Genomic DNA, 72,089 nt, shown 5'->3' on the forward strand with positions numbered 1-72,089 from the left:
TGCCATCTGAGGACTAGACAGAAAGACCAGAAACTGCCCAAGTCTGTCAGTGGTCCCCAAGTGCATGTCACAGCCAGGCAGGAGGGGGACCAGCTGCAAGGCTGTCACTTTCCATCCCCGGTGAGAAAATGCAGTTGGGAAGCAAGGACAGAGTGCTTGGCAATACCCATTAATACTGACCCTGCCCTGTCACTGAACACTCATATCTGAATAGTTTCTAGCCCTCCCATGTAGTCTGCTCTTTCTGGGATGCCTTGTCGTAGCCATGAACCTTTCAGGAGAGAGGACACCCCCAATGGGTTATCCATGGTCTCCAGCCTGACTACCAGAGGATTTCCTGGGTGGTTTCCCCACTACCTCTGGGGGCCTGGTCACTCCTGGTATCTCTGCAGTGGTGGCCACTGTCTGTGCTTCTTTGGCAGATTGTTTCATTTGCTCTTTTATCATGGTGAGTTTTCCTTAATATTTGATCTCATTTTTGCCTACTGGACTTAAAATCCATTCCTTACAATTCTGTCCTCTCTGACTAATGAGAATTGGTCCCAGTCCTCTCTATAATACCCTTTAACATGATTCTGGACAGTTATGTGTCCCCTCAGCCCTCTCTTCTGCATTCTGAAAATGTCTTTCTCTCACAGGTCTTATTTTCCAAATCCTTTATCACCTCTGTTACTTTCCTGTGAGCTCTTTTGGATTATCCTTTAAAAAGAAAATGCTCCCCACAGCAAAGGCAGTGCTCTGTTGCTGTGTGCCATTGCCTCTGTTGCTGAAGGAGAGCAGCAGAAGTAGCATTACCATCTCACCTGGTTTCCCACATCTCCACTATTAACCATTTTATTGCTGGGCAGTTTGTTCAGCTGGCATCTTGTCCCACATACAGGTTCACGTAGGGTTTGACTGGCTGGGTGTTCAGCCAGGAGTCATATTTATGAGTTCCTGTGAGGCAGATATTGCTTTGTAGGCAGAGCCCAATCCCTGCCTTCAGGCTTTGGAGAACACTGGGGAAAACATTGCAATCTAGGAAAAATGCTGCCTGAAAGCAGCCTCCTCAAGGCAGCAGGTGGCTCCAGGAGTTGGTGGCCCTGCTCCTGCAGGGGGACACTGGCCACGTTGGATGCCAGCCCAGGCAAACCTGGCAGCTGTGCCAATGCCTCCCTGGCATGTCTCCAGGGTGGCAGGGCTGCAAGACATGACAAAACTTTCTGCCTGTGGCTGCTGGCAAGGAAGTTGGCTCCAAAAAGCGCTGTCTGCAAGGAGAGTTCCCATGCCTTGCAAAGCACTGCCACCCAGTCGCAGCCGCGGTGCCCAGCACAGCCCATCTCGGCTGCCTGGATGTTGTGCCTGTCGAAGAGCAGCACTGCTGGCACCTCTCTCAGGGGGTTACTGGTGACCTCTGGATACAACAGCAAAACAACTCTCTTCCCAGAATTTTCTATGGCCATTCTACTGCAGTGCATTTCATTATTCCCTGTGCAGAACACTGACTTTGTTGACTCTCAGCATATTTCTTCAATTTATCTCCTAAACACTGTCGTTATACTTTAATCCTGTCCTCCTTGATATTTGCATATCCTCATTGGTTTGAAGGATACCTAAACAGGGGCTTGCTCTTAAAAACACAGACAGATTTGCATGTCTGACTATGCCAAGGGTTGCTAATGAAAATACCAACGAGCATGGGGGAATAAACTTGCCACCTGTGGAGTCTTGTTTGGCATCCTCATTCAGCCTAATAAAGAATCATTCATGTTTAATTGCTACATTTGATTGTTTAATTACAGTTATTTTACATGCCATCTTGTAGTTTTGTCTTGCCTTTAGACACTATCTGCCACCTTGCTCTTTTTAAATAGCGAATTATACTATAATGGAAAATTATTTTGGTCAAATAATTAGAACTAGGTCTTTAAATTTTAATCAGAATATTTTAAAAAAATAATATGTTCATAAAATTCTTTTTGGTTGATGCTGCTATATAGATTCAAACCCAGGTTTTTTTCCTGTGTAACAGGAATTATATGAATAACACTCTCAAATGCTCTAGCATGGCTACAATATGAGTAGTCTCATCTTCTCACTGAAGTTTTATCAAATTATGTTTACTTTGTTTAAATGCCAATTCATTTTAACCAGTGTAAGATGTTTTTGTACAGGCTTAACTTGGCATAAAATTAGTTTATTGCAGGTTCACTTAGCTGGACAATGTTCTGACTTCAAATCAATACAAATCTGTCTGAAACTTCAATAAGATGTTCTGCTTGCAAACCTGGCACCTGTATAACTAAATGAATGGAAAGAATACCAGGAAAGCTCTTCAGTTTCTTCAGCTGTGCCTTTTTGATGTTCTCATCCTTTGTTAATTAATATAATTAGTTATATGTAATTAAACATAGAGGAAGTGCTTCCCAGTGCAGAACCCCAGGGCACACCCTTGCCTTGGTAGCTGGTGGGTTTCTCTCTGCAAGACAGCCTCCCTGAACTTTGTGGCCAGAGTTGATGGCTTTTTCTGGTTAATGATGGAATTGTCATGGGCAAACCTTTTTCCTGCACTCCCCAATGGCAGTCAGGCTCCAAACCACCTACCTCTGGTCTTTCTCTTACCTTTGAATAGGCTGAGCTCCATTTTAACTAATGTGCTTAAAGACTTCTTTCAGGAGCAATCAAACACCTCCAGTTTATTAATTTTGTTTGTGTAAACTGTACTGTGCTCCCCACGGGGCAAACATCACCAAATGGAGAGCAGGCCCCAGCTCCCTCTTTGCTATCCAAGCAGAGCGAGGTGTCACTACTCTGTCTTGAGCTCCTCTGGTTTTCTTTCTGATCTTATGCCTTGGCACATGTAGGCTCCCTGTTCCCAGACCGCCATCCATCTTGCTGGTACATGCACAATTATCCTTTTTGGTCTTTTTATGCTAAATTGCCTGGCACTTAGTCAGTCACCCTTTCCACTGGACTCTGAAAAATTTCTGTAGAAGTAGCTGAAGAGATGCCCAGGCCATTTGAAGGTCTGTGTTGTCTATTATCTTTGCCTTGAACCTTATGCTCTTTCCAAATCTTCGTCCCAACAGCTGACATCCTCAGACACTTTCCAGATCCTCTTCCCTTGGACAGCAGCATTCCTCACTGGGGCACTATCTTGTGTGCCACAGAACATAACCACACAGTGCTCCTCCCCTCCCACATTCAAAAATAAAAGACCAGGTGACTGCAAGTACCACACATTGTGTCTTGCTCACCAGAGAGAAATTTTCTCAATGCTTCAGCTCACCTCTTGGACAAATAAAGACAAGTGGCTCTTTGTATGCCCAAGTAGCAGCAAAGGCAAAGGCTGCACTGATCCCTCTTGGACTGGCCTACAATGAAACATGGCAGCCTGGGGAAAGATACCCATCACAGCACTCTGCCTTTTGATGCTTGTATCTCTTAATTTTAGGCAGCAGAGTGATTTTTTACCTGGGCCATTTCTATGTGACCAATATAAGTACAAGAGGAGGGAGGTCTCCCTTTTACCCTGCTTTTATTCCCACTTTTCTGTTGCCTGAACCTGTCTTTGTGCTGGCTTCCCAAGTATTGTGCCCATCAAGAAGGGAGGCAACTTTCTCAGACTAGTCTTTAAATGTATTGTTTAATAGGAGAAAACTTTAGAATGACAACATTGGTGCCCAGAACTTAGTGGAAAAAAAATATGTAAAAGTCATCTATCAAAACATATAAAGAATTAATAAATTCAGGACACTGCACTGTGTGAGGGATCTCCACAAGAAAGTAAGAAAACAAAAAAAAAAGAAGGTAAGGGAGCCAAAGAGCTGCAGGTTGGTTTAATGATAGTTGTTTACCTCCTTGGAGGCCCTAAGGGATTTCCCTTTGGATGCCTCTTGAGCTTGTTCCCAAGAAACTCTTCCCTGCTTTTTTTTACCACTGTCTTGCCTTTCCGCTTCTCACCTCATACAGTTAAGAAATGATGAGCCACCTGAGTGCTTTTTTTCAGGATAATTTCAGCTACTTCTTTCTCAGTTAAGATTTTTGAAAAGATCAGGCTCATGTACTCAAATCAGTTTGAAGTGCTTTGCAAGGATGTGGCACAGGAATACTAAATCATTATTCAGCATTTGACCAGACATGAAAATAATCCGCATTTATAACTAGTTTCTTAAAATGGCCAGTGTAATTGCTGAAATACAGAATAAGAAGGTAGGAAACAACTACTATTTCCACAGACAAGGAGCATCTTACTGAGACAAAGCTACAGTGAAACAGGCAATTTTCAGTTCTTTTCAGCAAGCTTTCTACATCCTTTCTTGCCTTTGCACACACAGAAAGCCAATTTTCCATGTCCCTACTGCAGGCAAAATGGGGCAAGATTTTAAAGATACAGCTCCACTCCATTTGACTGCAGCAGACTAAAAGAAAAATGAAGTTCAGCACTTAACTGATCCCTCCGCAATATTTCAGAGTAAATTAAAACTCAAAATGTCAAGAGGTTCAATATGTCAGTGGGCCTTTTGACAGAGCAGCCACTTTGAAGCCTAAATGGGAAATGTGCTCTTTTTAAAAACTAAAACCAAATGTGTGCAGCTGCTGCTCTGTTTCAAAATTTGGGCCCTTCATCTTTGTATTTCTTTTGCACTAAAATTAGCAAAATATTTTGTTTGCTGTTTTACTTATTCTCAGAGAAGGAAGACTCTATTTCAAAGAACTGTTGTTTATTAGGATGGCTATTCTTCATTGTATGAATTAAGGTAAAATCTGGGGATCTCACAGTCTGCCTTCTTTCACTGAGCAATACTATATTTACTACCCACAATGTGTTTATCTTTGCCTGGCCATCAGCAAATCATTTTTTGTTTTGCCATCTCGGTTTGTATTTGTAGAACAGGAAAGATAATAAATGATAATACTTACCTTCTTCACAAAGATGTGGTGAAGATTAATTAGTTCTTGTTCATACAAAGATTGGCAATAGTGATCTGCAGGTTTGCAAAACCTGAAGTGATTGCTATCACTGCTGTGCTTGACAAAGAAGCACAGTCAAGGACAGGAGCTGGTGCCACTGCAATCATTTACAGGACAGATGATGTATGTGGCCTTGAAGAAAATTCCCCAAAAACATCTGCATCTTTACCTAAAACTGGAAGGAAATGCATATGAGGACACGCAGAAGCTGGGTTTGCAGCATGATGCTTGCAGGATGGCATGGCAGCCCTATCCCTTTGCATCACAGCAAAAGCAGTGTGACCATCTAGTTGTAAGGTCTCCTTGGAGCCTGCAAGTGCAGTTGGCTGACACAAGCAAGGATGTCTAGCTGTCATGAGAACACTTGCCACCCTGCAGGGCTCCCAGCCCCATCACTTGAGGCCACAAACATGAGGCTCAGCCCAGCATTAGGCTGGTGCTCTGCCCTGAGGCAGAATTTGGTGAAAGTCAGAACTTGCTCAGAACAATGCTGGGAGCAAACAGCTGGCTATGAAATGCTTCCTCCTGCCCAAGTCTGTTCCACACCTGGCCCATGCCCTCTGCTCTCACACAGGCAGTGTGGGCTGTGGACCTCACACTGGAACCCACCTCAAGCAAGGTGCTCCTTCACCACAGCACTCTGTTCTGGGTCTCCATTACCCAGCAGCAGGAACCCACTGCCCCTCACTGCAAACCCTTCAGCCTGCTGGAAAAGGCATGTGGATAAGCAATCCAAATTGCATATTCAGTGACCTCCTGGAGTGCATTAAACTTCTTCCCCCTGAACCTTGCATTGGAGGCAGTGATGGACTCAACTCCCGCTCACGTACATCTTCCCTGCCGGTCTCTGTACACACGTGCTGCGCTCTGGTAATTGACACCTTTGTTGCTCAGCCTGCTGCGTTAGTGAGATCTGCGCAGGCTGTCCAGTCAGCAGGTTGGGCTATTTTCATAGTGATGCATCTGCTGTGGAATGTATTTTCCCCACAGCTGCCCAATTTGTTCTGTAGGTGCTTTGGCACATGGCTGACTTTCAGTCTGAGCTTGCTGCAGATGGGGCTGTCTCTGCACAAAGGGGTTGAAGGTTGTGCCAGCCTTGTCCTACGCCTTCCCCCTGTTCTCTACAGTTTTCCATAGGTTCCCGCTGACACTTTTTGCTTTCCTCAGCCATTTCTTGCCACCCTGATAGCTGCCTCTGCCCTCCTGGGCTACTGCACTACCTGTGGATGTAGACGGAGGAGGAGACGTGTCCTAAATGCAATGAGATGATGCAGAAAACCTGGAACTCCCCCGATCATAGCATGAGCTGTGGTTGCTAATGCCAGTGACCAGCAGCTAGTGATGGCCAGGTTTAGGCACTGCAGGTTTCTGACATAGCAGATGGGATTTCTGTGGCTGAAGCTTCATTCCTCCTGCAGCCAAAGTGGCATAAGCCATCAGCTGGAGACAGCTGTGGAAGATGCTGGTCCTTGCATAACTGGTGACTGCTTTTGTCAAGAATCTGGTGGCACCTGGGTAAGTTTTGGAGGGTAATTTTTCTGATTTGCCTGACACCAAAGCATTCTGTCAAGGAGAGGTGAATTTAGCAGAACATGTGTGAGATCTGGAATATTGATACCACAGTTACCAGCCAACATGTCCCCAGAGCAGATGGTTGGCCCATCCTTGAACGACTGCATATTTCAGGGTGCCTCAAATCCCAAGACTTTACCCTGTGCTTCTTTACTTACAGCCCTTACTGCATAGCTATGTCAGCAGTGCACTTGCTCCTCTGTTAGCCCTGTACAGACTGCAGCCATCTGAAAAAAAAAAATGCAGCCAACTGGTTAGCAACTCCTTCCAGATTGTAACAAAAGCAGGATTGATAAAGGCTTCCATGTTCTGTACATATGTAATTCCTAGCAAGGTTTTTTCAACTGCAGAGATTCAGCTTGTGACCTCAAGTCTACAGGTCAGATTGTGCAAAGCCAAAAATTCAAGCTGTGGGGTTTCACCTCCATTTAGAGGTGTGGGCTGAAAGGAAGGACGTGTTTCAGGCAATTTGCATTGCAAAGTATATGCAGGTGGCATGCAATATGACGGGAGATGTTATAACTGAGATTAGAATTTACACTTATAGCCCAAATTGAGATTGTGTTTGTCTGAGAAATGATGGTACCCTGGAAAAAAAAATGCTAAACATCTGCTAATTTAATATAGACTGCGTCCAGTAAATGTCCTTTAGGTTTCCTATTTCTAACTAAGATTAATTTTCTGATCAAAGAAAATTTGATCAGAACTGCATAGAGAGCACAATAGCAGTGATATTACATGGCTTGAGGATATGTGTTGTACCTTTGAATCTCTACAGGAAAGGCAGCCAGGAGGGGATGATGATGGCTTGTGGTAGAAGCTCTGCAAGAAATAATAACTTCTCTTTGGTTTTGGAAAGGAGTTATTTTTATGTATTTCTTTCCTGTTGTCAATCAGAGAAATCCTTTCCTCACTTTGAAAGCACAGATAGTTTTATGCCTGTAAAACCCTTGGGTTGCCTTGGTTGAACCCTGTGCTAGTTACAATTATTAATATTTTGGTTTCTTTTATAAAGTCCAGTAGAGATGAACAGTACCACACCATCATTTTGGTATTATAAACTTCATTAACAAGATTAATCTCCATTCTCCCATGTTTCTGCCAAGGGATAGTCTCCTTCTTCTTCCTCTCCCACTTCCACCTATTCCTGCTAAATCAGCTTTTGCCACCACAGGTAGCATCCCACCCACACAAGTTCTGGAATGGTTTTCTGGTTAGCCTTTACCAGTCATTTTGCAATATTGCCTTCCTTGCTCTTCTACTACCATACATTAAATATTCACTGCTCCACAGTGCTTGTTAACTCCATGGTTTGATAGTAATATCTGGGTCTGAATGGAGACATCTTACTCTGAGTATTCCCAGCACCATCTGCTGCCTTTCTTTATTTCCATTTCTAGAAAGGGTTTTGCTGATATCTGAGAAGCAGGGGAGGAATCTGGATACAGTTGACACAAATCCCAGAAAACATTTGTCTGTTTGTCTTATGCGCTAATTAGTGCAGACTTGGTCAAAAGTGTTCTGAACTTTTTTTTATTTATTTTACTCATTTCTATAGCATCTATCACCATGACAGCAACGTGCTTCAATGGCAGGAAATTAAAACACATAATGCAGGCAGCTAATCAAATGCAGAAGCAAACAGAAGAATTTTGCACAGAGTCCTCAGTGTCGCTACGGTCCTGCTTTGACAGACAGTTTCTGTGGGGGGAAAAAAAGATGTTTTGTTTGTTTCAAATTCCCTTTTCCCTTGCAAGCGTAAACGTGAAATTATCTTCCTCTGTTGGGATGTCTTATTTATTTTCCTGCTAGTGTCTGCTAAAGCAGATGATGTTTAATTATTTGGGGGTTCTCATTCACAGCTTGGACAGTTCAGCATGGGGATTATGGGAGGACTGGTGCAGACAACTTGTGCTGTTGAGGTGCAGCCTGGTCTTAGTAGCTCAGTGTCCCCATGGCCAGACTCTGCCCCTCCACAGCTGCCCAGGCTCCACCAGATCTCTCCTCTGTGCCGTGTCAACAGATCTAGACTCACTTTGTCCTCTGGGGTTGTGCTGGAGTTAGGTCTCTGTGCAAGGACAAGGAGCTGAATGCCATCTCAAGGCATTCAAGAGTGCAGCACACTTCTCTGGCAGGAGCAGGTGGAAGGGCAACTGTCCAGCTTGTTCCCATGCACCTCAGCCAGGCAGCAGGGCTGGTAAGAGGTTTCAGCAGCCAGGAAAACCTGCTGAACAGAGAAGAGAGGCTAAACCTGCCCAGGTAAAGGGAGACACCATGCCAGCAAGGCTGCGCTTTATTGCTTTGCCTTTGGGGCAGCAGGTACCAGCAGGGAAGGACTGGGAGCTTGTTTTGCTGGATAGGAGTCACCAAACTAGTGAGCTCTTGAGATTAAATCATTTGCTTAATGAAGAAAGTCTGAGGGATTGAACCAGGACAAAAACAGGAGGGTTGCGCAATAGGACCCAATTCAATGGATGGATGATGGCCCACTTTGTGGGGTGAGGACAGGTGCAAGGGAAAGCCTAAGAGGAAAACAATTCCATGCAAATCTCTCAACTCTTGGAAATTTTATTTTTTTTTTCAAGATCCAAACTAGATCTCTTGTCTGAGCTTTATGAAGCTTTTTTATTTTAGCAGTGTTTGAACACAAGTTTTACTGTAGTTCATAGCATTTCATGAATTTTCTCTACTTCTCCCTTTTCAGGCTGCAGCCAGTTCATGACTCTACATGTTGCAACACTTTGCCATGAGCATTGTTCACATGCAAACCTAAATCCCTCCAACCAAAGGTTGTGGCAGTAATGAGTCCAGAATCATCAGCTCAGCTGGTCAATGGCAACATGTGAGTAGCAGAATTAGGGATAAAACTGCTCATCTGATGCCCTTCATTCTGGACACTGGGCTGTGTGCTGTGATGCTCACTTTTCAGCACATGAGGTTTTCCTGGTGTGAAGTGGCTAGCCTATCCTCAGGGCATATGTTTATGACTGTATCTACATGATGGGGTGAGGAGCAAAGTCATGTGATGGGAGCAGTGTTTTGAGCTTCAGGTGTTCAGATAATCGCTATACTTAAAATTATTGTTTAAAAAGGAAGCTTTTTAATAAAAAACATGAAAATAATGTATTTCAAAAAAGTGTAATGACTTGTTTGTAGTAACAAATAAAATTATTATAGGCTGTTTTTAATTTTGACAGGGACCCTTTGAGCTGTTCACATAAGGTATTGCATGACATCCTGGCTGCTGGTGGAGACTTCAATTTGAACTCTGCTAACTTCTCTTTTACAATTTCATCAAATCATGATCTATACTGGAGTTTTCAGATGATTTCTTTTGGGGGTAACAGAATTTTACCAAACCCAATATTTTTATTATTTCCCTCACACCTAAATAAGTTTTTATTGTATTTTAAGTCAAAAGTTTAAACAGGTTTTTTAGATTTGTAGGTTCCACACCTACAAAGGAGCATCCTAATGGGAAGCTTTCCTAATAAGCTTTCCTTAGTGTTAAAAATTGAGATGCATTTTTTTCTTGACCAGCACTGATAAAATGTCTGCCACATGACTTGCATGAATCATGCAAAGCTTGAGTTCTTCCCTGAACCCAGATTTTTTGTTTTGCTCCTGCAAGCTAAGTCTGGATTCCATGGAGCTATTAAGAAACTCATCTCTTAAATCCACATACTAGCATTAGCAGTCTAACTTATCTCAAAATAATTACATTGCTTCTACCTCAGGTTGTAAACTTGGGTGTGTTATTAAACAGCTGTTGGGTTTCATTGTCCAAATTAAAAGAATGATGCAATGTGCACAGCAATCAGATCTTCTCCCCAGTGTGAAATGCTCCACAAATCTAAGAGACTCATTATTTGCCCATCCATTCAGATACATATAGGAGAAAATAATTTACCATATTAATGAACACATTAATCTCTTTTTTAGTTCTTCATCCAGCTTTTTTGAGTTATTTACTTGATACTAGTTACTGGAAAACACTCAGGATTTGTGGTACTGTTGTACCCAAGTAGCATTATTTCCTGCCATAAAGGGTACAGCAAGGTTAAATACCAAATGCCACTTGATATGATTTTTACAGAGATTCTGGGCACATGGAGCCATGAAAGTGCCTGAGGCCGTCATCAGTTCCTCTTGGCATCCATAATCAGGACGAGTGAGCTGATTGTCTTTCCTTTTCATAACCCTGTGTTTGAGTAGGAACACTCCAAACTATTTTATGCGATAATGTCTTGGTGAAACTTTCATTTTGTGTACATAGCCAGGCAGTCTCTCCTTGCCTTGGAAACTGATTTTATATCATAGCATTTTTCTCTTGTCTCTATTTTATATTTCAGGTGTCAGTCTAGAGGCTGCTATTTTAGAGTTTTTTCTTTTCCTTGCATGCTTGCTTTAACATGCTTGCTTTTTATTTTGTGGATATTGAGTATTAAGTGTTTTAAACAGGTAAACAGGTAAAATAGAGTACATTGATGAAGATTCAATGGAAATGGATTTGAGACTGCAGCAACCATGGCAGTTTCACATGCTAATATTGGAAGGTACCATAGTTTCTGAAGTAGCCAATGTTAGCACCTGAGTAGTACTCACTATTGGTGAAGTTCAGACTAAAGTCTGTTTCAATTTTTTTCTTAATTCTCTTGGCTCCAGATACTTACAGTTTTCTGTTCTTGGAAGCAAATCAAAGTTTGTCTTCCAGTCGTCTGAGGAGAATAGCTTTATGAACCCTACAGCAAACCTGTATGAACATAATCACACAGCACTTTTTAAAAATTAAAGCAATCCCCAAAAGCTTTTTTCTTCATAGGGAATGGGTGGAGCTCACAAGTGCCTACTAAGGATAATGGGCTCTAAATTTCATCTCTATTCTTTGATCCACAGGGGCAATTCCTCTCAAGCTGATCCCAAACTCTGCAGCAAACTGTTGTATTCAAAAACCCTAGGGAGAGTATTTCATGGAACGGAGATTAGAAAGCAAGAACTGAGAATTGGAAAGTGCTTCTTGGTGTCTCTTTAGCAGCTTAGGATTGATTCATTTTAACATTTGTGTCTGGGTCGTATTCACTGCTGCCTCATAGATCAACGGTACGACGAAGTCCCAGCTCTTGTTGATGCAGCATATGGGAATGGGATCCATTATCTTTAGTTCTCAGGACTATAAAATGTCTAATAAACTCAGCAGCAAGAGTGCCAGATTTGTGCAGCACTGCCAGCTGCTCTAGCCTTGTTGTCTATCAAGCTATGTTTTTGGTTTCATTATTGATGGAGAATGCTGATTGTTGAGCAAATTATGTCACTTGCAGATTTGAGGCACTTCACTAATGCATCAAGGGAGGGTAGAACAAGGTTAAAGGTGAGGGAAAACCAGTCAGAAAAGAGTCCCTGCCACCTACAGGGTGAATTCATGGTTCACCTGACTTACTTCTCCTTTGGAAACTAGGAGGCCTCCAAAGTTGTGCCTATGGGAATGTTAAAATAATTCTTGCTGCAGCAGAGAGGGGAAAATAAAAATTGTGCATATCCAGAGCAAGAAGGAGACCCAGCTGTAAGAGGTTAAGGATCATAGGAAAAGCAAAGCCACTTGGTGGAATCCCATTCACCCTAGTGCTCTCCTACTCCATTCCAGTCCTGCCTCCTTCTTTTTCTTCTGCCAGCCAGGATCTGGAGCAGAAAACAGGAGAAATACTCAGTTCACCACTAATTAAAAAATATTTGCTCATTATCCCATAAGCCTCTTTCTCCCATTTAGCTTCTTTCTCCCATGTCAGCATGACTTGTAAAGGCGACTTCAGCTGCTGTGTCTTCTCTCACAGGGAGGGAGGGAAGGGAGGGATTCGTGCTGCAATGAGAAATCAATTTAAATTCACATGGGCACAGTCAATCCTTAATCAAATCAGCAAACTCAGGCTGGCTGCAGGAATCTGAGTAGGAAGTTCAAATACCTCAGTCCCAAATGTTCATTCTCTATCACAGAACTCACGTCAGGGTGTCCCTGAGCATTAATCTGCTGCTCTAGCACTTTTCTCAGTCTCTTCCCTAGCTACATTATAATTTGTTCCCTAGTTTACATTATAATTTGTCTCTCCTCTATCTTTCACATTCACCATTCTGTAGCTCTTGCTATACCTTTGGAATAAATTCCATAGTCACCCTAAAAACAGTGCAAAACATGATCTTGCACATGAGCATTATTATGGTGGGTTGGGGGAACAGCTTCCTACTCTGCTTTTCTTGCTCCCTGTGCACTGTCACTAGGGGCATGTTGCAGTTCCTGACAGTATTAGTTTTTATTGCTTTCTTTACTCCTCTGGGACATGGAGATCAAGCACAGCTAGGCAACATTTTCAGTTTCTAATGTCTTTACTTTAGGCACTTCAAACTCAGCAGCAGACACTCAATTGGAAGCTAATATAAGCCAGCATCCACAGCTCCCATTTAATCCACTGACTATGGATGCCTTTGATCATTCTCTAGATATTATATCTTGAAAAGAGAATCCTGTATCCCACAGGCAGGATCAGTTTCTGAATCTTGGATATCTTGGACAAGGGAAACCAAAATTTGTAGTATTAATGCTGGCATAAAAGCAGAAGGAAATGCTCCCTTGAGTCTTACCTGGGCTAAGGTCTGTAGGGGTGGTGATTAGAGTAGCTATCACACATGCTGCTCCTGGCTTGCAAGTCTGCCGTCACTGCCCGATGCCCGCTGGCTCCTGACAGCCTTCCTAGGGCATTTCCGAAGCCTCAGTCTTTGCCATCAAGAGCTTCAGCACTGGGAAAAACCTGATAAATGCTCTTGTGTTCCTGACAATGATTCTGCAAGGAGCAGAAAGAAAGAAGCTTGTGAGCCAGAAATTTCTTTTAAAGAATGAAGATCAGAGGTTTGGTGCAAACTAATTTCTTCAATTATTTAATACTTCCCGTAATTACTGAGTACTTAAAAATATTCTGGGGAATAATTTCTGGGCCCTTCTGTTGTTTCCTTCTATTTATTGCCACAAAAGGTCTCAGCCACTAGAATGCTAAAGGATGACTTTTATAAAAATGAGGGAGATAGCAATGGCATGTTTGACAAAAACAAATTCTGCTTGAAGTGCAGCTGTATGTCCTGATAAGAAGACACTAAGAGGTGGAGGATTCATTACTTCCATTGATACCTTGATGAGAGCTTTAGACCCTTCTTAAAAATGTATTCTTACCATGTCAATTTGTCTGTTTTGAGATTCCAGTTACTGGGTCCTATTACTTCCTGTGCTAAAACCCTTCATAGCTCCCACTGTTTTGCAAAGGTAATAGCACATAAAGGTAATGTTACCAAGTCACATTTCAGTCTTTTTTTAAATTTTTTTTTGGATAGGCTAAACAGATTGTGCTCTGGTTTTCACTTTAGAGCACTTTCTTCAGGTCCTAAGCCATTTTTGTGGCACTTGTTGTGGTGTTTCTTTCCTGTGCAGTCACCAATTTTGCTACACCCTTATTAAAAAAAGATAAACTCTGGAGCTGAGCATTGTCAGGAACTGGCCTCATCTCAACTATATACAACTTAAGAAGCCCATCCATGAATCTGCTCACATTCCTTTCTCTTAATATAGCAATTATTTTACCTCTTTTTAGTGCAGCTTTTCCCTCACAACCCATGCTCAGCTGCTTCTCCATTATGACCTTAAAGTCTTTGATGTTATTGTGGGATTACCCTGCTTGCCCATTTTGAGGAGTGGCTTGCACTTTGCCTCCCTACGGTTTACACAGGACTATATTTAGATACAATTTGAATGAGTTTACCTTACCAAATGTTGCACCATCTTCTACATGATTTACAGTTTCTCTGAAGCACATTTTTTCACTACCACAAATACAGGATGCTGATCTAGTGCCTCTTGTTCCAGCTCCACAGATCTCCACAGCCCTGGAAAGGGTCTATGGTCCATGGGAGATCATAGAGTGAATCCCCAGGGCCTGTCTCTTCCAGCCAATAAAATGGGTAAAAATTAACTCCGAGGCTTCATTAGCATATTTGGTGCTGTTTGCCCCATCCTTGAGGCAGACCTGTTGCTACATGTCACATCATTTAGGTGCATCTTAGGTAGAAAATGCTTTCAATGTCTTGGTCACTTCTGACCTACAGTGGGAACATCTCTGTTTGAATCCCACTCAAAAACACCTCACTTCTTCATTTAATGCAATTTTTTACTGATATTGTGGAGTGCTTATTTTTTAATCACCTTCCTGAATAGTATTAGGTAAAGCACCTGACAAGGAAGATCGCCGTATCACCAAATCCCTCATCAAAAATGGGAATACTTTTTGAGACAGGATTTCTATTTATAAGAATGCTGACTGACATTAATTATCACTTAAAATCTGTATCAGCATTCCTATTTGGCATAAGAATTATGCCAGACATCTCCTTCAGCAGTAAGAAAAATGCAATGTAACTTCCACATTAGCTCCCCAGCAGTTGCTCTGGTGCTATCTGCAGCCATATGTCAGTGCTGCCCTGTGGCAGAAATGGAAGGCATTGCCCTCCGCTTTTAGAATCCCTTGATTTTCCAATTGGGTTTGCATGCTCAGGCCTTTGCTTTGCTGTTCAACTCCACTTTATGAGAATAGCAGGATGATTTATTAAGGACTTCACGAGGGAGACATGAGGGTCACAAGCCACTCTGCTCGTGCAGGGATGGCCAAGCCCCCTCCCTGTCTGCTCTGAAGCCACGAAACTGCGATTTGTACAACACGCAGTGGTGGCACAGGAAGGCACTCACCCATTAAAATGCTTTCAGTGCTTGTCCTTGTGACTTAAATACAGGCTTTTGGTTTTCCAGGCAAGGGGTTTAGAGAAGTCCATCTCTTCATCTGTTGGTCTGGTTTGTTTTTCCTTCCTTTGCGCATTGTTATTCCTCACATTTCTTAAAGCTCCACAAATTGTAAGCTTACAGTGAAGGCATGCTGCTAAATGATTTATAGAGGGTCCTACAAATCATGTCACAGAGAGTGCAACCCCTTCCCCCACAGCAACAGTCATCATTTCAGAGTAGCACAGTCTTCAAGGAAGCTAAGCTGTCCTTTCCCTGCTGAGATTTAGGAAGCCAAACAATAAAATGCAGCTAGAAGTGAGAGTAAACAAGCCACAATAACAACCTGACATTTAAGTTTCAGCAGGGTTTAAGGTGGCCTCAAAGAAGCTCTTGCTTATCACTGGGATTCTATAATAGCATCAACACCCATCTGTACACTGTTTTACTGCTTTTAAGAATAAATAAATTTATAAATCCCCAATATGGACATATGTCAGCAAGGAGTTAAAACGACTTCAAGGATTATAAGTCAAGCAGAAATTTCTACCAGTTAAATGAACTGCAAAAATCCTCATTTTTAATTGTGGTCGTGGCTATATCCACCCAGTCAAACCTCAGAGTGGTTGGAGCAGACCTGAGAGAACAGATTGGCTCTGTGCACCAACCCCATGACTTTTCAGCCAGAGAGCTCTCAGCATCACTCCACAAAGACATCACATATGAGGCTCCAAAGGGCATGTGGCAATGCACACAGGTACGAAAAATATTAAAAATACCCTCAACCCTCCCAGGATCCCAAACATGGAGAAAGAATGTTCTTACCCAGCTGTCCCCTTCAGTAGATGGTATGGCTCGCAGGCATCCACACAAACTTTGGTAGAAGCTATCAGTGTAGGAAGTTTGGGGATCCAGCTTGGTCTTCTCTGGCTCTGGACTATGGTGAATATGAAGAGCTTGTAAATTTGCTTATGCTGCTGTCCCCTTTCCCTTGTTCTCTGTGTGGACAACAAAATCACAGAATAATTCAGGCTGGGAGGGACTCAGGGATCATGTAGGGCAACCCCTGCACAAAGCAGCACCAATTAAATGAGGTTGTGCCAAGCCTTGTCCATATAGGGTCCTAATGGATGAGGATGGAGACCACTGGTTCTGTGGGCTATTGACCCAGTGTTTTGACTTCCCTTCTTGTAGATAAAAAATAAATAATTCAAATATATAATCTAAATTTCTTGCATATCAGCTTGTATCCATTGTTGCTTCTCTTACTCCCCTGAACCTCTCAGAAGAGTCCAGCTCAGATTTTAATTTGTCCAACCTTCAGGCAGTGCTCCAGGTCAAAAAAAATCACAGACCCATATCCTTGACAGCTCTGTCATTTTTAGGGCTCCAAAAGAGTTAATGCAAGAGTTAAAGCCTCAAAAGAAAACCAGTTCTGGTGCCTAGAAAGGAATATTTTTTGTGCACTGAAACAACTGGATTCATACTGTAATTTTGACAAAAGATTTTACCAAGGCAGTTGCCAAATAGTAGAAATGAAGTTTGTTTGATTTTTTTTTTTATGAAATGATAAGTTCCTCTGGAGCTAGGAGGGTGAATGTTTATCACCAAGCTATGCCCTCTTATAACAATCAAAACATTTCTGAGCTATAGACAAATATCTTAGCAAGATGCATGTTCTCCTTAATGGAAAAGTGAATTCTAGCCACTGTGATGCTCCATCTGATGAGGATACTTAGCTGTGATGGTGTGGAATAAAGTGCTTTATTATACTACAGTGAACCACACTGCTAGTGCTGGGAATATGGTTAATGCAAGTATAGAGAAATTACACCGTGTCTGTTTTGACTTTCTGATTTCCTTTAATGGACACACAGCCTCCAGGCCAAGCGCTTAGAGTTTTGTGCCATGCCATTTTCTCCAATTATTAGCTAGGCTTTTCCTCCAAAGTACCTGGTGGCAGTGGTTCATTCTCAAAACCACCATTCACAGCAGGGAATTTAAGGGGCTTGCCTTCCACATCCAGAATCCTTCGTTTCAGTCCTGTTTTCCTTTAATAACACATTAGCCATTTGAACACATTAACATGTCACCTGCAAACGCAGGAAACTGCAAAGCCAACACCTCCCGGTGTGGGATTGCCTGTGGATTTTGTTAGCTCAGCGTTCATCCTCCAGTTGTGGCTCCTTTTCCCTCATTCAGATCCTCCTTAGCTCCTTGTGCAGACGCTGTGTCGCTGAAGGCAGCGCCTGGTTCTGCGGAGGGCAGGGCAGCGTGGACAAACTCTTCTTTCCGGGGTCAGTCTGCTGCAGGAGGCAGCAGGAGAGGCCAATTCCACAGGGAAGCACACAGTGCAGCCCCATGCATCCAATTCCAGCGCCCTTGAATGGCAGTTTATAAGAAAGCCTTGCTGTTTTTGTATTGCTGGTGCTCGCTTGGGGTTGGTTTGCCTTTTTGTTTTCCCAGTGGGACTGCCTCAGACAAAGGTATTTGAGGAAGCAGAGGGACTGTCAGAAGTCTTGGGTTCCAGTTATACACGTGTGCATTTTACGCATTGAATAAGGGGGGGTTAATCTAAATATTCAACATACATTCATATACACATGTATACATACACAGTCATGTAGAAAAGGACTGCTTTGTGCCACAGCCTCTCCTTCTGCTGTGTTGAAAACTTACTGAAACCCCAGACAGAGTACGATGCTCTACTTCACCCTTTAAATCTCTCTTCCTGTCAATCCCCAGCCTGTTTATTTTCCCCACCCCTACTGAACCTGGCTTGTTACGTGGAGCTGAGTTACTGCAATGGCCTGCCTTCAAATCTGTCTTAGTCTTGTCCAGGCAACGAGGAAATGCGTGCAAAAATAGTCTCCTAGGAAAACTGACCATGGAAAATTCAGCTTAAGGAGCATTAGAAGAATTTATTGCTGTCACGTGGAAACCAACGAGAGAAATTACATCTCCCACAGCAAGCTCCTTCTGGGGGCATTTCCATTCTGGGGAATGGAGGGAATGTCCACCTGAGCAAGGCCATCTCTGAAGCCAGGAGGTCCCTGCAGCATGTGGCCATCCTTGCCCACCCACCAAAGTCTCCCTTTGCTGAGCCCACTTGAGTGCTGTGGAAATCCAGATGAGGCAATCCAGCTCTGGGAAGAGAGTCAGCAGCTGTTCTTTGCCGGCAGCTGTCATCTCCCAGCCAGTGTGAGGGACATTTCCCTGGAAGGCAAGGTGCTTTGCCTCAACCCCACCCGTGTCTCCCGCAGCCACAGCACTCTGCATCCAGGGCTTTCTCAGTGTCCCCTCTGTTTCCTGACAGTTTTCTGGTTGTTGCCTTTTGTCAGGCAGAGTGCAGGATTTGCACTCCTCATTGACGCAGAGAAGGTCTTGGGGGCTGTTTTGTCTTCTTCACCCAGGCACTTCTGTTATTTCCTAGCTCCCAGCCCAAAACTCAGGGATAAACTCACACTCAGGACTACTGTCCTTGAGAACCACCTGAAAGACCTGAGCTGGCCTGCCCTGTGTGGGAAAGGGGTCTGAGCAAGACAGTGGGCAGAGCAGCCTCTGCCAGCTGCAGCCTCCCGTGGCTGTGTCCATGCTCTTTGAGCTGAAGTGAGGAGAAGACAGAAAGGTGCTCTGCAAGGATTCTTTTTGGCAGGGTTTTCCTAAGAAGGTTATTCCCACATGGTTCCAGGACTGTGTACTGCTCCTTGCAGAGCTGGCCGGGGCAGACAGTAGTTCACAGCCCAGAACACTTACGTTCCCTCTGGCTGGCATATAGGTGCCCTGAAGACTTGACAAGTTTGGATGCAGCCATCTTTTCCTGCTCCTCGTTACCCTTTGCAATTTTTGACTTTTTTTCAGTCTCGAGCTCTTTTTCAAGCTTTACGTCATGCTTTCCATTTTGGAGATGTCAGATGATCTGTGAGAAACTGACAGTATGTGCATGAGCAGTGAGGAGACGAGGTCCATTTTAATGAGATTAACTCTACTGGGTAGTGAAACTGTGCCTCAACAAGCCCCTAGATCTTGCTTCTTTTTGCAAAGCATGTTAATAGCACAAAAGGATTTTTACACAAGTAAGGAAAGGCAATTCACAAAACAGGTTTCTTTCACTAGCCATTCATAACAGAGATTTGTATGCTACTCTTTAAGAGGTAAGCACAATCAGAAATCAGTATTCTCTTGGCTCCTGAAAACAGCCGGAAATATTTCTGAATAAAAAGTGAATAAAATCTGAATAAATTCTGAATAAAAGCTTGGGGTTCACCATTCACCCAGCAGATCCTGCAAGCACTCTCCATTTCTTCTCTGGTCACCTGTAGGAGTCTAAACAACCAAATGCAGAGGGGTGGACTTCAGTAAACAGAACACTGCTAATAAATAGAGAAACACATTCTCAATATTATCATGCATGTTCCCTGACTATAAGTGGCATTTTACCATATCTTGAGAAGGCTGTTGGTACAAACCCTGCCCTTTGACACTGAGATTTAACCCCATGAGAACTCCTCCAGTAGCAAGGGCAGAGTTTGGATGCTCATGAGGCAGGATGTGTGGAGACACACAAAGGTTGAGCACCACAATGCTTTCCAGCCCATCGTCATTTCATGAAAGTACTAAGGCGCCTTTCATCACCTATATAAGTGTCATTATTCCCCATAGACGAAGAAGTCAAATCAAAACAAAAATTTTGGTACTGTTACCATCTTGGATCTAGCACACAGACAGGCAACTAAGTTCAAAGACAATTTGGTGTGCATTTGAGGGCTGTATTAATTTTCTGACTCCCTGTGGAAATTACTGCTCGTTCTTAACTTCAAGAGAGACTCGATTAACATGGCACCTGAAGCCAATCTTCATGGCTAAATTATTAGTCCTTAGGACAGACTGGCCTCATACTTCATGCTGGTTGCCAATACAATCTGGGTGAATTCTGGAGAAGTAATCACAGCTCAAACAGGGTCAGCTGCACAAGGCCAAGGCTATTTATGGCTATTTTCAGAGGCTTGCTGTGGTCAGGAATGCCAGTGATACCTATTTCAGTTCAGAATCCTGCAGAAATCAGAAAGACATCTTCACTTAGGTCTTTAGTTAAGGAATTTCTCACCATAGGATAGAATGTTGAACTGCAAAATGACTATGTACAAACATTCAGCAATTAAGCAACACACAAAATAATTTACGCATACTGGCTAAATGCAAAAAGACAGCCAGTCCAAGTGGCAGATAAAAGCACTCTTTCAGTGGTTTCTTTTTGACCTAGACGCCACTAATTTAATATGTTCTGTAGCATCTACAGCAAATAATTTTTATGGAATGTATTTTTTAAATCTTGCTTTCCAGTGAAGTACCTTTTTTTTTTCTTTTTTTTTTTTTTTTTTATCTGGTACTCCTTTCTAAGCTATTTTTGGACCCCAATTCATGAATTCTAAGATTTCTGGGCAACACTGTGAACGAGTGAATAGATGAATAAGAGATGTAAAATATCCCAGCCTGCATAAGAGTTATCCAGTCCAGTTTTCCTGTTCTCTATTGAAATGTGGATTTAGTGATGATTTGTTCAAGCCTGCAGGAAAGCTTATTTATTTATGTATTAAAAAAAAAAAAATTCAAATGTTCTAATCTTAACTCATATTTCTGACTACAAATAACTCCTGTATTTTTGAGCTAGGTCTGGAATATCTCTCCCAGGTACCTATGGTCTGTTCTTGAATTTGGTTTTTATTTGTAAAAGTCTGATTTGTTTAAATAGCTGTAGGAAATTCCATGTAATCAGTGGTGAGAGGATATTCACTAAGTTTTAAAGGCCTGATCTGAACAACAGCAGGAAAATGGTCAACATACCTTGATGGTCATTCCAAGTATTAATTTTGACTTCAGCAGTACTAGGTACTACCAGAAAAAAACTGTAGATCTTGCATTTAAGAAAAAGAAAGTGTGGTCCTAGAAAATAGACGCAGATTTCTCCACATCTCTGTGAGTGTCCAATCTTTACATATCTGATTGCTAGCTTTAGCAGTGGGACACATGTGTGATTTATTCACTTTCAGATCTTTAAGTAAGACAACAAAACAACACTAAAATCTCCTGTTGCTTGTCAGTGAGTAGATGGTATCCATTGTGGTGAGGGTGGCTTGCAAAGGCACAGACAGCTGTAGGTACAGGTACCTTTTCAGATTGAGGTGAATGGAGTAAGGCAACAACTAAAGCCTTGATTTCCATCCATCTGGACAGCAAACAAACAAAACAAGCAGAGCAGGTGGGCACACACAATGATACCAAGACAGGCCAGGGCAGTATCAGATCAGTGCCTCACCAAAGCAATCGCAGGGTAGCAGCAGAGGGATGGATGTGTTCCTTCAGTGCTCTGAGCTGACAGACCTCACACTCCTCTCCAGACAGCTCACACTGAAAACTGCAACAAGGGCTTCTTCTGCACTATGGACGGCCCTTGTTGCTCCTTTAAGGACCCAACCTGTTGCTAGCAGCAGCTTGAGGGCAAAAAAGCCCAGGGCCTTTGGATGACATAGATCTTCTCTACATCCATGAAACAGCAGGAAAATGCTACAGGCCATATGGAGTACAGCCAGTGAGAGCTGCTGCCCAGGCCCCTAGAAACAGCTGCATTAATGAGTTAACAGCACCACAAGAAACACTTGCTTGTGCTTTCTGTGCCTCAATGTGGGCACTGCAGCTACGTTTGTGCCACATTGTACAGTCAGGCACCAGAGACTGCAGTGAAACCAGGTATTTGTCCCCCTTCCAAGGCAGGTGCTTGCCTCACCAAAGCAGCAGAGCAGCCTGGACTGGCTTCCCAGCCCCTGCTTTAGTGGGGAGCCTCTACCATGTGCCCCCACTCCAACAGCTGACAAGATATGCAAAAAGCACCAGCTGCAGAGAGATTAGAAAGATGTGTCAAAAAAAGCTTCCGTCTCTGTCTCCTGCACAGTGGACCCAGCAGATCTTTGATGGGTTTGAAGCCCTAAAAGGAGTTCTCTGTGTTCTGGTATTGCTTGAGCCTCCACAAAGGAGATGAAAAGGAGGAATAAAACATCTGAACAGCTCAATCTGGTCTGAACTGCATGCATTCATTACGGCAAAGACGGATTTCTTCTGGTTCCTCCTCCGTATCCTCCTCTTCAGTGGTGGCAGCGAGAAGCTTGACACTCCAATTACAGGATATTCACATTAAACAGAGAAGAGGGACAGCTAGTTGGTGGCAGATATTTAGGCTATGGCATCCAAGGCTCCATGCAGCCAGCAGAAACCCGAAGGAACAGATTGAAACTACTCTAATGGCCCGGCTCCTCACAACGCTTTGGTATAGACTTAAATTAGCTCTGAGCTGTCAGTGTTACCCATGACTTAAATCAGGGTCCAAATGTACTCACTTTAATAAAGCTACTGCAAAATGGGACCAGTGTTCTGGAGGCTGGAAGGGGCCCTGTTGTGTGGGGCTGCTGTTGCAGTGTAGCATTGGGAAATGCTTTTTCCATTATTTTTTTTCCCCTCCAGGTTTGCCATTTGGCTGTACCTCAGTCTGGCAGCACAAGGTCTCAGGCCAGGAGTGGATGTTCACTCTACTCATTTAAAAAACCATGTGGATAAAATCCATTCAAAGGTTTGTGCAAAAGCAAATGATGTTTGTGGCTCAGAGACTGCTTTTTCCTTTCAAACTTGAGAAAAGGTTTTGTCTTTTTTCCCCTCCAATGAAAATGGTAGTGCAGGCTAAGAAAAATGTCATTAATAATACAAACTGAGGGCCTTTGGGAGGAAATTTTAGTTTTCAAAAGTGACTACTCTGCATGAATATGTCATGCCATCAGAAGTTTATCTGCATTGTCTTGACTCTTCACATATGTATATATTTCTTTTCTGTCAGACATGGTCCTTATCCTTATTTAAATAGGGTATAATTATAGATGCCTACTTAAATTACAAGAAATAAATATAAATTCATCTATTCAATAGGCATTTTCCTAGGAAAAAATGTTTTCCTTCAGATATTGGTTTTCTTCAGGGTTTTTTCCTCTCTATTTTTAATTTAAAGCTACTTCTCTTATGTTTTATTCACTTGTTTTCATTAGGTAAAGGAATGCCTTGGCATGAAAACCTGTCCTGAATCCACTGCCTGCTTGACAGATAGATATAAAGACTTGAAACATGAGAGGAAAAGCAGATGGTTGCAAGGGGAAAAAAAACCCAACCCTTAAACAAAAGTACAAAAGTATTAAAAGAATTAAACCTAGCACAGGCACATGTATTAATACTTCTGAGTTCCATTGCATGTGCTGGTAAGACTGACAGACCTCAACAATGGATCTCTACCACCTTTCTAAAAAGGCAGAAACCTCCTTTTTGTCTCCAAATTGATCTTGACCAGTTTGTTGCAAGTAGATACTGCTTGAATTTCAAATATTGAGTGCTGGTATCTGCGATTGGCCCCACAGTGTAAATCACATGCTAATGTTTCTCTGTCTTGACTGGATGAGAATAAACATAATAATCAGGAAGAGGCCTTGAAGAAGCCACTGTGGCTTTAAATCTCTCAGGGAGCAGCAGCCGTTTAGGGAGAAGCGTCTGATAAAGCGGATTAGGGAGTTCTAGAAAATTTAAAGCCCGTTCCTTTCTTGCCCACACAGGCTCTGCCCAAGGCGTCATTCCTAGGAAAATTAGGCTGCTGTGAAATTTATTGCCAGGGTGCAGAATTTACATTTCAATTTCTTCTGTCACAGCCTGGGCTGCGGTCAGATCCCCTCTGCCTGCCTCCCCTGGTGCTGCACCCTGCACCCCTCACCCTGCCACAGGCCCTGGCCCTGCACTTCCACTACACTCTTTGCAGGAGCTGGAGACAACTGCAAACCCCTTTTCCTAAATTTGAGGAGAGCAGGGCAGGCCAGGAGGCATTGCAGAGGATGGCTGCTGTTGCTTTTCACCATATTGCTGCCCTCGTGGCCAAGCAAGGGCTTATTTTCTTGCCCCTACAGAAATTCAGTGGAGTTGAATGTTTGCACTGTCCATAAACTGCTCTCAGGGATTGTCTGTGAAGAGGTAGTCACAAGCCAAGGCAGGTGATGACTGTATCTAGATCTTTAGAAAAGGACCCATAATCCTCTTCCAAGTGTCTGTGGGGCTCTACTGGGCTCCTCACTGAGGTATGGCTCAGGTGGTACCAAAATGCTTCCATCCTGTGGGGAGGGACAGGGGGCACAGCAAGTCCTGAAGGCATCATCTGAGAAACTGAAGGAGAAGAAAAAGAAAAGGAAATAGAACACGCGGAGGGAGAAGAATAGAAATAGTGAGAAATGGCAGAGTGCAAAATAATAAGATTGCTGCAGATAGATCAATTCTGGAGTATTTGGTTGAACTTTTCAACAGGGCACTCACTGCCCCTTCGTGCTCTACGTTATTCTCCTTGTCGAAGAGGTCACTAGCAGGCAGGTTTGCAGAAATGATGATTATTATCTGGATATTCATAAACATCCAGTATGCTGCCAATCACAGGACAGAAATAGGCTGTATCACCTCTGGGTCTGAATGGAATTGGCCAAGAAAGCTTGAAATTAGCAATTTGTTCTTTTGTGGCAAAGTCTAGGTCCTAACACTGATGTCATGACTAGCTGAAATTATGTCTAAATTAGAGAAGAAAAAAAGCCCAACTTCCTCAGAGGTGTTTTGCAACTGTAAATGAGGCATAATTGTATCACCTAGGAACTATGATAAACTGTTATTAGCATTTGTGTTGCATTTCCCACAGAAATCCAGGAGGGTTTTTTATCCCAGATTAAGGGTCCCTCCCAATACTTGAATAGGAACTGTGTATGGAAATGGAGTTGTCCAGGGTGTCACCACCTTGAGGTGAAGGATAGCCTGAGGTGCAAGGGTAGAGAATAAATGTTACTGCAAGAAAAGCTGCTGAATTTCCTTTTGAGAGACTGATAATCCCACTGGCTTCTGCAGAAGCAGCTTTTGATTATCATTGCTGATGATATTAGAAGACATCTCTGGAGTCTGTCCTTTAAAAAATGTTTCCCCAGTGCTACTTGAAAACATATGGGTTGGGAACTGAAGTGAAAAACTGATGTTTTACTAACTCTCTTGGCATGATGGAGGCTTAGAAAATGATGTGTCTGATACTGGGGATGCATTTTTAACAGTAAATGAAACCAGACTGCATAAAATTTCAAAATACTAGACCGATAAATGTAGATGAGAAAAGAATTTGAAACAAGAAAAAGGGACTTATTAGAGAACCAAATGAGAAAAGATGGATCAGACCTGGAGTTGGGGTGAATTGGAGCAGCTCCATGAATTTTAGTGGGTCTATTCTGAGCTGCATGAACTCATAGGAGATCTAGACATACACTAGCAGGGCTGGAGTAAAACAGATTATTTTCAAGTGCAGCAGCATCCTGAGTGCTTTATCAATTAATAGGATGGGCAAGCAATTTGGAAGGTAACAAATTTGAGGGAGAAAGAGCAGAGATGGAGTCAGTGCTGGGGTATTTTCCTAACTCCAGTTACTGCACCAGCAGTGCCTGGCTTCAAAGAAGGCACATCTCCACGGGTCATTGCAAGCAATCAGGAAGGGAAAAAAGTGAAAAAAGAGGAAAGAGGAAGGCTCCATGTCCTAGTTGACCAGGCTTTTTCAGTCTAGTATCTTGGGAAACTGGCCCACAGTTACATTATTTAAAACAGAACAGAACACCTGGAGAGAAGGTCATGCTTTTGTTCCAGTGCCTCTTCTCTGGACAACTTAAATTTCTTCCTGAACTACATGCACTAACCTCCAGAAGATGTTTTATACCAGAACAAGTGTGCTGTGTGCTTGAATTAGATTAGGTTACTTTTGCCTAAAAAAATAATAATTAAAGAGCATTACTCTGCTACTGCTTCAGAGTATACATTAGACAAACCTCTGGCCTTAAACAAAGTACAAAACTTCACCCCTTGAGCTCCACAATCTGTGAAAAAATTAATACATTTTGATTGCTGCAGGAGAACTTTTCAGAAAAAAACTACTTTGGTAAAGTGTAGAATCTCTTGACTGGGCTTGTGGCTCTGAGCTCCCTCCAGAAATTACTGATTTTGTAAATTTACTGAAATAAAAAAACATCCCGTTTCAGTGCCTTTCCCCTCTAATGCTCTCTTTTAGTTATAACACACATACCCACAGGAAAAATCAGACGACCAGCAGATTGTGTGCCAGACAGGTGCTACAAAATTCCTGGTGAACTTCAGGAGGCTTTGGTATGCTCTTAAGAAAAAAGTAAATTCTGCTGGGGCTGGCATCCTTCTGCGCCAGTACAGGCAAGCTCTCAATCTGCTCCTTTTCTGTTAATAGGTCAGATGTTTTGACCCCTGGAAAAGATTTTTTAAATGTCAGAACTTATATTTTTGCTATATATACTGTGGCTACAGTTTCCGTTGAAGCTGTGAGGTTCTCAGCACCCTATAGAAATGTTAGATCTTAAAGACAGCTTTCATCCTTAGCCACAATCAGTTAACCTAATCTATTTTTCAGTTTTCCCATGCCCTCTTTACACTCTCTAGCTAGTAGCATAACCTCTTTTCCAAAAACCAACATAGCTAAAAAACACTTTATATCACTTTCAGTTCTTATAGAAACCAGGATAGGTTTTGCATTTGCCTACACAAAGAAGTTTTATTTCAGTGACTTGAGGCGCTAGGGTTTTTCCAGATGCAACTCAAACCATGATTTCCCATTGAAATAAGCTTTTATCCTTTTTCTAAGGGAAAGATTGTGTTATGAGAAAATTCAAATTATTTTATTCTAGAAAATGTCTAATTAAATTGAACAATAAAAATTGTTATCCTTTTTGACCGCCAAGCAATTAAGTGACCTGGTGATAGGGAATTAAGTCAGTCTTCTTCCTTTGAAATGACAGCTGAAATAGGAGAGGCGCTGTTCTTTGTCTACTGTGTGCGTGCTGGAGAGGAGGCAGAGGGGGAAGGATGGAAACGGAATAATACACAATCAGAGAAATCTTATCCCTGTTGCAATTGCAGAATTTTTTCCCATTAACTTTCCTAAGGGCAGAATTTTCCTCATTGTGTCCCATCTTCTAGGATAGCCTCATAAACAAACAAACAAGAGAAAGCCCCGATAAACCTCCTTGCATCTACTACAATTTATATTATCCCCCAAACTGTTAATCTAAAATGCTCATTGAGTATATTGTGGTGCCTCTCTCTTTCTTTGACATCACTTGGTGTAAATGGCAGTATAGCAGGAAGAGTCCATGCTAGCTTATTGAAGGAATGTGCCAATTAACTTGTAATTCAAAAATTACACAGTGGGATGTAGATTGGGGACACTGGGTTTAAAACCAGAAGCATCTAAAGTACCAGAGCTGTGGCAAATTCACCAGCATTACAGACCACAGCCTCTCCATCAAAGACAAGAGATACAGCCTCAGAGCCTGGTGACAATGTGGCCACATAGAAAGTTTTCCCTTTTACATCACTGCAATTATCTTAATTATAGGAAGTTAATTCAACTGGCATACAGTAGCTTTCATTTTCAGTGATAAAAGCATCCAAGGTGACACAATCCAAGATGTAAAAAGGACATGCATAGGGAAATTAGTGATTCTGTTAGGGACATTATATTGGCATGACTATTTTTTTTGAATAATTGTGCCCCATCTAATGCTTTTTCCAGACCATCCAATCTTTGGGTGGCTGTTGATTATACAGCGCTGTGTGATAGGATCATTGTGTATTAAGCATCAGTGAGTGCTTGCCTATACGATAAAAGTGTATACAAAAATCAATTCTATACAAATTATCTCAATAAATTGGCTGAAAGCTTGTAAGAAGTAACAAACAGATAATAATAAAATAAAAGTATCTGTTTTGGTGTCACCAGTTAGAGTAAGATGTTTGTCACAAGATATCTCATTGCAGGGATGAACAGTGGTTTTGTTTCCTTTTCCCCAAACTGCTGTAACTGTGATCTTCCACTGGATGCCCTTTAGTAAGGAAGAAGTCATTACCAACTGCCCCTTGTTACATGGCAGCATCCAGCTGGAAAAATGTTTCTGCTAGCCTGCATAAATTTGGTCTAACTATTAATTACTGTAATTAATTAACCTCTATGAGTAGAAAAACATGAAAAGAGGCTAAAGAACAAGTCGGTTTCATGCCAAAGATGTTTCTACAGTAGCTGAATACTATGCTTTCACACCACAGTTGTAAAAGTTCCTGGGTTTGTAGTTCTCCTTGTTGATGGTGGCATTAATAATTTCCAACAGTGACAGATTTCAGAATGTCAAAAGAATTAGGGCTGTAGTGTCAGAAAATAGGAACGTAAGCCACGCAGCACAAATGCAGAGCTTTTTTAATGTGTTTAGATTTTAAATCCTTTTAAGGGATAGCATTGCAGGCTTCAAGTGCCCCAGCAAATCATTAATGATAATATGAAATCCCAGCAGAATTACAGCAGCTATTTCACCATGAACTTGGCCATCCAGCCATGTAAAAGACTCCTTTCCACCTCTGAGTCATTACTCATTACAAAAAAAGCCCATCATCTTTCCACCAATCTAGCAGGGTAGCTGGAGAGACTAAAACTAGAAGAGTGACCCATATTGGCTGTATATCTTAACAAAAAGCAAGACTGGACAAATTCACACAAGAAAAATTCTTCAAGTACTATTAAATGTCTCAGGAAGTTGGTAAGATGCAAGTAGCTGCAACCTGGAAAAGTCCTTGGAGGGAGCATCTCTATGTGCTTGTCCTGTTCTCATGTCTGTTTCACAGGCATCCATTGCTGGCTGCTCTTAATTTCTTCTGGACTTGTGTTCAAGAGAGCAACTTTGGGGGAAAATTGTAATTACTGGTCTATTATTAGATACTGTAATTTTGCCAGAAAGCCAAAAGTTGCAATAAATCAACTTTAATACTATCTGTTGTCTCCAAACATGGAAAAGGGCCATGAATTCAGTGGAGGGACAGATAATGCAGTTATATTAGAATACATTATTATCCAAAGTGTTGCCTATTGACAATTTAATTTTTATTGCATGGCAAAGGTTAACATCTTTAGGTAGTTCAAAGGACCCAAAGGGTAAAAAATTACCAAGAATTCATCTATTCAGCATAGATATGAAATTATCAGAAAAGACAGTCAGTATGGTGCTAGCACCCTCTGATCTAGATGATAGATTTGATTTGGCAAAGATTTGGCTGTCATTAATGGTGGACAGACACTGAGGGCTGAAAAAAGGTGCCAGCTTATTATTCTGCAGCTGAAATGTAGCTCTTGGAAACAAGATTCATGAGTCTCAGATTCCTACTGGAAACTGAGCTGTGATTCATTTTGGGAAACTGTGAGAATATTTTTATTGCAGGTTATCTTACTGTTTTACCTAGAAATAATGCGCCCAGACTTCTTCTTTTCAATTAAAAAGAGGAAGAAAATTGAATGAAAAGAGCAATCAATTTGGAGAAAAAAAATGGGACATTCTTCCACAGCTTTTTCTTACAGGCACAGATCGCTCTTATGGACATCAGACTTGACAGTCTATGCTGGATCCTTCAGGACAATTTAATCTCAGAGGAGAGTGTGCCTACCCACTTACTTAGTGATGCTTAAATGAGCAAACTATTTGACTAGCACTGCAGTACATTTGCTTTTGGTTGGTCTGCAGGATTAATTAAAGTACTTTGGGTATATTTGAGACCACCTTCATGTTCTAGACCAGAGATAATCGTGGTGTCTGTCACATGATGGGAAAAGAGGAAAAGATACACCACACCAGACAAAGAGTTCCAACACTGTGAGTTTTCAGATAATGGTGCTCTGTCATTTTGGCCCTAAAGTTTTATTCTGACTAGGCTGATGTTCTATCATGTAATTCTACTATCTCACATTATATCACTTCATCACTGTTTAGTGTTTTATTCTTCATAAGGTTCAGTGGTATTCCATCCCATTCCCCAGCTTGGTTCTGCACTGCAGAAGAGGGCTTTAAGTCCACCACCATTTAAATATATTGAAGTTTCCTCTTCCTGTGGGATGAGAAGTGGTGGCTAGAAATGTCCAGCTGAGCTTCTCTTTTGCCTCTCTCACTTCTCATCTAATTCCTTTTTTGCATTGGTCTGACAGAGCCCGAGATAGTGGCACTTCAGGCCACATTGCAAGACCCATCTATTATTACGTCTTTTACCAAAGAGGCTGATTTGAAGGGGCATGAAGTTTTGTGAGGCTTCAGAAGTGTTGAATTGACTTTTCTGTCGCTTTTGCTACATTTTAGTTTCTGTGAGTTACAACACTGATGGAAATAGCCTTATAGTCTATGATGGGCAGATTATATAAATATCATGTTAAAGAAATTGAAATGTTTTAAAAAATTAAGTCAATCAAAAGTTTTTTAAAACCAGACAATATATGTAATAACAACAACAACAAAAAAACCTACTACAGTTTTATTTTTGGAAAAATATATATGGTAAGAAGGGAAACTATGCAGTTTAATTTTCTCCTTGGTATTAGTTCTCATAGTATTCGCCAGTAATGGCAACATTATAATTTGTAGAATTAATTAATGATCTGGCATCTGATTTTGATTCATTAATGCTTAAGCCAGCTAAGTCTCAATTATCCTCTGGACTATTTATTCCTTAACAAGCTTTTAGCTAATGTGATTTTAAAAATATGAAAATAGGTTTTAACTTGCCTTTAAGACGCAGCAATATTTTAATTCTCCTCTATAAAATAAAGGAACCTTCATATTTCTTATTCTATTATAGTTACATTCAAAATTAGACTAGGGGATTTGCAATGTATTCACTAAATATATATTGTATTTATATGTACCTGGAACCTGACTTCAATTTAGTCTTGATTAAAAAATGTACTGAATTGGAAACTGTGTAATAAAGGATGCCTAAATCATAGTGACCCAGAATATCTCACTCAGTCAGACAGTTAGCAAATAAGTGCACAAGCAAGCAGATGATACAAGCATTCAAAATTAATTCTATTCTCAGAGGATGCACAGACTAGGAGATAGCATCTGATTCTATCTGCAGAGGTGTAAATCCAGAGTAACACCTTGGCTAAAGTCTCCTTACCCTGAACTTGATTACTTATCCTGAAAATGATCAGAATTGGACTCTCCTGTGCCCAAGGCTAGGTTAAAGTAGCTGAAATATCCAGTTCTACTTCATGACATTTTTGTCATGCAACTGAAAGTATCTACCAATTTCCAGGTATTTACTATCTATAACTAATCCATTTACCAAATGTAAGGACTCCTGATATTTTCTCAATATTACTGATATTTTAAAAAGTTCAATCACCACATTGTTTAAGAAAACCTGCCCAATGCAGTTGTGACTAATGTTGCAATTGTGTTATGATAAGATTCATTCAGAAACCACATACCTTTGATTTCAGATTGTCAGGCACCAGTTCAGTGAAGATACTTCTGCTTCCCGGGCTCTGATGTGATGGACCTGCCTGTCATCGCTGCACCTTGTCCTTGCTCACATCAAAGCTGAAATGCATAATTACAAAGATGGATAAATAAATTAATTGTGTTTTAACCAAACAATCATCGTTAATTACTTTAGTTACTGAGATTTGTTTTCAAAGTACCTTCTGAAAAAATTTCAGGCATTATGCAAACAGTAGAAAATACCATTTTCTAAGCTATCAGTGTTGCAATACATGAATCAGAATCACTAAATTGGAAGAGACCTTCAAGATCATCAAGTCCAAACCATGCCCTAAAACCTCAACTAGACCATGGCACTGAGTGCCACATCTAGTCTTTTTTTAAACACATCCAGGGATGGTGGCTCCACCACTTCCCAGGGCAAACCATTCCAATATTTTTCTGTAAAAAACTTTTTCCTAATATCCAACCTATATTTCCCTTGGTGCAGCTTAAGACTGTTTCCTCTCGTTCTGTCAGATGCTGCCTGGTGAAAGAGACTCATCCCACCTGACCACAAACACCTTTCAGGAAGTTGTAGAAAGTGATGAGGTCACCCCTGAGTCTCCTTTGCTCCAGGTTGAACAACCCCAGCTCCCTCAGCCGTTCCTCACAGGGTTTGTGTTCCCAGCCCCTCACCGGCCTCGTTGCCTCCTCTGGATGCACTCGAGTGTCTCAATGGCCTTCCCAAACTGAGGGCCCAGAACTGGACACAGAACTCCAGGTGTGGCCTCACCAGTGCCCAGTACAGGGGGAGAATGACCTCCCTGCTCCTGCTGGCCACACTATTCCTGACACAGGCCAGGAGCCACTGGCCTTCTTGGTCACCAGGGCACACTGCTGGCTCATGCTCAGTTATGAAAAAACCCATCTTCTCCTGAAACTGTGTTTCCTTCTCCTAAGAAGTCATTCAATGGCTTTTCAATACCTGCCTGTCAATGTATACCATTGGTGTCAGTGTTTTTCCTTAGCTCATACTGCTGTGACAGCTAGAGCCTTCTGCACCCTTCTCATCAATAAACGCCTGAGATAAACATCCAAGAGCATCTTCCTTTCCACTTTCAGATCAAGATGTAAGTCTCTCTCCTGTTAGTCCAAGATGGGAAGTCAGTCCCGACTTTCAATGCATGAGCTGTAATGCCAGCTTCCCTTGAAACCCAAGGAGCCCTTAGCTCAGCCAGTTGCCACACAGGAATAGGGGGACTGCTGCCTATGGGTTAAAAAATCAAAACCCATTTGCTGAGTCAGATCCCGTGGCCCACTGAATCCACACTGCAATGCTCCAGGGACACAAGGCAGCTTACAAAAAGATAAATCCAGTTTATGTGACCAGCACAGAACTCCTGGGTGGTCACAAAAACAGCTACCAGAGTCATACCAGAGGCAACAAACAAAGGAATCAATCTCCAGTTACTGCTGGACGAGGAAAAGTTCAAGGTACCTGTGTTGTTATGGCAAGAGTTCACTTGGGCTAAGAGGTAAACAGAGACAGCTGAGCTTGATCTCTAAAGCTGGGGCTGGATGGCTGGAAGCACCAGCTTTCTCAATTGCTTAGAGTAAAGGATTGAGTTGATAAATCAGAGCAGCCCTGATCGCTTTTAATCAACTGAATGAGGAGGAAGGAGGGGACGTGGAGGCTTGGGAAGAAAAATATGTAAAGCTTAAAAAGTTCCAGCTGCTGCTCTCTAATGGAGTCTCGTTCCTCATGAACGGTGGAATGGTTAGGCCACCTGGTGGCAAATAGCAAACCAACAACGTTTGCAGTTTCTAAGCTACAATAAATGTCCTAAGGATCAGAGAGCTCTGGGAACTGTCAAAGGCTGGGAGCTTTTCACACCCAGGTGGCTGCTATGCAGCCTCTGCTGGGAGACAGCAGCCAGCAAAGGCTGCCATCAACCACTCCACAGGTGCAACACAGAACAGCTGACCTGGTGTCTGGCCAATTTCTGCTTGACACCTGTCTCCATCACCAAATCTTCCACCACAGCTAGCCTCTCCCTTACCCCAGGATGGAGGCAAAAGACAAAGGAGCTGAACTTAGCTTGTAGCTTGTGAGGAAGTAATCAATGGCTCAGCATTCCAGTGCACATTAGTGAAAAGTGGTGTTGTTCAAGGGTCAGTACTGGGACCAGTACTGTACAATAGCTTCATCAGCAATATTGACAAGGGGGTTCAAGTGCACCCTCAGAAAATTTGCAGATGACACCACACTGAGTGCTGTTGTTGACACACCTGAAGGACAAGATGCCATCCACATGGATCTTGACAAGTTTGAGAAGTGGACACATGGGAATCTCACGTGATTTAGCAAGACCAAGTGCAAGGTGATGCACTTGGATCAGGGCAGCTCCTGGTACCAACGAGGGATGAACAGATCAAGAGCAGCCCTACTGAGGAGGATTTGGTGCTGTTGGATGAAAAGCTGAAGCAATGTACATTCACAGCCCAGAAAGCCAAACCTGTCCTGGGCTGCATCCAAATCAGCGTGGCCAGCAGGGCAAGGGAGGGGATTCTGCCACTCTGCTCTGCTCTGGTGAGACGCCACCCGCAGGGCTGTGTCCAGCTCTGGAATAAAACATGGAGATGTTGGAGTGAGTTCAGCAGAGGGACACAAAAATTATCAGAATGCTGGAGCAGCTCTCTTAGGAGGAAAGGCTGAGAGCTGGGGTTGTTCAGCCTAGAGAAGAGAAGTCTCTGTAGAGACCTTGTTGTGGTCCTTGAGTACTTAAAGCGGCCGTATAAAAGGCTGGGGATAAACTTCTTACCAAGGTCTGTTGTGACAGGATAAGGGATAACTGTTTTAAGCTAAAAGACAGTAGATTTACACTAGCTATAAGGAAGAAGTGTTTTATAGTGAGTGTGGTAAAACTGGAACAGGTTTCCCAGTAACACAGGGTTGCCCAGGTGGATGACCCTTTCCTGGAAACACTTAAGCTCAGCTTGGACCAGGCTCTGAGCAACCTGATCTAGAACATGTCCCTACTCATTGCAAGAGAGTTGGACTAGATGACTTTTATAAAGATGACCTTCCAACACAAACCATTCAATGATTCTGATTCTAAGCAGGAGCTTGACATGATGTTTGTTGAGTCTGAATGAAGAGGTCTGTCCCCATGTGTAGCATCAGGTCTGTGCAAGTAAATCAAGTCAGGGTCATGTGAAAGACTGTGATTATACATTGCAGAGAGCTGTGCAGCCCTTCAGAAGGACCCTGAAAACTTGGAGAGATGGACAGAGAAGAAGCATCTGAAATTCAGCATAGGCAAATGCCACATCCTGCACTTGGAAAATAATAACCCCATGCACCAGACCAGGCTAGGGGTTGATCTTCTGGAAAGCAGCTCTGCAGAGAAAGACCTGGGTGTCCTGGTGGAGAACAAATTGTCCATGAGCCAGCAGTGTGTCCTTGTGGCCAAGAAGGCCATTGGTATCCTGGGGTGCATCAGGAAGATCAGTGCCACAGGTCAGGATGTGATCCTGCCCCTCTGCTCAGCCCTGGTGAGGCACATCTGGAGTGCTGAGCCCAGTTCTGGGCTCCTCAGCACAAGAGGGACATGGAGCTCCTGGAGCAGGCCCAGTGGAGAACACAAGGGCCATGAGGGGACTGGAGCATCTCTTATGAGGAAAGGCTGAGGGAGCTGGGCCTGTTCAGCCTCGACAAGAGACAACAGAGAGGGGAACTCAGTGTTTATAAACACCTGGAGGGAGAGTGTCAAGGGGATGGAGGCAGGCTCTGCTCAGTGATGCCCAGCAATAGGGCAAGAGGCAACAGGCAGAAACTGATGCACAGAAAGTTCCACCTGAACATGAGGAAGAACTTCTTTACTGTGCAGGTGACTGAGCACTGGAACTGACTGCCCAGAGAGACTGTGGGGTCTCCCTCACTGGAGATACTCAAGAACCCTCTGGTTCAAGCAATCCTGTGCCATGTGCTCTAGGATGACCCTGCTTGAGCAGGGAGGTTGGAACAGATAAGCCACTGTGGTCCCTTACAGCCTGACCCATTCAGTGATTCTGTTACCTGGAATTCATATTTTAACAAATATGCTATAATATAGTTTTTATTTCTGTGTCTGCATATTGTTTCTACAAGCAAATCAACTCACTAGAAGTACTGCAAAATATCAAACATAAAAAGGGAGTACATGGAAGATGTAAAATCTGTTGAAGGTTTCTTCTTCAAAAGCACTTCTAAGTACTCATCTTTAATATCTGAAAATTTAGCTGAGCTGGACAGCGGTTTACTGCTAGAGGGCATTCACAGATGGGTTCAGTACAGGCAAAAAATTATAAATGAAAATCTGTTTGAAAATGCAATAATTCTTAAATAAAGGACTGTCTGCTGTTTTCTCCAGTTTTGTCCACTGTACCTTTAGTCTAAGCCAAGTGAAAAGAATGCAAGTTTAGCAGCTGCTGCTTTACTGAGCCCTGCTTTTAGCTGCTCGCTCTGCTGTTCTTGCCTCATTCCTTCACTGCATTCCCTGACAGTTAAAAACTCACCAGACTTGTGACTCACATTTTAATCTTATCCAAGTCACAATGTTTATTTCACAGGATGTCCAATTAAACGTCAATTCAATCTGCTCTGGAGTTGTTTCCTTCCCCTCTGGTGATTAGTATAACCTGAATAATGTAGGAAATACAGGAAAAAAAAGGGCAGTAAACAACTCCAGTGACATCAAGAGACCAAGCTGAAACTTTTCCCACAGAAGACAAAGGAGGAAGGTGATGCACAAGAATGTTAACATGGGTCATACTTTCTAATGTTCTGACTATGAAGAATGGAAGGGAAAATTATGGTACCTTAGGGTGAGTTATGGGCTCCCTTTAAGCCTGGGGAAACATAAGTAGGTGTGGGGCTGTGCAAGCCACACAAAGTGAGAGAAAAATCTCTGTCCTCATTTTCCTTGTGCTTAGAAGGGCCCGCTGTTGCCCTTCATTGAAGCCAGTGTGAGTACACCACTTCCTTGCATCCTGCCTCCAATGCAAGTGCTGCAGCTCTGTGGTCTCAAAGTGAAGAAGCAAACCCCCACCTATCAGGTGCTGCACACTACTGTCCAGAAGCCCTAAAAAACTACCATCCATCAGCTCACTGACTGACTGAAGGGGAATCTTATCATGACAGAGACCTGCATACTTTCTTGGGGCTTTCTTTTCATCTTCATTCAGGCATGTCAAGTGCCGCATGATGAACGTAAATGTAATTCTACTTGTTGTTTGCTCCAGAAGTAGCCTTCTGCAGCATACCAGGCTTACACTGGAGGTTTGGAAATGGAGGTAGGGTTCTGCATAAAACAAGGGGCTGCTTTTCAAAATAAGAGAAAAAACTGAACTGAACTTTCAAATGTTACCTGGTATTTGAACAGCCACCAATGGAAAACCTCTTGGGAAACACCTAATTTTGGTGAAGCTGTGCAAGAACAGAGCTCAGAGTCACCTTTCTTCCCAACTTGTCTAGCTCCTAAGTCAATGCCAGCTGGAAGTTGAATACCACCAGTTACTCAGGGGAAATACACTGGTTTCAGGATGAAACTTTACTCACTGGAGAACACTCAACACAGATGCAAGTGTGGGCAACTCCATTGGAGAGATCTCCTCACAGCACAAGTGCTCAGAACAAGAAGTGCCACTGGTTCTTCTCTCTACAGAAGCTTCATGTGTAAGTTCCTGAGGAGAGGCCATGCTGTGTCTCTGGCTTTTCTGTGTGTGCACCAGGACAAATTGTGAGCAGGGACTTGCATGGGTAGCTGAGGGGTGCTGGGGTTCCTGCAGAGCCAAGCAAACTGTGCCAGGGACCCTGAGTCCACAGGCACATGGTGGGGCAGCTCTCTCAAAAGCCAGATGTTCTCTCCAGTTTGCAAAGGGAACAGTTTTGTGACTTAGGAAGAAATATTTCCATTTGAGCTCCTGCTGTGACAGTGCTCATTACTCTGAGTTGTGTCTAAGAGGCAATACAAGTTGATCCTCACAAAACATGCCCTGTGCCTGCCCACTTTTTTTTTTTTTTTACCTATGAGAGGTCTTGATATTTTTTTGGAAATAACATTGTAAAATTCTTTCCAAATAAATTTTCAGTGTGCCTTCCTGGGAGTTTTTTTTTAAAAATATAGATTAATTGTGATAATTAAATTTCCCTCTGAGTGATTTCTTTGATAAATGGGTCTAGTTAGGACTTTCAATTAAGCACCAAGCCCTGCTGTGAAGTCAGACTGAGCTTCATGTTGCAGGCATTTATTGCCTCATTTACACAGAGACAATCTGAATTATTTTACATTATACTGTTTTCTTTATCTGTCTTTTTTTTACACAGGTATTAGAATTCCTATTAACCCTTCTATCAGGGAGCCAATTAGAAAGGTATGGTCAAGCAACTTTTAATTATTTTGTTATGGTTTAAATAAGCCTCCAGGAAGCAGGGCACCTAAAATCTTTCTCTTGGCCATACTGCAACACACAAACCTACTGGTTTGTTACTGTGCAGATTCTCACAGTCTCCAAGTGATAAAAAAATATGAAAATAATATAAAGTGGGGAAGAAGAGACAACTACCACAATGTTTTGATGAATGGTGGTAATACACAACAATCCTGAGAACAGTAGCTTTTATGTCTTTGCATTGTCCAAAATGGTGAGTAAATGGTAACCACAGCTTGGAGAATTTCAGTTATCGGGTGTGCTCTCCACCCTCAAGGTCACTGTGTTTTAAGTTTTATATCCATGCACTCAAGCAGCGTTTTGTGGTCATTTTGGAAGCGGATTGAAGTATTTAAGATACACAGTTTCTACTTTTTATTATTCAGTTGGGACTATTTGCTTTTTTCTCTAGTCTCTGGTATTGATGGCCACAGAAAAAGCATCCATACGACTGTCAATCACTGCTATTAACCATGAAGAATGAAAGGTCCACTGATTTAACAAAATCCCGCCAAACTGAATCAAAAGAAGGTGTATTTTAAAAAAAAAATGTAAAATCCACATCTAGACACAGGATTCACTGTCATTGATAATAACAAAGAAGTGTACCATCCTTAGAAAATGGTTTTAAATTTTTATGAGTTTTCTGTAAAGCCATCCACAGCTGCACTAAGATGAAATTGCAAGGTTTAACAACTGATGTGCTTTAAGATATAAATCAGAAACTAATTGTCTGACATTAGGAAAAAAGATGTTTTTCTCTTTTCCCACACTACCCAACAAAATAATATTCCTGTTTCTTTTATACTATGTAGCATGTTGGAATCTGTGCAACGAGAGTATATCCATTTCTGACTATACTTTTGAGCTTGATTTTGATACGACCAGTGAAATTGGTATGTTTCTCAAATGACATTTAGTTACAGGCATATTTTAATTCATATCAAACTGAACCTCTTCCAGGAGGCAGAAGGATTTCCAAGGAATCTTCACAATCTCAAGAAATCATTCTGCCTGTTCATATACGAATTTTTATCACAGATCTCAAATTATCTATACAAAGTAATAAATGAGTTGTGACTATGCAGAGTTTAAATAATTGACAGAAAATTCAATGCAATTAATGTAAACAAAGGAAACCAGCTCACTGAAAAGAAATTAGGGTTTGTAGATCATTGAGGTATGACAGTAAATCCAAATGTCAGCCCCCACCCCCTTTCTTTTCTCCAACATAAACCACCAAACTCCATGCTTCTAATGCAGATTTGTTATGCTCTGGCATATCTAATTTCTTAAACTGGGAAGACAAAGATGACTGATACCAAATAAAATAAGTGCACATTTTAAAAATCCAAATGCTATTTTAAATGCAAGTTTAAATGAGAACACTATGCGGTTAATATTTATCTAGCCCTCTCTGTCTTTGAGGCACATTTCATCATCTAAGACTGTGCTGTTAAAGCAGTTCATGGGAATGATGTGCATGACTCCTTTTGCTAATGGGAGCTGGTTGCACAGAACAATCTAGCTGTTAGTGCTCTGAGGAGAAGGGAACTTGAATAGCAGGGGCTTGGAGAGCAAAATAAAAAGAAAGCTGCTAAGGGCATTTGAAAATACACTCGCTATTCTCTTCCCTCCTAAGCATTGCTGCAGTAAACAACAGCTTCAAGACTCCTCTTTAAATAAGTGACATGAAAATGAAAAGAGCACGACTTTGTATCAACAGCCATTCAAAATGCATCCAGGATCCCAAACTAACCTTGGGGATAGGAAAGGCTTGCAGGGGGAGGGTGCTGCTAGGATGGTTGGTTGGGCTTGTTTCTGTCTTTGCTGGCCAGTGGCTTAAAGAAATTATCCCTGGTGGGAGCATTCTATCCCAAAAACAGGGATGGTGTGTTTCCTACAGGAAGTATCTTTAGGCCTGGATTTTAAAAATACAACTGCCTAAAATTAGACTCCCAAATCCATGTAAAGTGCTAAAGAAATGCCTTGGTTTTCAAAAGAATCAAACATCCACAGTCTCCAGGTCAAGGTCCTGACACAGGAAAGCCGATGAATATTCTCCCCAACCCCCCACCCCGAGGCAATGTGATTGCTCAAGCATTTAAGGCTGAAGTGCTTAAGTGCTCCCGTAGGTAGGGGTTAGAGAACTTAAACATGGGGGGAGAATTGACTGGGCGCCATCCACCCTTTTAGATCTTGGCCGGAGGGAGGTTTTTTCATTTGATTGGTTTTTTATCACTTTGCCCGCGTAGAATTTTCCCAACCGAGCCATATGCAGCAAAGTGCTTTTTAAACACATTGCAAACCTTGGCCCCAAACCATGCCAGGACAATTTCCTTTGAGAGGTGGGCTTCAAATACACAAATTGTTGTAGGGCTATGTACAACCCCCTGAAGTCAGGACAAACGTACCCCAAGCTGGAGGGCAGCTTTTTTCAAAGGCAAACTCTTCCTGATGATTAGCCAGGACTAGAAGGACCTGGGATATTAAAAAGGGCCAACGAGTGTTATGCATCACACGGCCCTTTCCTAAATGCTGTGATGCAGATCTTTAGTGGGTGAAAAGATAGCTCAGGGTACTGGACCATGACACAGAAAACCTGACTCAAGCCCCACTTCCAGAAATAAATATAACCTTAGGCAAGTCCCTGACTATTCACTTCTTAAACTGAAAAAGCACAATGTACTTTTCTGCCTTTGGAGTGAAGGGAGACTAAAATCCATTAGTGATTGTGAGGTGCTCAGACACTAAGTTCTTAAGTGCTTAGAAACATCAGGAGAGGAATTTTCCAAAGAGACATTACTGAACAGATCTGTGCATGCTTTTTGGTACTATCTGTCATAATGTGTTGTTGTGTATCTTTATTCCTGATATTTTATTTATCACAAAGTATTAAAGGTTGGGTTTCTTTACCATAGTGGATTGACTTGGAGGAGTTCCATGGGGAAAGGAAATGTCTCACATGTTATAAGACTAATAATGTATGGGGGAAAAGAAGAACCTTATGTTACCATTTGATTGAGACAATAAATAAATGCTTTCACTTTGGCCCATAGCATACCATCTAACTACTATGTTCTTATGCCTGCTCAGTCTCATTAACTGCCTTGCTTTTCACCTATTGTGTTTCCTTTTCCTTCTAGAACAGTTTTACTAGATATTGAAGAAAAAATACCAACTCAACACAAAAAATACCTTCCAAAAACCGTTGAGGTCATAACAAAAAATAATTTCATGTCTCCCAAATTGAATGCCTCTGGAGGATGATCCCCATGACATGAACAGAAATGCTATATTACTGTTTAATTGTCAAGTCCTGACTAAGTCTGTCCATGAGTGACAGTAATAAGGAGAAAAAATGGAGCCAGCTTGCAGACACCAGGATCAGCTTAAAGCTGAAGAAAGATGGGCATGGGACAGGAAAAAAAACTTAAGAGCGACTTAAAGGAAGGTAAATGTTCTTCATCTAAGTCTGTATTTAAATGTTATACATAAGATCTCACAGAAAGATGATTTTTGTCTATTTTCTGTATTCTCATGCATTTGTGTTCTATCAGGCATGTAATTTCTGATTATACTCTGGCAATCAACACAAACCTAATGATCCTCTTAATACAGTTCAGAGTACATGACAAGAAGCTGCACTTCTTTCAGGTCTTTAATAATTTGGGTCTTGTTTCTCAGTATGACACCTTCCTTGGACTGCTGGCTCTGCAGGCATCAGTGCCAATGAGCAAAGCATTCCCATCAAGGACAAGCACAACTTTGCAATCCAGCATTTTGTTTCATGTCTACTGTGCTATATGTCCCATTACACAGCCTGGCTTCTCTTAGTTCATCAATAGTTGTTCCTGGGGGTCTTCTTTTGGGGCTTTTTTTGTCTACAACAGAAATCATGATTTTCTCAATCAGTACACTGAAAATGTATGGGGAACTTCCAAATTAAAAGACACCAAATATTGGGCTCTACTACCACCCTAAGCATAGCTCAGACTAAAATTTCATCCTTCTACAGCTTTCATACAGTTCCTTTATGCCTCACTTGATACTTGTCCTATTTATCCAATACTTCAATACAGAATTAACACTGAACTCTGGTTTATTACACCATCTAGTTCTTTTTTGTCTGCTCTTGGCTGGCCCTGTAAAACACACAGGCTGGGGTTCTATGTTGTACTGGTATTGAGAAAGTACTTTAACTCACTTTTGCACTATTTGGATTCAGATCTGATCCCAAAGATTGCTCACGTTATGATTTGTATCAGCCTAAAGACAGCTCTCTATGAATAACTTTGTAGTTCAGAGCCATAGAGAATTATTTTTTAATGTTTTGTAATAAAGCCATATCCCCTGCCCTCTCTAGCAAGCACTGGGCATTTCTGGAAGTTGGTAGGGCTCCAGAGCAGGCAGTAGAATCAAATAGTATTTAAACCCATTTTTCTAATATAACCAAATTCAAGTTATGATAGAATAATAATGGTTCATGATATCTCCCTATCATCAAAAGACTTACAAAAATAGGGTTATGGTTCCTATGTTAGTTAAAGCCAGAGATGCTCAATTTAGAAATTAGGAAACTCAGGCAAAGACACAGTTTCCTACTGGTTTTGAAAATAGCTGAGTATTAGAATTTTGATGCAGTTTTATACCAAAAAGGGAAAAGGGTGAGGTCTAAAGATCTTCAAATGTCTAGGTTTTTTTCTTCCTCCTGCCATTTATAGCCCTTCTGCTTTATTTTTCAGAAACAAAAGCCTGTAAATTTTGCCTTCTCCCCCCTGCCCTTTTCTAGAAAGAAATCACATGAAGCTAAATAGTTGTCCCTGGATCTGCTCAACAGCAACAACAAAGGAGGGGGAAGTAATTTGATTTGAGACATTTTGGCCAACATTTAGAATGGAACACAGAGCACTGTTCTTCTGTTTCTGCCCTTTTCTCAGTTACCCACAAGACCTAAACCACACTCATGCAATTTGCTCAACCCACAGCCTGAAATCAATGAGGTCTATGCAAGAAGAGAGCACCTGCCACAGGCTGTTACTGTTTTTATTTGTTTTCTGCACTATTGGACCACACAGGAACCCCAACAACAAATAGTGTCTGGAGCACTGCGTAAACATCAACCAAAATGATGGCCCTGTCCCAGAGTGGTTACAAACTAAACAGAGGAGAAGACACCACAGATGGATACAAACAGACAGAGGGAGAATAAAGGAAATGAATGCTCAGTGACAGCAGTATTACCTCACCAGCAGTCTAAGGGCTGTCAAAGCTTTCGTAGACCTCATGGCAAAGGAGACGTTTAAGGAAATTCTACAGAGCTACCAACATAAATCTGAGGGTATTTATGTAGGGTACTTTCCAAGTGTGACAGATACTACAGAGGAGAAAATGAAAGTGAGCTTGCTTGGAGATGAACACAGGAGGATGGTAACTCTGAACAAAAGGTGACGAATCATTTTAAGGCTATAACAGCATTTAAACATGGGAGTTGTCTTCATTCCTGACTGCCTTTAATAGTCACCCTTTTTTTTTTTTTTGCCCCTGACCAATTGTATTTACCCACATCCTCCTCCAAAAATGAATGTAAGGACCAAGCATGGCAGAGCTGGAAGTCTGCTCAGGCAGGGCAGTTACTGCAGCTGCTCTGTTCCCCGTTCCTGCCTCCTGACAATGAGAGATGATAGGTGGGGTCCCAGGGGACCTTGGAAATGAAGACAGACAGCTTATGTTGATGTGAGATAGGGGAGGGGGGAGGTAGCACAGTGCTGCCAAGAGAAAAGTGACATGTTCAAAGAGACAGGCCAGGGAAATGATCTTCGAAGCAAGAGCAGCCACATGCAGAATGATTAGGGCAAAGGCAAGCCTGCATGCATCAAGGCCAGAGAAAAGGAGGTTGCACCAACTCAGCTGCTAAATAATGTGAACTTAAGAAATAATTTAGCTGCATGAAGAGTGAGAAAGGTAGATCTTAAAAGCTAGAAGATCTAGAAATTAGAAGTGGGGTGGTATAAGCAGCTGAAAGGCTTTACCTGTATGTAAGAGAGGTCAGAGTGAATGCTCCCACACAGCTGTGAGTGACAGACAGCACAGCATGCTGTGCACAAGTGCAACAAGTGCAGGGAATGGTTGCAAGCAAGAAGTCGAGGTGTTTCCTCCCTCTCATCTCCTGTTCCACTCTTTTCTCTGCAGCTACTAAATACAGGCAACTACAGAGTAGATGCCCTGGATAAGACAACAGTTCAGCAAATAATTTCAGTCCCATCAATAATTCCTTTCTCGTGTGGTCCAGATCCTGTTCAATATACCCATGAGGTTGTGTCTCTCATCTAACTCAGAAAAAACTATGACACCCTTCCTCCCTGCTCAGTAATAAACTGCACAGCCCTTGTGCAGTTTTCTGCTGTATTCCTGGAATAAGATTACCAGCAAGATTAAGGCCTCTGGTTGTGAGAAGGGAGATTTCACAGGATTAAATGTTATCCAGTCTACTTCTGAAACAGAGGATAAAATACAGGAAAGGACTATGAATTATATTACTGAAAATATCACAGACCATAGTGGTGGTAAAAGGGATAATGAAAGATCGAAATTTTAAATTATATTCATAAATAAAAAGCAATAGGGGAAAGTACTGCAGGGACTACAGTCGTCATCTGTTGCCAGAAGAGGGCACTCCCGGCTTTTCTTTTTTTTATGACTTGAGAGATTTAAATCAAGATTTCCCTTGGTAGCATTTCCCAGGCATAAATCAAGCACAAATGAATAACCTTTGATTTATCATTCCTAATGGAGATGTACATCATATTGGCGTGTCATCACATTTCAACATTGGCCATTATGATGCCAATCATATAGTAATTTTCTTCCGTGTCATAATCAGTGATGAAGATGTACGTTTCCATTCAGCACAATTAGATTTTCATGTTTCTTAATGGTAGCTGAGGGCATTAGGCAGAATACCTGCTTTTGCTCTAACTCTTTTGTACTCATATTTTTCTGAAATTGTATCCAAACCATTACCCAATCACCACTCTTCTCTAGTTAAACACCACCTCTGCTCATATGGGAAAAGGTGAGAAAGATTTAAACTATTATTCCAAGCTGCAGAGAAACAGGCATTAAAATCCTGGGCAAATGCACGGGGTTGAAAAATACCTGGCCTTAATTATTGGAGAGTTTCTTAGTATGCTCCATGACATCAGCTTGGGCTTGTCACTACTGATCACAAACAGCAGTGAAGGTGTTTGGCTGGGCCCAATGTCTGGTTGGCCAAATCCAGTGGTATTGCTAGGAATAACCAACCTGGGAAAACCCAAGCTACAGCTGTGGGCACTGAAACTCTTCTTTGAGCAGAGGCATCCTACTGCTTGGCTGGATAGATGGATAGGGGATAGATAAGACGTGTTACTGTCATTTAGAACAACTCCTGGCTCCCCTGCTCATGGCCAGTCTATGATGGGTTTGTACAAACTAAAAAAAAAAGAAACAGAAGTCACAGCATTTTCAAAAGCACCTGAGCCTGTCTGAAAAATCCCATTATACATCTATAGTGTATATTTTGCCATTCAAACATTTTACTTAAAGGATGCCTTAGTTTTTTGTCACCTTTGCTCTCCGCCCAGATGCAGCGGGGTGATGCTTAATCGCGGGGCAGACCGATGCGCTGGGGCTGAGGACGGTGAAATTGCGTGGCATCGCTCCGGTCTTGTCACTACGCCCCAGGCTCGCCAAGTGAGCCAGCAGAGCACATCCCACGAGAAGGACGGCCGTGCCTCAGAGCCAGGCGCTCCCCGAGTCCCAGCGCGGAGCCTGGGCGGGTCGTGGCACCGAGGCCCGCCGGTGACCGGGGAGCGCTCGGATCAGCAGCATCCCCAGGGCGGGCCCCGGCGTCACCTGCCGCCGCCTCCTGCCTCCGGCTGTGAGCGCAGGGGGCCCCGCGGCCCCGCACAGCCCGGGAATGGAGCGCCGGGGGAAGATGGCTTCGGCGGGCTGCAGGGGCACTGCGGCAGGGGACCAGCGCTCCCGCGGCGCCGCCGGCAGGGGCAGGGATGCGGCGCCTCGAGAGGCGACCCCGCCCGCGGGAGCCGGAGTCGCGCCGTCCCCGCCTCTCGCACCGCCTTCCCCTTCCCATCGGCAGCGCGCTCGCTGCCCTCCAGGCCCTCCCCCGGGGGCGTTCGCGGCCGCCAGAGCTGCTCGGGGCGGAGGGATGAGCGGCGGGAGCGGGGGATGAGCGGCGGGAGCGGAGTGAGGGATGAGTGGCGGGAGCGGAGTGAGGGATGAGTGGCGCGGGGCCTGGCGGGGCCGGCGCGCCCTCTCGCGGCCATGGCCGGGAGAGGCGCGGGGCCTGCCCGGGTGCCCTCAGCAGGGAGAGGCGGAGGCCGCCGGCGTCGGGCACACGAACTCAGCGCCCATCGCAGCCGCTCTCTTCTCCTCCAAATGAAAGCACCGCCGCTGGCCCTCTGGCGCTAAGCTCTCACTATACCAACAGGAATTCTGTGACAAACCTGACCTTCACCTGGCTGAACATGAGCCAGCAGTGCCCAGGGGGCCAAGAAGGCCAAGGGCATCCTGGCCCGGATCAGCAATGGTGTGGCCAGCAGGAGCAGGGCAGGGATTGTCCCCTGTACTCGGCACTGGTGAGGCCACACCTCGAGAGCTGTGTCCAGTTCTGGGCCACTCACTACAAGAAAGGCATTGCAGTGCTGGAGCGTGTCCAGAGGAGGACAACAGAGCTGGGGAATGGTCTGGAGCACAAGTCCTGTGAGGAGCAGCTGAGGGGAGCTGTTTATCCTGAAGGAAAGGAAGCTCAGGGGAGTCTTAGCACTTCCTACAACTACCTGAAAGGAGGTTGTAGCCAGATGTAGCTCAGCATCTTCTCCCAAAGAACAAGACAGAATGAGAGGACATTTCACCAGAGGGGTTTATGTGGATATTAGGAAAGGTTTCCTCCCCAAAAGGATAGTCTAGCATTGAAAAAGGATGCTCAGGGAAGTGGTAGAATTACTATCCCTGTAAGCATTCAAAAAAGGTGTAAATGTGGTGCTTAGGGAGATGTTCTCATGGTGGACCTGGCAGTATTGGGTTAATAGTTGTAATCAAGAGCCTTGGAGGTCTTTTCTAGTCTTAATGATTTTATGATTGGGATTGTGTTTGTCTCATCTCTCTAGTGTGTAAGACAACTTCTTTCTTAAAAAGGTTAAGGGTAAATAATTTTCTGGGATCAGAAAATTCGTAGAAAAAAGTATCTCACCTTTTAATGGGAGCTGTGGAAAGACCAAGCAGCCCCTTCTGGTGCACACCAAAGACAGTCCATGCCCACAAGGGTAGCTCACTGTTGCCAGAAGGCACCTAGAGCACTGTGAGGGCATCAAGCCTTTGTGCTAATAACAACAATGTTCTAAACATAGAAAACCTGAATTCCTGTCAAGGAAATCAGTCTGCATCTTAGCAAAACAAAATGTGAGTTTTTTTCTTGATATGGGAAAAGTTCCCAATTATGCTGCTATCAGGCAAGCCTGGAGGTTTTACCTAGGTACAGCGTCTTTCTTCCCAGGTATAGCAGAACTAAACTGTAAAGCCATGTTGAACTGAAAAGTTTCTGGTTTGTGCCTGGGTTAAAATTACTGTTTTTAAATGCAACTCTTGATGTGTTGCAATATGTTTTTTAAATGCATGTGTTGATGTTGATATGGCAAACATCTCAACCTTTTCTACCTCTCTGTCCAAAAGCTGTGCAGGTTCATAGCTTGCCCTCACAGCAGACCAACCCAGGCACCCCAGCTGTAAATTCACTTACCTGAGTCAGATGGCCTTGAAAACTGATGTGTCACTTCTAACTGCCCATGTCCTGTGGCTGGCTGCAGAGTCACATTTGACCTGCTTGTGGCTGAAAGAAGCTTTAGTTAGTGAACTTGAAAATATGCTCAATTTCAAACTGCATCACAGCAATGTCTAAAAGTTCTGATGGTAATCCCATTTCATTTCCTAATAAAAGTTGTTCTACAAAACCAGGATGTCTTATGATGGCAAATATAAACCAGAAAATGTACTCAGTAACCAAAAACCCAGTCCTCGTTGAGGATGACTTGTGCAAATAATTACTGTAAGATAAAGCTTGGGAATAAATAAAAAGTACCTTTTTTTTCAAAGAACTGAGAGGAAATTAAAATTAATGCTGTCTACATAAGGCCATGTTGGTTCCTCTATTGAAGATGGAACCTTTTTCCACTTACATGGGAGTGAGTTAGGGATAGCTCCACTGAAATTAGTAGTCACAATAGTGCAGAAGCAGACTGAGGGAAAAATGAGGTTCTTTAAATGCCTGCTTGAGTGTTACTAATGGGTGGCAGTAGCTGCAAATGTCACTCTTAGCTTCCTATTTTCACTTTCAAATATGTCAGTAGTGTCCTGGTTAAAACTGTATAGTTCTGTAGCTGAGGTTTGGATTAAGTTAAAATTATTAGGATTAGAAATGGTGCAAAACCAGAACCTCAGATCTGATCCTCTTTGAATTTCTGTGGAAAGGAGTTTGGATTTAAATCCCCAGATGTGAACCTGCTTGCATGTTTAATTCTGGGTCAGTAGGAGTCTAAATTCCTCATCTGGTGGGTGTAATCCTGCAGAAGCATTTGATTGTGGGATTTTGTGAGGTTTATGAATGAAAGTGAGAGAAAGGAGGCATTTCATGACTGGTGATGAGACTAGTTTCCTATGCAAAGAGTATAAGGAAATAAAAGACAGTTACTACAACAGCTTTTATAAATTGTTGGGAATACAACACATGGGAGGAAAAGTGGAATAAAGGAAGTTTCTGTAAAGTCAGCACAATGGTACTTCACTTTCGGTTAGTTTTAGTCATCGTTATAACAAACACGATTAATACTGAAAATGGAAGTCAGGGTTTTAGTTGTCACCATTCAAATCTAAACAAATTATCAACATAAATTAATTTCAATTTTGTTACTTTACCTGAGTCCAGGATTTGGCTTACTATGGAATGGTGCATTTAATTCAGCTGGAGAAGATAGAGTCCAGGCTCTTTCATTTGTTTACACTGGAAAAAGCTTCTGGTCTGCTGGCCTAGGAGTATTCTGAGCACAAACCTTGTGTAAGATACAGTTACCATGCTCAGCATGTTAGCTGATCCTAAATTACTAAACCCTTATTCAGCTTTTCCTTTGTGCATGCAGAATTGCTTTTTCAAAAAGTGAAGTTGGAGATTGCTTAGTCAATACTGTAATTAATTTGTGTGATTCTGCAAGAACATCTCTGTTGTGTGGTGAGTAAAATTATTGTGCATTCTCTTTTTCACAGTTTTGGAAATGTGTGTTTTCTCCTTGCTGGGCAAAAGCACATCTAGAAGCATTCCTTTCCCTCACTACATCTCCCACCACTGACTAAAAACATTGCCATTATCCTGGGGCAGGAAGAATATTGGGTTGGATCAGCCATTTCACTGCCTGTGTGTGTCTGTGAGATAAGGACACAGTATTCAGTCTTTGAAAAGATGTTCTTCCAAGTAGCTTCTGTCTGTGTCTCTGTGCCTTTCATTTATTAACTCTCACATGTGACACATATGTCTAAAAGCCAATATGCTGTATTAGGGCTCAATCCCACAGCACTGACGTCAGTGAGAGTTTTATCAATTACTTTAATGAGCATAGGATTAGGCCTTTGTGATTACACAAAGAACCAATTATTGGATTTTTCTATGAACCTACATTAAAACCTCCTTACAAATGTGACTTGCAGGGTGGGAATCAGAGAAAACATTGCTTTTCTGTTTCAGTTTAAGCTCTACTTCAGTACTAAGCATATAGTATTTAGGTTTGAAATGCAGTACATTGGCAGAAACAGACACATTTTGCCCTCTGCTCCATCTCCCAGTAATGCATGGTTTAATCTCTTCCTAGGCATTCCTTGACTAAGGACCCAGTATTTTCACAGTCTCTATATTAAAAAAGACTTCTAGCATCTTGTAGAGTGAGACACTCTTCCCAGTATACAAACAAGCAAGCAAACAATTTTAAAAAACAACCAAAATAACCCCCCCCAATCAAACCCAAACAAAAAACCCCTCAAAACCAACCAACCAAAAAAAACCACCCACCCAAATCTAAGAAAAAAGCCTGAGCCTGTGATTTATTGGTCTTGGTTTCATTCACCAATTCATTCATCTTGCAAGTATGCCAGCTGTGCTGTAATGACCTGGCCTACATTTTGCCCAACAGAATGCTTCAGATATTTTTATTTTCCTTTTGCTCCTAATCATTATTTATTATCTGAAATTATTATCAATCACTTCTTGTACAACCCCAAAGAGAGCAAGCACATCCTCCAATCCTCATGATCTTTTATATCTAAAGCTCAAAGAGTGCCTGACTTCATTTTAACTTTCTGAAATCCATTAATCCACAGTGCAGGTGAATGCAATTTTCATGTAACTATGGTCTCTGCATCAGTAATTTATGCTTAAAATCAGAAACACCAAAAGTGAACGTCTGCCTCTCAGGCACAACTTGTGATGGAATTGATGCAGAGCTAATGTTTTATCCTTTACTCCACCATAAATTCACCCTGGCATTTCACTATGTTCCTGCACATCCACATAAAAAGATGGTTATAATAATTATTACTTTTGTGTTGTCTTTGGAAGTACTCTGCACAAGGTAGATAGAAACTGCATCATGTTTTCTTGGAGTAAACATTTGCAGTGTTATTATGCTGGGGTGATTGGAACTGAACTTTCCTGGGGCAGGTTATTTTTATTTATTGGCATGATAAGAAAATACTATTTATAAGTTATAAAAATCACTAAAAGATGCAGTAACAGAATCTTAGTGTATGACACATACAAACTAGAAGTAGTGTTGTGTTCACCCTGAAAAATACTGTTTCCTAGAGCATCCATTCTGTGCTTGTGCAGGAACATATAGATCTTATTTTAAGCTGAGGAAACATTAAATAAAAAGGGCTTTATATTTGGGGTCATTAGGATTCAGTGTAAAGCTCCAGAGTAATCTCATGAAAGTAGTGGTATGATCTAGGGGAGAGACACTGGCTTAGGAATCAGGGAGCTTGTGTTTCATTCCTAGCTATCTGTCTCACTTGATAGTTCTGGCCTCTTCATCTCAGCTCTTAGTAATGCCATTTTTCACTTGTTGTCTGTCTTCACTATTTAAACTGTAAAATTGTTGTGACTGGCATTATTCCTTGGTGGGCATTTTTAAGGTGCTTACTGCAGTGGAGCTCTGTGGAGTAGATCAGGCATTTTTAGATCTGTTCTACCATAAAAATAAAGGAGCCTCCTCTTTAACTGGACAAAAGGAGCAACATTTGATGATGTCAGAAAAAATACGGGAAGAAACTCATACCTGAATTTCTGATACAAATCTTAAATAGAACAAAGTTTTCTTTATTTAACTGCATAGTTCTAATGGAGGAATTAGACAAAAAATATTCATAAAGTGAATGAAGCAAATTTATCATAGCTCAGAATATCTGTAAGTCTATTTGTGCTTTTCTCTACCTGCTAGAATATGTTACTTAGATTTATACCTGTCATTCATTTATGGGTTAATGACAAATAAGCCCAAATAATTTGCTTTGGCTGCAAGAGATCAGACAGGATGCCTGATACCACCTCAGTTCTTTTCTCTAGCAAGCCCACCAGCCCCTCTGATGTGAGTATGCTGTCCTCAACAAACAAAATCTGGTGCCCTGAAACACCTCAAGTTGCAATTAAAGAATTGCTTTTGTATTTCTTTTCCAAAAGTATTTTCATGTAGAAAACAGTTTCAATCACAGACAAAAATGAAGCAGGAATGTAGCTGAAGGTGATTGACTTGGGACTGTAACTATTCAAATGAAAGCATTCTTCATTGTTTTGATACCTCTAGATTTAAGTTGATGATTTCACAAAATGTTTGCTGAAGAACTTGTTCTATTGACAAACAAATAGAGTTACTTGTGTTCTACTGTGCGTTAGCCTTAATGATTTCTTCTTCCTTCTCTTTAATTTTCAACTTTTTATTTCTTTCTTTACTTTTTCCTTTAATTATCTCTGACTATTTTTATTTTTGCATTCTTGCAATTTACCTCAAACATCTATTTTTGCATTTATAAATTTTAGCATTAATCTCTGCTCTTAAGACATAATTGTTTTCCAGGAGGGCTACATCTACTCGTGCTTTTCACTACTTTGTGCTGTTCAGCTGATGCAAAGGATCTATAAAGCCATCTTAATCAGTTAAGCCTGATTTATGATAATGAGAACTTGGCCTCTATGCTTCTGTTCTTGTTTCCCTTCTTTTTTAATATTCTTTTTTTCTGTTTCTCTTGAGAAGATTCCCTTATTCTTCCATAATATGTAGCCAAGTGATTAAAGAGTATTCATGAGTTGGAAATAATTTCTTCAGTTAATCAATAATGCATTCAATTAGTATTTCTCTTCATTACTCAAACATCCCAATTACTACTGTATTATTTTCTCTAAGATTCTCTTGTCATACTCTACAAATGATTTTCTTACCTTCTTCCACAAAAATCTTCTTACTCTTTAAAACCTCTAATGTGGAAGCAAAAACTATCATAACAATCATAATCTGAGTAAGTCAATATAGATACTCTATTTGCCAAATTAACAACTGATTTCTTACCCTTTGCAGTATAAAAATACTTATACCAGAAATCTTTGCCTTCTATTTAAAAGCTGTTGCTAGATAAATTCAGATCTTCAGAGCCCAAACAGCTCACACAAAATCTTGGAAGTGCCTGAATTTTGTCTCAGAGTTTTGTCAGTGAGATCCTGCTGGGGTGAGTGTCTGTGTGTGTATTCTGTGGGACTTGAAGTCCCACAGTGCAACTCTGGTGGAAATGCCATCACCAGCAATTGATGCCACCTCAGTGATGCCTTCATTCCCAGCCCACAGAATGTTTAACCAGCACCTGGGATACCTCCATGATCTTCAGGGGATCTCAGCCATCACAAGGACTATGTAAGAATGCTGATGTGCAAAGCATGTTGGGATAAAAGAGAAGGGATTATCTTCTTCAAAAGGCTCTCAGGCTTCATAATAATTATACAGAAACTGATGACAGTAAAAGCCTAATGGATTGAATACGTAACTGAGAGAAGGCAATGTGAGCTTCTAGCTTCCAGCTCTGCTCCACTGCATATGTTTTATATTAGATTTTCAGCAGAGCAAGGAAAACCGAATCTTCCCTCTTCAGCCGAGCACTCCAGCCTTTCATTATATCATAGTTCTTGTTCTGCATTTATACTCAGCCCATGAGAGTTGGAATACCTTCAAAAGGCAGGTTAAAACTGGTTCTTTTCTAAACCTGGAAAAATGCACAATCTCATAGGAAAAGTATTCCCGTGCAAACCATAGGATTCAGCACACATATACTGAATCTAGCCTTAATTCTCTTAATTTTCAGTACTACTTGGTTTTAAGAACCACCAAGTTTAAAGAAGAAAGGAACCTAGCTCTAAACTAGTCTGTGGGTATAGGAACATCAAGAAGGAATCACCTGCACAGATCATGAAGACTACTTGGTGTCCTTATCTTGGCACCAGTACAATGAACAATAGTTGTTCCTGAATTACTACTTCAAGGATGTCTTCCTTAGCAGACAAGGCTGGATTCAGTAAAAAATTATTTCTTGGTGACTATTTTAAAATGGGAATCTTTTCCATAGTGCACTGATAAACATTCTTCTTTGTATGGATAACATGGATGCCATTTTAGGGACAATGAAATGATTCCATCATACTCATTTTTCTGCAATACCATCAGTTCTGATATCTTTTTTCAGACACAGTTTATCAGCCTCTTAATTCCAAGTCAGTGATCTATATCTGGAGCTATCTGAATGTTTCTTTTTATATTGTTTCTTTCTCATAATGACTCACAAAAAAAAATCACCATTACCATTTTTTTCATTATCCACCTATGCTGTGCAGCTTGCACACAAGATTTTGATGTACAGTGCAACCTTTTATCATTTTTTTCTCTTTGTCCTTTTCTGCACAGATTGCATACATCAATATTAACATTTCAGGTCTCTGATTTATCTCATTACAGTTCTACATTACCAGCTAAGCCATAATTTCCTTTCTGTAATGTCACTTTGAGCTCATTTCCTATACACTCTGCATGTGTATATAGACAATTATGGGGTTTATTGCTTCCTTCCTACTGGCCTTGGCTTTTCTCCTTTGTCTTCATCTTCCAGCATTCAATATTTATAGAAAGAACTCTTCACTGAATTGTAACATCCCAGTCTAAGTTCACAGCTGCCTGAAATAGCATGGCAGCACTAGTGTCCTGTATTTTCTTGTTCTCAGGTGGATGGCTTTTAAATATGAATTGAATTGCCTCCCCTTTCCACAAACCTCAGGGTGTGGCCATGCTTCCAGTCCCACTGGAGTCATAGACGTGAGTGACAGCTATAGTCCACCAGTTAAAGGCTCACTCATTTTGCAAAGCAAGAACAAGGGGGTTTGCACTGACTTTGCATTGATCATTTGTGAGCAGAAATTCTTCATAAAGAGTGACTTCCCATCATTAGAAAGGAAATAGGTTGCAAGAAGGACTCCTTTTACCAGTACAGCAAACCTTTGTCTTTCACAAACCACATGCATCACTGAGGTTCCCTGTAAGAAAACCACTCTCAACACCTTATGACCAGGAGTGCAAATGTGGCCCAACACCAGCTGAAGTGTCTAAGGGAATGAATAACTCTCTCATGCCTGGAAGCCAAGCATGTATGGACACACACAAGAGATACCAGGTCTCCTTTTCTCTCCTACCTGGAGGCAATTCTAACCATGCAGCTGGACTAACACACATGTCCAGGCTGCCCTGACAAGGATGGCCTTTCAAACCTTGGCTCTATACTTTGTCTCAGTGTTCATATAAAACTTTGGCCCTTCACATAGTCCCCATCTTCAGCTGAACTTCCCCCAGGAAACTGCACTGCCAGAGCTCCACTCAGTGAAAATAAAGGCTGAAAACTTGCAGACCCTCTTTTCCAAAAAGTGGAGCTGCTTGTAGGTATTTCTTTGTCCACTGGAGGGCAACATTGGCTTAAAGAAAAAAAGTTTTTCTCGGTTACATAGAAAGGTGAGTGAGGTGACAAAAACACACACAGAGAAAACACGTTAAGAAATTCCCAGGATGCTGCTGGACAAAAAACCGAAAATGTCTGCTGCAATGCTAAGGAAGTATCTCAGACTGCAACAGAAATCAGTGACTATGGAACGGAGATGACAGGTGAAAGAAAGTTTGTAGAAACTTTCGTTGTCTTTCTAGAAACTCATTCACAGAGGGATTTAAATGTGCTTTATTAATCGGAAGCGGGGCATTAGCTCTGTTGTTCTCAATCAGACTAGACAGTATACAGACAGATATATAGTAATAAGGCTTTGCTGAAGGATAAGGACTCAGAAATTGTTCCTCCCCTGGATGAGCCGTTCAAATCAAAAGGAAACTGTAGATGGGCTGCTACTATTCTTGGGAAGACCAAGAGGGAAGGGAGGGATGTGTGGCGGGCCCTGGAGAAGTAGACTCTTGAGATAGGAACCTTCGAAATGGAAAAGAGAGACTGTAGCAAATCTGGTGGAAGAGGAGCTAAGCAAGAGTTTCTTGCTAAGAAGAAATTTGCAGGTGTGATTAGATCCAACAGTGGTCTAGAGTCCTCCTTGGACTGATGTGACAGCTAGCACAGAAGGGAATTTCTTCTGCTTTTGTCTGTCATTTTTCTTCTTATCTGTCATCCCTGCTGCGGGAGACGTTTATTACCTCTCTCGTTTATTACCTCTGCTGCCACAGTAGGATTGTTATTCCTATCCCTCCTGACGGTGATGTAATTATGTCCCCAGAGAGCCGTGCCTGCAGGCAGCAGTGCGAGCCTGCTGAGCCTCTCCCGGTCGGGCTGTGCACTCTGGCGGCTGCAAACTGTGCTGCTGCCCACTCGGTGCCTATTTCAGATATTCCTGCTGGGGCCCACAGGGGAAACAACAGGCTGCATGCCCACTTAGCAGCTGCATGCTGGTAAATGAATTGGTGTTAGAAGTACCTGAAGACTTTTGCTAACAATAACATGGCTTGCTAGAGATTTATAATACAGTTTTATAATTGGATTTGAAAAAAAAGGCCAGATTCACACTGTGCTCTGTGGGGAGCATCCCTTTGTGCTAGTCTGGGTTGCTGAAGAGAAGTGGGATGTGTGTGCACACTGGTTCAGGTGGCATTGGTTAGATAAGCAGCAGTTGTGCCTCATCTGTGGCCTCATTTGATCCTGCTGCAGGGCTGCAGTGGCTGTGATGAGCACTGCTCAGGAACCCAGACAAGGCAAGTATGTCAAGTCTCACATATCCCATGTGAAAATCCATACTTGGCCTTTGCCTTCTTGTGCCTCATCTCACACCAGTTGTCTCGCCTGCTAAAACCTGCAAGGTTCAGAGCTGCTCAGAGCTTTCCCAGAGGTGGTGGTGCTGTGCCTGCTCTGCGAGGGCTGTGCATGCAAGGGCCTGCTGGTGCTCCCTGACTGCTGCCTGCCTGCTACACCACCCCATGTATGTCCCATCTGCAGCACTGCATCGCCAAACACCTCAAACCCCTCCCTGCATACCCCTGGCACTCAGAAATGGCGGTATTTGGGGTAGGGTGAAACTGTAAGCATTACTGAATGTGATGCTGGCTTAACTGCTAAGCCAGCTTTCCCATTTAAAGAGCCCCTCAAATCAGAAGTCCCCAAAACTTCCAAATCTGGAAATAATTCTGCTCTCTTTCCTTAAGAATATATAGCTATGTATCTTTCCACAAATAGCTCAGAAATTCTGTGTTGGCAAGTGTTTTGCACAGTCAAAGCATGCCTTGTCCCATGTAGAAACCAGAAAAGGCCCCCAAGATAATACAAATAGATTTATCAAAATCTGACTATACCCTGTATTGTCTCTCTACTCCATCTGTGCTCCTTTGCATTCTTTATCTTTCATTTTGCAGACTAGAAAATGTAGAAATATATATCTTAAAGCTAAAAGCTCATGGTTTTCCCACCGATGAGGAAAGATAAATGCACAAATCTAACAAGTACCCTGCTGTTTTTGTTCTGGAAATGCAGAGTGAGAGTATTACTCCATTCTGCCAAGACAGACATCAGGGCTCAAGCCTGTGGGAACTGTAACATCCAGGAGTAGAAAATTTAATAGGAAAATGTAGCAAAGAAACTGCTTTTGGGACAAACAGATTGGGTACTTCCTTGCCTGTTAGCAATTCACAACCTGTACAGGATTTTGAATGCTATGTACCCACTTATTATCTCAGGACTGCCAGCAAGATATTCAGTCAATAAACACATCAAAATGCAGTTTGTCAGGACAGAGTTTCCCAGGGCATGAAACTTGTGGGAGGTTGCTGCTTGCTGCAGGTACCCACAGCCTTGTGCTCTGTATGTCATTGGAAGGGGCATCCTCAAAGGCAGGTTTGGCTTCTCCCACTGTCCCTGGGGACTGAAGGTACAAATGGTGCTGCCACAGAAGAAGTGTGATTGCTGTTGCACTTCATTAAAAGCCCAGGGTTTGAGTGGCCAGTAACACTGCATTGAAAGGAACACTGAGAAAAATCACACTGGCTCTGAGGCTTTTTTCAAAAAGAAGCAGTAGTAAAGCAACCCAAGGAGTTTCCCATGCCCTGCTTGTAAGCAGTGTGGGAATGGCGTAAGATACGCAGCTAATTTTTTATGCTATCTGCTGCCCAACTGTTGTGGCTAATACCAAGCACTTCCAGAGTATAATTTATGGGTCAGACAGCCTGTTTAATAGCCTATCCAAAATGTTTGATCATGTCATCACTGCTTAGAGAGACTAAGGCGTAGAGCTTGCTTCTAGAGCCAATACATTGGGCTCTTCCGATTTGCATGCATAATATCTCTGGGCTAATAGCTGCCAACATACATTTATCCCAGTAATACTGCCTGCTTACTGTTCTGCAATTCCATAGCAATACTAAGATTGACTTGTTCAACTACCGTGGTGATTTCTTCAAAAATCAGAAGCCTAAAAATATAAATGGTATCATAAAAAGGGCCAGGATCTTTAGTTAGTAGCAGACTACTGTGAAATAGCACCTTAATTTATTATACTTCTCAATTTCTTCTTACTTATAGTTCTTTGCTTATGGCTGAAGTAAAACTGTACCATCAGGAGCCTGAAATCTTCTCTTTTGTTCTCCTCAAAGGCCAGCGCACATTACACAGTGCAAGTGTCCATGAAGAGTTCCCAGAAGCTAACTGAACATAAGATCCCAGGGTGTCAGGGCCAGATTCATCTGGGGACAAGGGAGCAGCTGGTGAGAAGCTCCCTCCACATCCCTCTTCCTCCCCACTTCCATCATCACTCTTCTCTCCAGCATAACCTTTTTGCTGTCTGCCTTGGATGTGGCAAAGCTTTGTAGTTTCAGTCAACTCTTTCAAGGGGGCTCAGGGGGACAGAAACCAGTGAAGCCAGAAGGGAGGCATCACCTATGGCAACCAAAGTGACAGCTGCCGCAGCCTTTCATGTCACAGTTTTACAGACTCCAGAGGGGAAACATCTCATAAAAGATAACCATGTATGTATATGTCCAGAAGGTTTTGGGGTGTTTGTGTTCCAGGCAAGATATCCTCATCTTCTTTAGTGACAGATGAAAACAAAATTAATTTACAGAAGCTGTAATGAACAGAAAGTCATCTCATGCTTTGCTCTGGTGCCAAAATGCGTGACAAGGCCAGTAAGGGACAGAGACACACCCCCCTGTTCCTGAAGAAAGTCAGTTTCAATTAATACTAGTTCTTATTTCAGGTCGGCACAGATGCCTCATGAAATTATATGCAATTCCTTTGAAACATAGAACTTATGCTGCATGCGATCAAAAAAGTAATTTAAAAATGCTATGCGTACTCTGGGATGAATTCCTTACTTTCCATTTGAAACTTACTTCTGTCCAGTTCAGATAAAGTGGATGCAAGTCACTTACAGAACAAAACCTTTTTCATTTTTAGTTTTCACTGGAAAAATAGCAAGGTTTTTTAAGAGGACATAGAGCTATTTTTTGTATTAGTGTTACACAGAACAAATCTGTTTGCCATAATGCCTACTTTTTCATATCATTCATTACACAGTGAGACAACAATGACTGAAGTGTCCCCTGCCGCAGGCAGAGATTGACAAGGCATATATCTGCTGAATCCAAGAAAAGAGTGCTTTATATCATTTACTGTACTCTAAAACTAGACTCATATATTTTGTCAAATACCACACTGGAGGTCTGTTTAGCAATTTTGTCTGTAAGCCTCAGTTTCTAAGTATACTTTAGTCTGGGTGGTGCATTTAAGCTTTTCTTTTTTCTTTTAACCAGTTGTTAGGTATTCAAGGCAAGAGTTATTAAGAGGATAAACTGATTGTATCTCTTCTAACATCTGTGACTGTCACCAGTGGGCTTTGAGTCAATTCTGCACAACAGACCCAACACCCATAGTAGGGGTACCTAAGTGGGGATACAATATAGATTGGAATATTTTTACATTTCCAAGTGCACTTTCCTTTATTGATAATTTAACATTGTCATTTCATTCCTGAGGTTACGTGCAGGCAGAGGGAAAGCTTCGTGGGCAGCAAGGTACTGGCAAGGACACACTGTGGGCCCTCCAAGGCTTTCACATTTGTGTGACCCTTTATGACTGAAATGAAACAAATTCATTTGTGAGAGTCAAAAATACATAGGTGAAGGAACCAGGTTTTTGAAGAAGCGTGCATTTCAAACTTATATTTCTCCAACAGCATCAGAGGAAAAGTGAAACAAAAAAGCTGATTTCTTTTTATGAAACTTCATTTTGCTGTGAAAGCTTCTATTTAAAAAGCCAGTGCTAAGCTACATTCATGGAGCAAGGAGGAGAGTCTGAACATCATGTTTTCTGCCCCCTCCAACAGCTTGTTTTTCTGTGATATAGCAAGTAGGGTGTGGGTTTACAGAAGGTTTCTAGCTGTTTTTGCACTCCCCTCTGTCTGAGCCTAGTGCCTTCCTTGGAGGCACCCCAGCTGTGCCCCAAGTGGCCTTTCAGTCACCATGCTCTGCCACCCTGGTTTTGGCACAGTCTGAAAAACACAATCCTCCTCAGCCTCCATGGGGATGTCCCTGAACCTCCACCCTGCTCACAGTGGAGCTCACGGTGGGCCTCTCCCATGGCCTGAGGGGCAGGATAACAGACCTGATACATTTTGAAGCATGGTTATTGGGACCGCTGATCTTTACAACATGCCTTTTAAAATGCACCAGAGGATCCAAAATCTATAGAACAAAATCAAGACTTTCCTTGATGTTTGCTTTCCCAGGCAAACACAGGCTGTTGAACCTCCCTCTCAACAGTGGCTTTAGCGAAGCAATGACTGTGATGGATCATTAGAGTAAAGGGATTGTACTGCTCCTGCAGAGAGCTCCATCTCACCTTTGCTGCTGATTTGGAACAAGTAGAACAAGATTTTCCTGGGCTGTAGCTCACTCAGCACGAAATCACCCACCAAGTTCAACAAGCAACCGCCAGCAAGACTTTCTGCACCCTCATCAAAGCTCTTTCTGTTTCTTCATTGTCCAACAGCTTTTCCATGGGGAATACAGTTAGTAGTTTTTTGAACTAATTTTATTAATTTAAGCACACTTACAAAATACATTCACATACAAAACAAAACCCACCACACTGACCTATGCCTACTTACTTGTCTCATTATTTATCTATACAAATGTTTGTTAGAATAAAAATAAACATAATGAAAATGAATTAAATATAGTTTGGCAAAATTCACTGGTGTTTATCACTACTAAGAGTTTTCTGGATGCTCTGTGGGGAATTTATATGAAATTACCATTATCTTCCCATCCTGAGACGAAAATTTTGAGTGACTTGTTTTTCAGATCCCAGAGGAATGAAGGACACTTGGGCAAAAGTAGTCATGAAGCAGATTAATTCTATTCCCCCCATGAGTGATACACTCAACTTAGAAATGATTGATAATGTTTTGTATTTCAGAGGTTTGTGTTTCCCACCCAAATGAGTTAATTACTACATTTAACAACAACAGAAATATCTTTTCTTAAATGTTCAGCTATCATTGTAGCAACTTTAAAAATAAGTGGCACGTAGTCATCAGCTGAATTCAGTTAGCAATATTAATTGGAAGTGTCACTGATTTTTCTCACTTACACAGTCAAATAACTGGAGTGAAAAAACACCTAGGAGGCATCACAAGACTGAAGGTAAAAACAGATCAGAAATGATGGAAACACAACACTGGGATTTGAGTTTCACTTGGAAAATGTTTGATGTACACTACCATCTTGCTCAAAGCGAGACATCTAAGAGAAATAGTGGTAACAACTAAAGCAAAATATCTTCTGCAAATGTTTGTGCCAAAGTTTTGCACTGACTCTCAGAGCTGGTCTGCCAAGGGTACAGGGTGAGCCAGTCTTGGTTTGTTGGTTCCAGTTCACTGTGGGAGTCAACTACAGGATGCAGAGCTGAAGACAAAATGAGCTCCCTGAAGTGCGGAGGGCTCCATGATGCCCAATACACCCTCCTGTTCTGTCAGCATGAGATCCCCTTCCCCACACCAGCCTAGCTCCCTGTCCTCCCGCTGGTCCCTGCTCAGGAATCGAGGCAGCCACAAGTCTCCACTGAGTGCAGAGATGTCACTAAAGGACCTTCAGTGTTAGAACAAAAACCCATGACTTTATTTTCTAACTCCAGTATTTATAGATTCTCGACAATGACCAGGGATTGGATAATTAAGTTACCACCTTCCCAAGCACGCTGCTCACGCGAAATGTCCATCAAAAGACGTTTCTTAGAAGGAATGTGGTAAGCAACTTATGTTTATAGAACTTTCATGGGAAAGTAACTAAAACTATGAAAACATTATCAGAAGGTTTAATTTAAAGGTGTCTAAACCAAAGTGTTCGCTCTATGTCTGCAGATTCCAGAAATAATTTAGGGCAATAAACATGGCTACAGAAGTTGCAATTTCTGAGTATCATTTTTTTTAAATGTTCATGGCTCTATTCACAATGTATTTGTGCACCCACAGATCTTACCAAAGCATACCAAAACAGGATTTTATTTTGCTTGTCACTTTGACAAGCAAGCAGATAAAAAGCAAAAGGAGACTAAGCTGTCAGTAGATGACCAACTCTGTTTATCTTTGCCCCTTACTCAGAATTATAGGGAAATACATTGCATTTAGAATGTTTTCACTACTTTTAGTTAGCAGAAAACAAAGGTAGGAGACATTAACTGCTTTAAAAGGTAAAAAGCAAGCCTTTAAGCACTGTGCTGTATTTGCCAGGAAACTGTTGCCTGCTTTTAAATTATACACTACTCCACTGTATTCTTAGTTTTACTCATAACATTAAGAAATATTTTTCCCAGATCTTACTAAATACATATCAGTAAGTCCCTGCGCATATTTGACAAGAATATTGGAAGATTAAATTTACAGGCCTTCACTCTTGCTGTGCTTACATCTCTCTTTCTCCACTCCTAACACTGTGTGCACAGTGTATTCCTTACACATTTATTTCCTCAGGGCTCAGGCAGTACACACAGGACAACAATTCCTTCAGCAAGTGCCAGGTAAGGAGAGATGCCCTGTGCAAATGCCCAGTTACACTGGGTGCAAGGTGCTTGTACTGGAGGAATTGCAGTCACTTAGTTTAGCTTGAACCATTTAAGCAACCATTTAAGTATGCTGAACCCTGCACTATGGTGACCCTTGCTCTGACCCAGCAGCTTTGTCTCTGCTGAGCTTCAGAAGCAGATGCCATCCCATAGAACCAATGGTTTAAGTCCCAGCAGAGGATTTTCAGTAAGAGCCATCCCTACCCTGTTTATTCCTTCCATTGACCACCTGCAGCCAGGTGAGTGAGAACAGAACCCAACCCTTTAATAGCTTTTGTTACCATCAGCAAAGCAAGTAAACAAGAAGTGTTTTCTTTTAACAAGAGCTGCCAAATCACTCTTCCTATCTTAATGCCACCCGAGATTAATTAAATTAGAACTATCCCTCTTACACTGAAGCTCCTAAAGACAAAAAGTACTTCATTTGTTCCTTGAAAAACTTCAAGAGAGTTAAATACAAGGTATGGAGCAGTGACCCATTGGTATGATAGATGAGATCTGTAATGTGTTTATAAACAGGTTAAAATAACACATTCATTATAGAAATGGAATGTACAAAATAAGCTAACTTGTATGTTTCTACTCTTTGAAAATAGTGCTAGTTTTTATTTTTGGAGTGTTTTTCTTCATCTCTCTTCATTTGGTTCTCTTTTACAAATTCAAAGTAAATTGGACGTTTGAAAACTGTGGGAAACCTGTTAAAGGCCATACTGAACTATCCAGGAGGCTGGAGGACAGAAAAGAAAGGAAAAGCTTCCAAGGTACATAATCTAAATACATTGTTTTAAGCATTTTGTTAATACCAAGAAGTAACAGACAATTGAAATAGAATAAAACTTCAATACATCAGTTGGGATATCATAAAACACATGCTCAGCAGTATCCAAATGATCTTCCAGAAAGAAACTGGAAATGACCAGCAGTGATGTTTTACTGTCCTACTGGACAATTCAGGGGCAGCAAATCCCCTTTTTAAGATACTTTTTACACACTGTAAGCAACTAATACAGTGACAGGTTCTATTAATCAGAAGTCTTTGCAAATCAACTCACGTTATACTTTTGCGTTCATGCTATTTGTTCAATGATGTCATGAAAAAATTAGGACAAGTAGAACAAAAGAAGTCCAAGCTAGCCTCCTTTACTACAACTTTATGCATTTTTAATTTTCCTTGGCAAAGAAAAAATAAACTTGAATTGGTGGGCTTAAAAATATCAAAAATAAGCATATAAACATAAAGTGACCAGCAATACATTTAAACTGGGAGATCATATAATTTCTAACTACAAGAACTGTGAAGTTATGGAGCAGTGTTCCAAGACAAGTAGGGTAAAGAGCCAAATTGTGGTGGTGTTTAGCTGGTCTGTGAAAAGGATGATGTGTCAGGCTTGCCTGTTAGGGTCAGGATTTGATAATTCAGGAGATAATTCAGGAGATTCCTACAGTGAATGATTATTGTCTTTCTGTTTCCCAGCCAGTTGTTCAGTCTGCTATCACCACATGACAACTACTGCTAGAAACAGCCAGCTTCCTTTGGTGAGCAGGGGGGTGGGAAACATGGCAAGAGAGAGGACTTCAGATGCTGGCCAGGTCCAGAAGAGCCCTGCTAAGCTTTGCCGTGAGAAACAATGTAAGGCTTGTCAGGGACTGAAGTGCCCAACACCAGGAAAGAAATGGGAAAACACTCCCTGCTTAATTTGGCCACTTAACACTCCAAGACACCCAGAAAGGTTTGGAAAGCACTCAGTGTTACAGTTCTTGTTCCAGTAAACAGACTTTTCTTTCTGTAGGCCTGATATTTTCAGTTTTCTTCATACTGAATAGCTCCTTAGGGTCAGCTCTTGACCTTTTTACTGTATTTGAATATTATTTTCCTGCAGAAGCAGCTTTACCATGTTACTGAGCCTACTTCTGCCCTGTATACTAATATAACACTAATTATTTATAATGAGTGTATACTAATTATATAGTATACTAATATACTAATGACCATTATATATTAATATCCAACTCAAAGGCAAGTGTCTGAATGAACCTCTAATATTTAATTTGTTTGACCAAGGACCAAAATCTGCCAAAGCAAATGCAGCCGTACCAGTTTGCCTCAGAGGGAAGAGTCAAGCAAACCTCTGAACCACAACAAAACTCATCTCAGAGTACTGTGCTAAGAGCAGCAGCAAGAGATAACACTGAAATATATTCCATATACTGTGAAATACTTCAGGAACAAGTACTAAACAGCCTACTAAACTACAATACACTATGATTTTGTTTGAGACTGATTCATCTGATAGTTGCAGTAGATTGCGAAAGTCTTGTTCACCTCACAGCCAGTCCTGGGGAGGTATTCAGCCATGAAAGCAGTGATTATAAAAGAGTCAGATAATATAAACAGGAATTTTTCAGGCCAGAAACAATAACATACACAACTTCCTTAATATCACTTAGTTAGGGCCTTACTTTCCCTGATTCCCAAAGAAGTTAATGTAATTACTTAAATCCAAGATTATGTCCTGGGATCCTCAGTTACCAGAGATGATGCAAAGGGACCATCCATCCTGATGGTTTGGGCCTGGCTAATTTACGAGCTTGGCTTTTGTTCATGAGGTTCTTTTTATAAGACCTGGATACTAAAATGTCATTTTTCCTCTCCTACCTCCTTAATTAATGGTGAAATTTGAACACTTGAGAAGTCAAGTTAGAAAGAGCTAATTACAAATCTTGAGTGCGCAACCCAATTTAGAGTTTGGTATGGATCATAGTCCACATGTGCACTTCTCCAAAGGCGCATTTTATATTCTAGTTCTGTAACTCAGAGTTTAGAGCTAGAAAGTTTCTTTAGTATTACCCAGTTAGGCTTTAAGTCTAATAATGCCTCAGCTATGGATATCTGCCATAACACCCCACACTTCTATTCCAGCTCTTCTTAATTACAAACAGATTATTTCTTCCAGTGGAGCTACTGAGAGAAATCTGTTTTCACTTAGCACTTAGGCCAGAAATGTTATCGCCACTCCTGCTGTAATTGTCTGCTGGCCTTTATTAGCTTGTATCGATCTGAGAATCCATATTTTTGGATGCTTTCTAAATCTTTCTGTTTGAATTCAGCCTAAAGTGGAGCAAATGAAATAGATTTTACCCCATCTATTTTTCCTCCAGTACACTCCTGAACCATATAAAAATAGTTTCAGCTCTTTTACAGTTCAGATTTCTCACTCTGACAGACTTAATATTAGTTCACTGCCACACACCTCCAGAGCCAAGCCCCTGCAGCACAGCTCAACAGAATAATAAATACTGAAGGAACGAAAAATAATCATAGTACAGCTACAACTCATTACAAATTTATCTCTGGTGCTGTTTATCTACTGGTTCCAGCCTTCTGCCCCATCCCAGCCAAACCTTCTGCATGCATAGCAACAGAAATCACCCCAAACCCTTGGCTGCTGTGAGTGCTGTGATGAGCTCTGAACCACACACTCCTACATGACGCCTCATGAGTCAGTGGCCACCTTGCTTTATAGACTGCTTGCTTTCCTCCCTGGTAGTCTTCAAGGGGATAAACAGGCAACTGGCAAACTGCAGGGCAGATAGAGGCTGTGCTCAGTTATCAAACTCCCTTAGGCTTTTGACTGCTGCTGCTTTGCTGTCCCTCTCAGAGGTGTCAGTGGCATACATCTGCAGGCACAGCACTGGCTGGCAATCAGGAGACATAAGCTTTGCCAGCAGTCTGCTGCACGACCTTGGGGAGCCACTTCAGCTTATTTGACTTTTATTTCTACTTCAGCCCTTTGTTGATCTGTTTTTGATGAGAATATAAATTTTGGACAGACATAGTCTCCTGCTATACTGATAGATGGCATCAAATACAACATGACCAGCTCTTTCTTGTGTTTCTAGATATTAATGTAATATTAAAAAGGAGCAACTAAACCAATCTTCTGTCCTATCAGTACCATTAGATCCTTTAAATCAAGAAACAGTTGGTGGTCTGATGATGTTGAGCTGTGTGATATTAGTCTAAGGTGATTATCCTCAGAATAGCCTAAACTGCACATCTGAACTCAGAAGTACTTTTAACTTCTGGCGGCTTGAGCCAAGAGAGCTGGAAACCTCTTAGTGCTTCTCAAGAGACCTTCAGTGCTATGCAATGACTGGTTCTCTCAAGAAGCATTACTAGACAAGAAGAAAATGACTACTAGGAGAGAGATGTAGTTGAGCTTTCTGGAGCCATTTCATAGCAGAGTATCTCAGAGCCATCTGGACTTTGTCAGTGGCAGATCTGACATGACTGTGCTGCCTTGCACAGCATTTCCTTTCTCAGTTCCTTGCAGGGACCATGGATTGCCAAGCCCATCTCTGAGGCAAGCTGGCTTCTTTGGCTGACCAGAAAACAAGGCCAGTGCATAAATGCCTGTCTACATAGGTTTTTGTGGAAAACATCTCATAATTTGTCTCTCTTAATCCTCTAAGCCCCAAATGATGAGGCCATACACTCTGTAGGACTCAGGGGGTAACCCTGGGCAAACTGAGGGCTGTTAAATCATTTCCAGCTGAAATACTTTTTCCAGCCAGTCAGGAAAGAAGCAGTACATGCTAATTTCTACCAGCAGGCTCCTGGTATTGTTAATTAGACCACTTGTGTGTTTGCCCAAGGCTCCCACATGCTGTGCTGTCTATATGATTTCATATGGGCTTAGTTTTGTGCACATATGAGGCTGACAATTATGTTATGTCTTGTTGTTTGGGTGGTTTTTTTCCCTGAAAACCTACTTGGTTTCTTTTGTATTTGTTTCTGTTCTATCTAAACTGCTTTTGCTAATTGCAAACACACAATATGTGTTATATTTGGGCTCACTGAGTTATAGACTTAACTTTGATTCTTCCATTCAGCAGCTTGTCCCAGATTCTATGTATTTATAAAGGAGGCCAAAGACCACTGGCACACCACTGTCAATGCCTGAACTGCCTAAAAATACGTTTTTCTTTTAGAAGTAAACGTCTTTCTAAGTGCTAACGTTTAAGGATGTGTGTTATCAAGTGTAAAAGCTCATTCCTTCTATAGAAAGGCCACTCAGTCCACAAGCACATCAATGACAAAAATGCTTTATGAAGCTGTTCCCCAGAAAAACTGGCTCATAAAGCCTCTGTGCCAGTCTCCTGCCATCAGCAGGTTCCCCAGCCTGTGTAGGGCTGATTTGCTCATTTTATGGGAGTTCTCCCCCCGGCCTCTCACATCCTGTTTCAATGCTGGTACATGAAGGCAAAGCAGAAGGCAGTACTCCCTGGCTGCTTATCCCAGCCTAATAGCAGTGAGCTGCTGGACACAGCTGTGAGAGTGGAGCTGGGAGTTCACTCAGTACCTGGCAGCTGGCAGATGCTCCAGCCAAGCTTTAATCCAAAAGCAGCTGGGGACATATTTCACTGAAAGAAAGCTTTTTTAAGAAAAAAGCATCAGAGGTAATACTGAAGTGAGGTTCCTCGCTCAATTTTTAAGTTTTGCATTTGCCTGGGGGCCTTTTGTGTCAGAGAAGCACAATTCTTTTTAAAAGCAACAACACATATAGAAGGTGTTTTCAGCTATTATGGTGTTACCATTGCAAACGTGTCTTAGCAACATGCAACAAGTTCTGAGCAAAAATGTGCTGATCTCTCCCTGCCTTCTGCTGCTGTATTTGCAATTTAATGGCTGAATTGCAATGTCCAGGCTCAGAAACAAGGGTGCTTAAGTTTTCTGCCTGTTGAATGAGGGCAAAGACTTGATTTTTACCTGTACATGTTTTCTCCATGCAGTGTTATGTAAAAAATATTGGCATAATTTGTATCATGTATGTAATAAACTAGCAAGGTTGATGTGATACAGTGAGAGAGCAATAGTTGCTTTGTGTATGTTAACTTGACAATGTCAGGAACTGACTCCAGGGGCCATTAACCCTCATTGACCTGACACAAAAACTGTTACTAATGTTCAATTCCTTCCCTGAACTATGCTGGGCTCAGCAGCAGACACATGACCATTTCATGTTCAAGTCAACCCAAGCTGAGACAGCTTTGCCAAATGAACTTAAAGGGCACACCAGAAAATGCAAACTGGCTGTAAGCTAGGAGTGGAGACAGACACCAAAAATGAGGGGAGAAAATTAAGAGTGGATTCCTGACAACAGGGCTGGACTTAGCGCTCTGAGAGCTTTCCAAGTGTAATTGCTTGTGTGCCATTTGGACCACCACACCCCTGTTTAAAGAAGTTTGGTGTACATTGTGAACACATTATCCTAGAGTATGTGCTGGGTCATCTCTCAGGCCAATGGCAAAAAGAGCCATATGTCAAATGTCTTCCTGCTTGACAAAGGAGAGATTTGGTTCTGCTACAGGTGGTAATGCATTACCCACAGTATTATTCCACAGTAATTAGGAATCCAGAAACAGCAGCTGAGATGGAGCCCTATTGTGCTAGCTGTTTGCCAAAGCACAAACCAAGAGGAAGTCACCCTTTGCATGACTTTACATTAGTAAGTGCATCCTTGTGTTTGCAAAAAAATACCCACAAAACAAAACAAAAACAAAAAAACCCACCAAATAAAACAAAACCACACCAAATCTCAAAGTAAGAAGGGTTCAGATAAAAAAACATCTAATCAACTTTCTCAGAGGTACCCAGGCAAAGCAGATAGAAACTGAAGACTGTTTTAGTGCAGTTCTTAACCCAAGGTCAAGTTTCCACTCTTTTTTTGATAAACATTTGACTTCATTTGCACAAAAGAAGTCTTTCACTGCCTCAGCTCTATGGACAAGGCTGTATACAATCACATGCTATCTGCTGCTGTGCTTTCTGGTTACTGTCAGGAGCAGAGCTGGCACCTTGCTCTAGATTTTTCCTCTCTGTGCAATTTTTTTACTCTCTCAGCAATTAAGTGCTGCCTGTGGAACAAGCACACAAACTGCAAAGTCTGTCAAGCTTCTGCGCTTTAATTTAACTTGAATTGTGTATCTGGAACTACAAAAAATGTTTCTAGCAAAGTCCACTCTCCAGGAGTCAGCTGCTTTTTCTGCATTTTTTAGCTTACACAAATGCTGAACTCTGTACGTTTTCTAAACCCATGTTTTCATTAGTCATCTGTTAGGAATAAGTCTCACATAACCATTTCTACTTCTAGTCTTAATGTAGATGTCAAAATCATTTTATAATTATTTGATTAAAAGATTTTGCCTTTCAAAACTTCTGAATTTTTATATGGTAAGGGTGATCTACATTTGAAAGCTGAAACAGAATAATATAGGGTGCAAGTGTAAAATACAACAGTTTTTCCTAAAGTAATCCATTTGGTTTTTGCAGTTTGGAAATTTTACTGCAGGATATCTTATTCTGGTATAATTAGGAAACAGGTTGAACTTAATCAAACTGGCATGAAGAGCAAAAATTATGAAATAGAAGCATGTAGACATGATGTGAGTTACTCTGAACAGCAATTCCAAACTACTTCCAATGCCTCTAGCTGGTGTCTAAATGAGCTCACTCACCAGGAGCCAAATAACACAGCTAATAAACCCAGCTGAGTAGCAGAGCACTGTATTAACACAGCAGTCTTGCTTTTAGAACTAAAGCAAGCTCAGGTATTTCTGGTTTCAGACATTACTCTGTGAAGGGAAACACTTCATAGACCAGGAGCAAAAATAAATCCAAGCATCAAACCAGTAAAAAGCTTTAGGAGTGCCCCAATGGGAGGTCACTGTATCCCTGAGTGAGGCAAGGGAACCGGCTTTACCTGCACCTCTAATCTCTACAGGGCTAAGTCAGGTGAGAACAGCCATCATCACTCCAAAGAAAAGTTGTTTTGCTGCTGTTTGTGTGGTCCACCCTACATAAAGCTCCCAATGTCAAGCATCCTGCAACCTAACCCCAGACTTTCCTGACATGGCTTTTGCAAATCATCTTCTATCACAGCCAGTGGTCAATGGTGTGAATCCATTCTATTTTGCATTGCAAGAGATTAAGGTTGCACACACACAGAGTGAGCTAACTTCCACAGAGGGATCGACAGCAGGATAACAAATTGCTAAATTACTACAAATAACTCCCTAGTGCTTAATAATCATGGCATATCTATGCTGTGGATCCAAATACTTGGCAGAGGTTTTATATCAGAAATGAGCAACTTAAATGGCTTCTAAAGAAACGTATTTCTAGGTGATTTTTCAAGGGGAATTATAAACACCTGCCAGTTTCTGGTGTTAATTGTCCTGCTCAAATCTTGCTAATTAGCAGTTAGTTGAAAAATGTCGGACTGCGTGATAGAATTATTTAGTGCTTAGATTCTGAACACTAGCTAAGCAGTATTAGAATGAAATCTACTGATTAATTTTGAATTATAAATCCATAAATCTTTCATGCATCCATAACTTTCTGTTTAATGTTTATTTTCCTGATTGTTCCATCAACACAAATACTCTACCACTTTATCTATTTTTAAAAATAAGGAACTGACAATTGCCACTTTTTGTTTCTTTCACCTCTAAAAAGACTTGCTTGTAATACAAGGAATGAGATGAGGAGTTTGGGAATGGGCACGGGGTGTGTGTATGACCAGAACCCAGAACTCAAACATTGAGTGACTGGTTCTCAATGGTTACTGAACAATATCCATCTCAGATTTGACTCTGTGAACTTTGTCCTGTGAAGCCCAGAAGTTGTGACCCACAAACAACAGTGGAAGAAAGACAGGAAACAAAATATATCCCATCTAAATTTTAATGTCAGTAACAGCCCATCAGATAAAAAGGATGAGCTGTGAGAGTCACAACACATCGTCTCAATGCTAACTCTGCTGGTTTCTGCAACATCAGCTGATTAGACCAATCTAATTTTTCCCCAGAGCTGACCAAAATTTGGAACACCAAGTAGTGTTTTGAAGTATGAAAAATGCTTTAGTACTCAATAGTTAGTGCTAGAACTAATTTGTTCCAGTAAAAAAGCTTAAAATTATTTAAGCCAAATTTCCCTCCAGTTACTGGAAGGTTCAAGCACAGCTTAAATTCCTGCTAAAAAAAAATTATTAACAGCTGCTCTCTAATTACATTTATTTCCTTTTGGAACTAACAGACTGTGGGCTTTGATGTATTGGTATCAGTTAATCACACATCTTGAAAATCCCACGCAACACAGA

General features: G+C 41.7%; 1 long non-coding RNA gene across 8 annotated transcripts; it reads right to left on the reverse strand.

Annotated features, from left to right (window-relative positions):
* Nucleotides 1-16,968: 16,968 nt before the first annotated feature.
* Nucleotides 16,969-48,923, reverse strand: LOC111927751 (uncharacterized). 8 transcript variants are annotated; one of them, XR_015286659.1, is made up of 5 exons: nucleotides 33,176-33,245; nucleotides 32,730-32,883; nucleotides 31,746-31,857; nucleotides 26,502-26,692; nucleotides 18,544-24,571 (listed from the first exon to the last, which is right to left on the reverse strand). It is a non-coding gene; the product is annotated as an uncharacterized LOC111927751 (long non-coding RNA). The 8 variants fall into 8 exon arrangements; XR_015286660.1 differs by having other exon boundaries at nucleotides 32,726-32,883; nucleotides 33,176-33,219; XR_015286657.1 differs by lacking the exons at nucleotides 32,730-32,883; nucleotides 33,176-33,245 and adding an exon at nucleotides 48,011-48,923 and having other exon boundaries at nucleotides 16,969-20,383.
* Between the last annotated feature and the right edge of the window lie 23,166 nt (nucleotides 48,924-72,089).

The sequence above is a fragment of the Cyanistes caeruleus genome, chromosome 5 (genome assembly GCF_971803275.1).
Source record: "Cyanistes caeruleus chromosome 5, bCyaCae1.hap1.1, whole genome shotgun sequence".
Taxonomy (NCBI): domain Eukaryota; kingdom Metazoa; phylum Chordata; class Aves; order Passeriformes; family Paridae; genus Cyanistes; species Cyanistes caeruleus.